We start from the raw sequence: 72,089 nt of genomic DNA, 5'->3' as shown, positions 1-72,089 counted from the left end.
TGGCGTTGTCAGTTCCCCTCGTAACACGAGTTTTGAAAGACACCTTGATATCTTCTGCCATGTCTTTTAATCAGGTCACGTCACGATACAGACTTTTGTGGTGATGTGGTGTAATACAAACATCAATCAATAAAGTTATGACTTGTAGAGTAAAAGTCAACAATGACGTCACAGGTTAGGTTTCTAAATTTTTTTGTATTTTTGTAAAAAACCTTTTTAAGTTATGAAAATTCAAGAAAAGTACAATACAATTCTTTTTAAATTTCTGCACCACATGAAATAAGTATCATTTTCCCGATTTAAATAAACTATATTGTATCTACATTTGCATCTGTATTTGGCAAATTGTGTATTTCCGGTGTAATATATTTAAAAAATGGAAAATATTGATATCAATACCACTTAAAGAGAATTTTCAAATGTTAACACTTCAAGTTCTAATGGAATCACAAGTAGAAATTTTGTAACAATATTACTAAACAGCAAACAGAAGTATGTATGATGTATATTTACATTCGAAATCGGGATATTGTTCTTTAAAAATAACTTCTGAATATATCTCAGGGTATGCAAAATGCATTATTCATGTCCAGAGTCTTGAATAGGGTTTAATTTTCGTCATATTGTAAGATCAATGCGATACTAACTTTTTAGCATTGCTCTTTTTAATACCTACTAGAACACACCCGCGGGTCAGTGACCTACAACTTATTTTAAGCCTGGATTTTAGTATTCATATTGCCATCTGAATAAGTCATGCGGATTAAAAGGTGCACAGTGTTCTCTGCTTTCAAAGTCTTTCAGTTTAGACCCGTCCTTGTTTTCTTACTACAACCGGGAATGTTGGTTCATGCCGTTGAGAGCGGACGTGAACATTTTTGCAGAGAGAATTCTTCAACATCTTTGAAATTGCTTTGTCAAATTTGTTTCAGGAATCCAAGTATGTCCTAACCGGTTTTCTGTTCGTTGCCATGGCATTTGTGCGACACTCGGGAGACCTTGTCCCTTATTTTGTATATAATTGATTTTATACTTTGCATATTTTATACTTTATTAATAGGCGAATCCGGTGGGTGAGTGTTCGTATGTTTTATTGCATTGTACTTATTGTTTGGAGGAAGGTTAAATTTCTGGCAGTAAGACCAGTCACGTCCAGGCTGGGAAACCGGGTAGGCAAAAACTCACATTTAATCTGTACCGATACAGTGTATTAAATGTCCTCCTTCACACCATGAGCTGTGGTAGTGCTCTTATTAAAGGAGGAAGATACAGAACATACATACATGTGACATATACTATTGGTATCGGTATCGGATTTGACTCGGAACTTGTTAATTATTGGCAATATTAATCATGTGGAAAACAAAAGGGCCTGGACTGGTATAATTTGTAATCAACACCATTGTCCTGTATACGTTTTATATAAAGTTGAATTCTTTGATTCGTCGTGTTTACGTAATGACGGCTAACAAATTGGACCTCGTGATTTTAGTATTATAGATGTTTGTACAGTTTTATGTTGCTTCATTCGTGTATTTAAATTTTGCGGATAGTTAAACGTAAAATTTTAAATTATAAACATCTGTCAAGTAATGCATATCAAGCAAGAAATGTTCACCTAGATTAAAACCGTTAGGATTTCATATATTTCTTATTATTTTTCACTCCAATTTTCGTATAAAACATATGAAGTTTTATCCAATCTAACGCCTTTTTCATCGTGTTCCAGTCCTTGTCTTATTTACGACTGTTGAATAAATTTAATGGCTGTTTATTTTTGCTTTGGAACAAAAACTTTCAATCATCTAAAAGGTTAAAGAATTAGAAAATACTGTTCAAGGACAAATTAGAAAAAAGGTAAATTGGCTGATGACATGGCTATTCCGTTTTATTTTATTTCCAAAGAGTTTCATAATAGATGTAAGTTGGACACTATGTTGTAATTAACTCTGGCAATGACAGAAAATGGCTTAAAGTGAAATATAATGATTACAACCTTTTCGGAACATTTTCCTTTTTCGTTTGGGTCTGATGAAATTGCTGCATAAACAATCGATTTATTTAATTTTCACAGGTTAAATTCATTTCCAAAGTAAAGTTACTTCATCACCCACTACGTTAACGTGACAGGTTTTGAATGAAAATGACTTTTACGTTTGATTATGTATTTAAGATTAACAGTGCCACGTTCCTTTATCACTAATTTAGAACGTATAAATTCAATTTTCAATAAATGTATTAATTATTCCCTAAGTTAAATCACAAATGAATATAAATTGAGTGATACTGTCCTTATAAATATGTAGTGGTTTTAACCATATGTGGATTCTAAAAAAAACTCTAAAGAACTTCTGGATAATTTTAAATCTCGATCTTTCTCTGGAATTAATTCTATCAAAACTTTTGATTTTCCAACTCAGTATACCATCATTCTCCATGTGAAATTGAAAAATCGTCTAAAAGAAATAATCCACAACACTTTTGAATATAAAAATGGTAGCATACGCTATAAATTTACTACTTTGTGATACCATACGAAATATTTTGTTAATAGTGAACAAAAAGGTAAAATAAAACATGCTACAAAGAGGAACAAGTGATCAGTATCCTGAATTTCTTATTGACAACATATTTTTTTAATTTGGAGGTAGACTTTTTCAACAAATTGTCGGCAATCCTATGGGAACGAGCTGTGCGTTTCTCCTTGCCGACCTCTTCTCATTTTCATACGATTCAGGGTTCCTTCAAACACAGTCAAAAACAAGAAGATCAAAGAAGCCCGATTATTTAATTTCACATTCAGATATATTGATGATCTTCTTTCCTGTAACTAGACATACTTTTCTGATTGGGTTCCATTAATATATCCTCCAGAACTAGAAATTAAAGAAACAACAGACACGGCTTCCTCCGCCTCAATTTTAGACTTATACCTCAAATTTGACATAGGCGGTCATCTCAGTACCAGAATCTATGACAAACGAGACAACTTTAATTTTGAAATTATCAATTTCTCTCACCTTAGTTGCAATATACCATCTTCACCTGCATACGGGATATACATTTTCCAACTCATTCGGTATTCAAGAGCTTGCAGCTGCTACTCAGACTAAAAAAAGTTCATCGGAAGATACCAAGACCTTGTTGATAAATATTCCGTATCAACTTCACAAATAATACATGATGGTCTTGAAGTAAAGATTATTGATACTGACGTTATTTATCATCTCAATTACATGTTATAGTGTTCTTTTATTTGTCTATGTCAATTATTAACCTTTACTGTTTAGTCCAATTTTGATAATATCCTTTTGGCGTGGCTCTGTACTTATGCATCCCGCCAATGTATTGTTGTGCTTTGGTCATTTTTTGTATTCTTGTCTTTCATTTTTGCTTATGTGCTTTGTCTATATGCCATTTTGTTTTTATTTGTTGACATATTTGTTTGTTTTTACAGTGATTAAGATTATAACTCAATGTTGAATGCTGTTCCCCTATTTTTTTACATTTTTACCTATTATGTCTATTTGTTTTGTTCACACGTTGTTGTCGATAAAATGGAATTTCATGTGACTGTCATACACGTGAGAGGTTTATCTACCTATAAAACCAGGTTAAATCCACCATATTCTACATAAGGAAATGCCTGTACCAAGTCAGGAATATGACAGTTGTTTTTCCATTCGTTTTATGTGCTTTTGAGTTTGCCATTTGACAAGGGACTTTCAGATTTGAATTTTCCTTGGAGTTCGGTATTTGTGTTATAATTTTACTTTTTATTACCTAGAGAAGACGAAAAAAGACTTGTACATAAGTAAACAATTTAGATCTAATTCAGATCCACTGGAAATATCTAATTTTTCGTTCAGCATTTTGACAACTTTTTTTATGTTTGTCATTGTACTTTAAAAAAGAAGACACGAATTTGTTGGTTCATTAACACCGACTATCTATAAAATACCTTCAAAGGGAATTAAATGAACAACCATTGAATTTCAATTGCACTATTTTTAATAATTATAACAATAATAAAATTTCAAGTAAGATAATGTTTTGATGACCGAACAACTACTAGGTGAGCTATCGTTGAACGATTATATGTTTTTAATCAACTTGATCTTTATTGTACTTGCAATATTTTAGGTCTACATCTCAATAAATTAGGGACAACAGTAGTGTAACGATGTATACATTACATAAATACAAATAAAGGTGAAACACAAAAACATAGGGAATCAACTGAAATCAAACAGGAGCTATACAGCGTCATAAAATGTTGAGTACGATTATCTTTCTCAGACCAACAAATCAACCAATCAAAATACTTGATTTGGTGTTTCAATCCTAAGTTTTGTACTCCGAGTACTGAATAAATTTTTATAACCGGATGCGTTATCAGGCTAAGCGTCTCCTGCGATACATGCATCATCCTAATCCACACTCAGTCAAAATGTGTATTTTGATTTTGGAATATATTAAGCGCGAAAACATCACATTAATGGGTTCAGACAGAGACATATTGTATCGGGCAACCATTTTATAAAAGTGACCGTAAAGCCATAAATTAAACAGTGCTACAATAGAATCACCAAAAATATTTAGATAAATTTTGGAGTATGATAAATGATTTCTCCTATAGAACAAAAGGAACATGTTCATCACCATTATGAGTATAATATGTGATTGTTAATTAGCTTTGATCCTAAACCCTTCATGATATTTTTATATGACAAATTTTCAAATACCTAACACCTTTTGACAACTGTCGCAAGCTTCAGTTAGCACAAATAGCTGAATTGAAAACGTCTAACAATCTAAAAACGTCAAGAATAAATAATTTAAGAAGTTGTTTAAATATCATAAAAATTTTGGGTGTAATGACTCTCCTTCATTTAACGTTTTTTCTTTGTTAACATGGTTAAGGGACAAATGTTTTATGGTGAATTTACAATTTGAATTGCGGAAGAGGAACACAATAAACATGTTAAGAAACTATTATCATGCAAGAAAAAAAAATTCACTCCTCTCAACGAGTTGTGTATTTTATAAACCTCTACCACCTCATTACGAATTTTGCCTATTTTAATGTTGCAAGGAATTAGTTGTATCAACATTAAATGCTAGAAAAATCAATAACAGAAAAGAAATAAAAGCTTGACATGGGTATCATTCAACATATTGATGCATTTAAACTTATTTATCTACAGTACATTATAACAGTTAGGGGACACTTTGTTTGCCAATCAACAAATATATAGACGTGACGTGAAATATAGAACACACTATTGTGATATAATATTCATTTTCCAAAAATTATAAATAATATTTTCAGCTTTTCGTTGTTTTGATAAATCTTTGTAATTCGCTAAATGTACTAATTTAGCTTTCATCTGAAGAGCCACGGGGTTGTATTAGATATACATGAAATGATATGTTCGTGTATACCTCAAAACGACACACAGTAAACTCACTTGAAAATAAACAACATAAAACAAAAACACTGTACACGAACCACGAACCACGAAAAACTCGACTATACTGACAAATTAGACATATGTGAAATGTACCGAAAATACCGAGACACGTCGTAAAGCAATGCGAATTCACACTCGGCAGAACAGTCATATTCGGGAATAGGTCACGTACTAAGTGGACCAGACGACGTACATGATAAACCACAATCTAAGACGTTGTAACAATGTCTTTAGTTAGTTTAGACACTGACATATCGTATAGATCGACCAATTCGTGATGATGTCCATAAAATTTACGGAGTGTGATTTTTAATGTTTCCTTCTCATAACTCTGTTGGAGTAGTTTCTGCGTAAGGAGCACACTCCTGCATATGACGTCCGTATAGTGTGAACATGCACGAGCATAATGTATCAATTGAGATATGTAAACACCATACGACGGGGCAGAGGGTATGTTACTGCTGGGATATTGATTATTGGGAAGTTGAAATCATCCCGTTTGTCATAGATGTTAGCGTGAAGTCGTCCATCTGTGTCAATATTGAGGAAAAAATCAAGGTATGAGCAGTCCTTCTAGTATCAGTAATAGAAATTTTTACTATGTGAGAAATCACAAGGCGGATGATGCCTGCAAAGGAGACGCTTACCGTGTTGACGAACTTAGTCTTGCCTTTTTTTTTGTGCCATGCGGTTCCCTCAGTTTTTTTTTTTTGTTTTTTTTGTTTCCTCGATTTGTCTTTGTTTTACAGTGACCTTTCTTTGAACTTAATATACTAAAAATTGATGAGTCCATACATAGCTCGGTCAAGCGTCATTATCAATTTAATAGAATTATTCACTTGAAATCTACATTTCTGGATTGACAACGGCACCGAAAGGTCACATGTATAGGGTGGTTTCAAAAATACGAATGATCATTTATGGATAACTGAATTGAATTATGGTAACCTGTATGTCTGTTTCACTTACCACAACGATATTTTCAAGGGTTCGGATCTAAAGTATTTGTTTAATGCAATTTACTCTCATTTTTAATCGAGTACAAAGAAACATTATTATTGCATCTTTTGAGACAAAGTCCTTCTAGATTTCTTGATAAAAGTGGAAACAAACAACAACAACAAAAAAAGTTGACTCAAACACTGGACTGCAACTATTGACAAGGGTGGTACATTACTTTAAAGTGTCTGTTTTGATTCGAGCGTCACACATGAGTAATATTTAGACGAAACGCACGTCTTGCGTACAGAATTTTAATCCTGGTATCTTTGAATAGTTTATGTCTTTTAAATTTGTTCTTAAATCTATTTTCAGTGACAAAACGATTAACTTTTCGCATTACATGTTCCGGCTTTTATTGATTCGAGATGTCGTAAATTATTTTACTGAAGGTAGGCGATTTTGGTACATTTTGTCATGGTTGACCAAATTCAATACAGTTCTACATATGTTAAATATATATAAATACGTGTATATACAAGTCACATTGTACCTGAAGATCAATGAAAGCAGTGAAAGCGCTAGTAAATGTAACGAACTGAATACGTTAATATGTTTAATTTTAATATAAATTACAAGCAAACGCATTCTACTGAATTTTTCTTTATATGTATAAATGTTCACAAATCTCTCACGACGACATTAATTGCAACGTTAAACAAGTATCAATAAAATACCAAACTCTAAGGCAATTCAAAAAAGGGGTAGTCCATAAAAAAAATGACAAAATCATGCGTGAGCCTTTATCAACTAACGGAACAAAAGGAAAACAACCGTCATATTCTTGACTTGTACAGTCAATTATCGAAGAAAATGGTGAGTAAAACCTGGTTTTATAGCAAGCTAAAATTTCCACTTGTACGACGGTCGTTTATAGTACCGTTCTATTGAAAAAATTGAGTGAGCAACCAAAATAGAAATATTCCTTTACATATGTAATCTGTTTAGATGATCTGATGGACATTCCTCAAATAGATGAGTACTTCCAAAGTATTAATAAAATATATTCTACAAGTGAAAACTGTTTTTGATTATCTTTTAGTCCTCATTCAAGCACTTCAAACACATCTTTGAAAGAAATAGATAAATTATTGCAATAACAACAAAAACTAAATGATTTAATAAGATGTATTACATGTATAAACTAGAATTTCACTTCACACCTTCAATCCGTAAGTAGCGATTTTGTTAAAATGCTAGTTTCCATTATTACATTGATAAAGTAAACGATGAAATAGACACATTTAGATATTGTCCGTTCCATCGAAAATCTTAATGAAAAAAAATTGTTTCTCCAACTTTAACTATTTTATGTTTTACAATCAAAAATTAGATATTAAAAAACAACATTTGAATCTATCAAATTGGCCTATTCATATACGCTACGTCCACAGAGTAGAATAAGTAATAAGTGTCGAACTTGACATGCTTGACAAAAACAATAAATTGATAGAATTCACCTAATTTTTCTTATAATAAGTGTGTCTACCGGAAAGGAAAATTATGTGTGGTAAAAATAAGACTTCTGTGTATATTTCTTAGTATGCAATACTAAAATAAAGTTTCCAATTTGTAAGACAGAGGCTAGTTTATCTGCTCTAGCAGCTACTTATAAAACCCATTAAGTTGTTAAATGATTCCCAGTTTATAAAAATAGAATGCATCCGGCGAACACAGTTTAAATATTGTTCAAAAACAATACTGCATGCATAACAGCAACAACTGTTGACAAGAAGACAAGAAGCCTGATTAAGTTCTCCAGAAATATACAAGATGAATTTTATCAATGTAAGCAACAATAGTTAAATGTTTTTGTTATTCAGTAATTAAGTCTGTATATTACGACCTTAGAATAATTCTATAACTTGTACCAATAGATAGTATATTTGAATCCCTGAACTAGTTTATAAAACTGCAAAAGAATTGTTTTAAATAATTTTTTAAATAATGAACGAATTTTTATATTAAATCTGCACTAGTTTATACTTTTGCACAATCAGACAAACTTGAAAACACAATTATATCTAATTTTCATTTCATTTCCAGATCCTTAAAGCTGCATTAATACACATCACATGTTGTATTGTATCCGTCAATAGTGCACCAACATGTACAGACCCTACAGACTTACAGGCTAAATTCAAAAGTATAAATGGAGGAGTGGATTACAGAACATTATTTTTCACAGAAGGTTGGAAGGAAGACACACTGGACAATGATTTTACTCAACTGGTAGATCACGGAAAAAATAAAACTAAAATCGACTGTCCTTCAACATTTTTAAAAGGATCCAATCTCCCATTAATGGTACGTACATCATGCCCTTGGTTTTTAGAGAAAACACCATACAGTGCTGAAACATATCCCCATGAACACTATAGAGCTTCTATTGAGTGTACTAAGTGTATAGATGCTTCTGGAGATCAGAAATGTTCACCAATTCAACAGAAAATCCAGATATTTACAAAAACCGGTTGTGAAAACGGATTATATAAATATGAAGTAACAGAGACCTATATTCCGATAGCCTATGTATGTGAACAACCAAGAGAGATCGTAAATGATGTACAAATAACCACAAAACATATATGCTAGTAGGTTACTTATTCCGGGTAAATCTTACTGATAGTGTTAAAATAAAGCTTTTTTATTTTAAGTATAGTGTGTGCAAGTGTGTATTTATCTTGTTATTGATGTTGTTGTAATACACTTGTATATTTATTCGAATTTTTATTAAATGAACACACTTTATCAATTTCATGCGTCCGAAGCTCTTTTCTGGATTTACTTTCATCAGAAACGCTTAAAGCCAAATGTTTGAAACCCAAGGATGTATAAGAACCAAAACAGTTGAAGAGCTACATGACCAAAACGGGCCGTAAAATAAATGCCAAATCCATCTAAGGTCAACTTTGTCATATAGAGGGTTTTATGTATTCTGTTTTTTAAAAGATTCTACGAATGTATCAAATGTTTATAAGTAATCGTGAAATATTAGTACCATCAGTTAATTATTAAATTAATATTGTTCACATTTTAGTCAACGAAACAGGGTTGTATTTGTTAATTATAAAAGTATTGATCAAATGTGATTGTCGTGTTAAGAACATTATATAAAGTTGTTCAAAATCTGTAATAATTGTCTCAAATAGTATTTAATTGCAAATTTATATTTTTAATTTATTTTGATTTTGAAGCTTTGCATATTTTCAAACTTTTCTAATAAACTTTTTGTCTTTTATAATTTTTGTCTATTATACGTCTACATAGCGGTATTACAAAAACAATAACATGATAACAAAACAGATAAACAAGAAATATGATTTAGTTGATTATATATGCGGTATAAACCTCGTTTTGAAAGCATATGTTGCAGGGTAGAAACTCTACTAACTGCAAAGCTCAATTAGTTTGGTATTATCCTGGAGTCATCCGGTAAATTTAATATATTACTGGCGATTTGGCTCGATCAAATACTACTATCAGGTGTTGATGATCTACTCCTGAACCAGTCTAACAAATGGTAAAAAGCTGAAAAATGCATATTATATTATAATTTTACAATGTGTTGAATAAATTTTATAATGTACGATATGGCAAGTATAACTGATAGCACAGTCTGTTGAATTCGATATAAATTGTCCCTTATAAGAAGGTCGAATTTCCAGTATATCATGGATTAACATTGTTTTCCGGCATTTTAATCAGTCTGATCATTCGATCCTTTCCATGCAGGTTCGCATCATCGAAAACGTATTCCCCAGGACTAACAATCCTCATCTTGCAACACCTCTCCGTAGACAAAAGGAAGACTACTGGATTTGGGGACTATGAACTGCGACATCATATGGTTGCAATTACAAAATTGAGGGTATTTGTATTCTATCTAGTCCATCCAGTAGCTCGGAGAATGTGACGACTATGTTCACCGCTACTTTTTAACGTAGATGCAGTCATGGTTATCGTCTTACTACTTCACCTACTCTCCATGATGTCTCTATAAATGACCTGCTGCCACTTAAACAAAAACCGTTGGGTATCCATCATATTCGCACAAAGCTTTATTCACTAGACCTTTCAAAACTTCATTCTATGTACAACATATGTTTGGAAACGAGTTTCAAACCCCCATTCAAACCAATACAAACTTACAGCTATCATCTCGGATATTGCCAGTCACAGAATTTTCAAACCAGTTCGCATTGGAAAAGGTGAAAATGAGAAAAGATCCTTTCCTTTGCCAACCAAGGTAACGGTGCCATCAACTTAGGCAATATCCTTCATCATAAATCAGTTCACTCGACAATACCTCCCTACTGTAAAGATCAGTCTGTACCTATCATCTCTCATACCTATACCAAACTGATTACAACTAAAATTTTCAATTACAAACACGTGTTGCAGGATCTCAATATTGACGACTTCAAGTCTAAACCTCCTGATTGCACATGTGCTAGTTCCCGATTCATATATAATCCGACTGGCCACGTTATTACTGACGACTTTAACATTATCAATAACACTTCTCTGCGAAATGTGTTATCCAAAGGCCCGAAATATCGTGAGGCTAAATCCATCAATTGAAAACACAACTTCAAAATACTGATGGATTCTGTCGAGGATTACACCAGGCAACGGGTTAAACGCGAGAAAGAAAACGTAGATACTCTTTCCGAATGAATTAAGACTGTGAGGTCGTTGATACAAATCAGAATTAAAAAACCTCTATGAATAAACATGCTACATCAATCATTAAAAATGTTGCAGAAGACCTGTTCTACCTCCATGACAAATATGTTGTTGGAGTTAATCAGATGTGGATACTAAAAAAATCCAAAGATCCGATCTAGTACATACAATATAAGACTATTTCATTTTACAATAGTATTAAACATTTGACTTTTTAACACTCTACACAAGTATTCCTAATTCCAAAGAACAACAACAAACTAATTGAACGAGTTGGTCCTGCTGTGAAAGGCCAATGCACATGTAGATGCACTTACCATATCATAGGGAGGGATAAATCGTACTTTGTAAAAACTCATTCTGTTTCAAACAAAAAGTTCTCAGAAACTTACATTATAAGATGCTTGATTTCTTGATTGACAGCATATTTGTAACGTTTAGAGGACGGGTTTTTATAACAAACAACCGGCATTCCCAAGGGAACCAACTGTGCTTTCTCTTCTTGCCGGCTTGTTCCGTTATTCATTTGAGGCTGACTTCATACAGGAGTTTCTTAGAAAGTAAGACAAGAAGTTGGCATTATTCTTTAACTTCACATTCCGCTATATAGATGATGTCCTTTCACTAAATAATTCAAAGTTTTGTGACTATGTTGAACGCATCTATCTCATCAACTTTGCGTCTGCCTTATATCTTGAATATCTAGGAATTGAAAATAAGGGTCGTTTGAAAACGAAATTTTACGACGAAAGAGATGTTTTTAGGAACTTTCCATTTCTATGAAGCAACATTTCAACAGCGTTTGCGAATGGAGTAGACTTCTCCCAGCTAGTACGATATTCCAGGGCTCATATTTCCTATCACGATTTCCTTAAGAGAGGGTTGCTGCTCACAAAGAATCTATATAGCCAAGAGTATTCCAAGTGATGCAGTCGAAATCATTCCTTCGTAAATTTTACGGAGGCAATCACGAGATGGTTGACTGTTAAGGAAAATCTATTCCACTGATTACGACTTATATGTTCCAATTGTCGTAACTACAATCCCGTCCACTTTTACACGAATGTGACCTACCGAATTGGACTTATAACCAAGTGTTTACTACATGAGCAACACGACAGTTGACACATGTGGAGCAGGATATGTTTAACCTCCCGGAGTACCTGTGATTACCCCTAGTTTTTGGTGGGGTTCGTGTTGCTCATTCTTTAGTTTTCTGTGTTTTGTTTTATTTACCATTGTTTTTCTTTTGGTTTTTTTCTTTTTAGCCATGGTGTTGTCCGTTTATTTTCGACGTAAGAGTTTGAATGTCCTTTTGGTGTCTTTCGCTCTCTCTCTCTCTCTCTCTCTCTCTCTTTGGAAAATTCTAATGTTACCAAAGTTGCTTCGTAAAGCTTTGTTGTAAAACACAGGTTCTACATTTTATTTATATCCTCGTACATATACGATGGTCACTTGTTCCTATTAAACACGTTAAATGTGTAATAATTACATTACATGTAACTTTGATGGGCTAACAACAATAGCAAGTCACTTCCATATCAAATTATATTTTCGTATGAAATACAACAGCAATGACTGCACGTGCTATCCGTGACAGTGTTAAATATAATTAATTGAAAAACAAAAAAAGACTTGGTACAACTTTTATTTTATGTTTCTAGCATCAAAATGTAATAATAAGAATTGAGTGCTTATTTTTGTATGTTAAAGGGGTTGTAAAAGCGTTGATCGTGTGCACAGTTTTAACATGAAGCGGTTTCTCATACAAAATTGCTTCGGTCAACGCTTTTACACCTAAATAAAATCATAAATAAAATGCATTCAATTCTTAAACGAATTCTTTGCACTAACGGATTTTAATGTGATATATAACAAGATTATTAGCAATATACGACATCATCTTATTTTTGCATCAATTGAGGGTATGCACTATGTATATAGATATAAGAAGATGTGGTATGAGTGCCAATGAGACAACTCTCCATCCAAGTCACAATTTGTAAAAGTAAACCATTATAGGTCATAATCAACAATATCAACAAATCTTTTCAGTAACTTTTTTAAAACAATTACATAGAGTGAGGAAGGCGTGCGTTTTTTTTTATATTATTTTGGTTTAATGGTTATGAGATTGTACCATTTCTATCATTTTATCTGAAATATGTTATTAGTTTGTTGTCGCCGCGTAACAAGATAAAACTTTTAACTTTACATAGAAATTCTATAAAATACACTTCAATGTCGGATAAAAGTGGAAAAATGAGGAAAAGGAAAAGGAACAATTATGCATCATTCAGTAAATTTTAAATAATCATTTCATGTAACCGAAAATTACTGCATATTTTCTTTTTCTTCATTCTTAATCACTTAATGATGGGTTTTGCATAATTACTATAAAAACACAGGGAAAAGAATCAAATACAAGTTCTATAAATTTATGTGTTAAATAAAGCTTTCTTTGACAAATTTTACTTGTGAAATTTTTCAATTTCTTAGTAATTTTAGAATTATTGACAGAAGTCACAACAAAAGTTAACACCCAAGTTTATTTTATTTGTTACTATGGGTTAACTAATTTATGATTATCGTTTACTTTTACATTATACTGTTAAAAATTTTTTTGCATAATGTTCATTATTAATACAGAAAAGATATTTCCATTAATGAATACTAGAGGCATGAGGAAGAGTTTCGTATTGCACTTAAATAAAGTAAACTGTGTTGAAGTGTTTATTTCCCTGTTTGGGTCCCCTAACGAATAAACATGTTTTCTCAGTGCTTCGGCACTCACATGATTTATAACATTTTTTTTTTAATTTACTTTAAAAATCCAAACAATCTTAAAGAAACTAAAGTTCCAATTACCTCAGACAAAGTTGAACATAGATACATGTTTTTATTCTATTTATGTTCCCTTTGATTATATAGCTTCTATTGTTTCTACCTTTTATATAATTTATAATTGTAGAATTCAACGGTTTTGGTTCTGGTGCTTAAATTTCCAGTTGTTACATATGAAAAACTATTCAAAACCTTTCATGCGTACATATTGGACTTTGTCTTAACAGAACATCGGGTTTGCCAGCTGTGAGACATTATGTTTGAAATGATTGGTTTTGAGCGTTCCCGATGAAGGTAAAACCAGAAAGGCGGTACCCGTCCGGAGCATCTGAAATCATTCCCGAGGTTAGATGGGGTTCACATTGTTCAGTCTTAAGTTTTTTATGTTGTGTTTTGTATACTGTTGTTTGTTTTTTCGTCGTTTTACGTTTTTTTTGCCGTGTCATTGTCAGTTTGTTATCGACATATGATGTTTGAATACTGCTTTGGTATCTTTCGCCTCTCTTGATTGGACGGACCAAATTTGTAAAGTGTTATTTTCTTTTAGCGTCATAGGAAACTGGTTTCATGAATTGATGCTGCTATGACAAACAGAGAAACAACAAATGAAAATATATTTTCTTTTACGATAATTCAACAGCTTTTTCCTCCTGTGTATTATGTATGTATTTATCACCATCAAGTAGACAACATACCTTCTTATAAGAGTGATGCGCCAAAGTACGTAGACCTGAGAAAATACTTCCTGTTATGTCGCTCATATTTTAAACATTGATATGCATCTGCAAACAGCAGAAGGAAGAAAAAGTAAATCTAGGTTGATAAAAAAAATTTATGAAATAATAATAAAAAATAAAATCATGAACCAAAATAAAAGAAACTGAGATGAACAAAAAATTAAAAATGCAAACTTAAGCATGACACGGAAGAATAATGGTTGTTTCCGCAAATATACATGTAATCTTAAAATATGTTTAAGAGCAAATAGTTTGCAAAATAAGGTCTGATATTTTCTGCACAGAAAACAGGATGTGTTGATTTAAAGAAATCTTTACTACTTGGAAAGATATTTTTATATCGTTGAAAAGCTATATACAGTTTCTTCATTTATCGTGTAATATGCACACATTGGGACGTTATTATCACGTTATATAAAAGGGAAATTTGTCTTTTACTATATTTTTTATTTCATTATTTTCCCTTTATTATGATTACTAATTTGAAGTAGTTCGCAAAAACTCATAGATTATGAAAAAAAAAAAGATAAGTGTATCGGTAAACTATATACCCAATACTGATTTTAATTAGTTGTAATTTTTTATTGTTCAGTTTGATTGGTGTGTGATTTACGTGCACCATAAATTGATTTCGTTCTTAAACAAACATTCATATGAAGGTATATAAAATCATATATAGAATCGTATTTGTTTATATTTATATAAAATACAGAACGAGTAAGATTAAATAAGACAGAGATCAACGTGAAGTTGGAAACAAGTAACATAGAACTTGTATATATATATATATATAGATCAATTTACGTTTGTCAACAATTATTCATGAATTTATAACATATTTCAATCTCTAACTTGTCCAAACTCTTAACATATTATGAATTAGTGACACACCTTTTGTAAATTCTTCCGTTTTCCAAAATAAGTTCATTTAGATCAACTTACAATTAATTATGTATATTGTGTCACTCATTGGCCAATATATATCTTTTAATTACTACAGTGTGTTCAGCATATTTTATGCCTTTACTGCCGATTTCCTGTCTAATATAAAGCACATCATTACACAATAATCAATACATCTTTATCAGATGATTATATATCTGAAAGGTTTGGGAACCGAGATAACAGGAACAGAAATGAAGTTAAATACATATTTTGTTTTGTAAATTTTACATTATAAAAAAATTCTGGCAACCTTTACACTGAATTCACTTACATCTTATATAACTGTACAAATTGATAGTTCACAGAGGATAAGAACACAAGTTACGCATCAGTAATTTTGCCTTAATGAGTTGTGTATTAGCCCTATCGACTCTGTAATGTCCTTTCAATTTTGTTTTGCATTGAATGTTTCATGCTTATATCATTATGATTTGATATAAACTACAACACATGTTGTATGTGCCTGTCCCCAATTGCTTACATCCACTTCGATTTGAACTTTAGTGGATAGTTGTCGCAATGGCAATCATACCACATCTTTTTTTTTATATAAAGCTAATTTTGAGAACATCGGTGTAAACTGTGAAAACATAAATAAAAGATATGGCTGATGAATTTGATTTTTTAAAAGATTATTGATATTAAAAACTTAAACGCAGTTTTCATTATTCCTTGAATTTAAACGATACACTAAAATCATGTCAGAGAAAAAAGTCTGAATACAAACGTGACGAGAAAAAAGTAATCGTGTGATTTGAAATAAGATCACCCATTATTGAAATTATGTTATAATCGTTAACACTATATCTAAGTGATATCAGAATGTTTTACACAAAAACATTAATTTACATGACTGTTTAATACTTAACGTTGTTGAAATTGATACGAACATTGACTTATGAACAAGCTACATGTATATTGTATTTTCCTTCGTGCAGGTTAATGTATGCTAAGAAAAAGACATTCTAGAAACAATAAAAGACAAACTGTCCATAGAACCTGTACGAATCAATACATTATTTTTTTCCTAAATGGAGCCATGTACAAAAGAACTAAACGTATTTTGATATATTTCAACGATATAGATATGATCCAGCTTCTCCAACAACGCAATTCTATATTTGATATTCATGTGTAGAATAACATTAAAGAGTGTAATTAACTTCTTCCGTAGTGAAAAGTTAAGTTGTGGAAGTTTGGTTGTTGACTTCCCGATTTAACCATACTTTACTGAAGGGATATATTTAAATACCAGATACAAAATATTTCATTCAGGAAAGGTCATAAAGAAATACGTGTACAATTAATTCAGGATGGAATATATGTATACATTAAAAAGAAACATACATTTCGTCATGGAACAGACTATAAATTCAAATTGTATGCATGAATAAGTGTAGTATGCACTTATTTAAACTTTATAACATATATTTGTCACAATAAAATCCATAGTAAAATTTCCTATATTTTGTTAATATTTTACATTTTTGGTTGAAATTTTGTAAAAATATACCATTAGGAGCAGTTGATATTTCTGCAATGGTTATGTATTCTTTACATGGAAAATAACCACGCCTTATTTTGTATGTGCCTTTCCCAAGTCAGAAGTATGTAATTCAGTGGTTGTCGTTTGTTGCTGTATATCATATTTGTTTTCGTTTATTGTTTTATACTTAAATTAGACGGTTAATTTTTTCGTTTGAATTTTTCACATTTGTCTTTTCTGGGCCTTTTACAGCTTACTATGCGGTATGGGTTTTGCTCATTGTTGAAGGTCGTATGGTGACCTATACTAGTTAACTTCTATGTCAATTGGTCTCTGGTGGATAGTTGTCTCATTGTCAATCATACCAAATCTTTTTATTTTTATATAGGTGATACACAAGGATAATGATCTATGAGATGACAAGATACAGGACATCTAGAGGCCAACAATGTCCTGTTGATTTTATCCTTTATTATATGCAAATTTTCATTAATTTTGGCAATACAAGTATCTAGTTTAAAATAAAAGAACTGTGGTTTTGCCAAACTAGAAATTAGTGAAATAGGAAACGTATTTAATAATGTACATGAATGCAATATCATCACCATATATGTAACAAAAATTAGAATATCATGGGATGACCGGTTGTAAAATGTAAATTTTCGAAGGATATTAAAAGGGGGAAATTGAGTTGAACAATTTACCTAACTTTAGATAACTTGCACTTAAAACTAAAATTCACTAATAATGTATGTAGTTTCGTTTTTGAATTTGTTTTTGTTTTTAATCAAATGACCTAACAACCAGGAGGGGAAAAGCGCGAATACTAATAAAACACTTCCTTAATTAACTTAAATGTTATTCACACTTCTACGTTAATGAACAAAGTAATTATTGTTACACATCATTTGTAAAGAGAAGCGAAAAATACAAAAGGGACATTGAAACTCATTCGTGTTGCTTATTCTTTAGTTTTCTATGTTGTGTCATCTGTACTATTATTTGTCTATTTGTCTTTTTATTTTTGGCCATGGCGTTGTCAGTTTGTTTTCGATCTATGAGTTTTACTGTCCCTCTGGTATTTTGTCCCTCTTTCATAAGGCATAAACAAACTGACAATACCATAGCAAAGAAGAAAAAGAAAAACGACCAAAAGACAAACAACAGTACACCAAACACATTATTGAAAAAAACCGAATTCTTGGTTGGCAATTTAAGATTATTACGATTTTAGGTTCCAACTCTCTCAGGCAAAAATGTATTAACAAAAATACCGAACTCCACGCTAATTTCAAAACAACGAAGTCCATGAAAACGGACAAAATCAAACGTTAGACTTTATCTACCTACGAAGCTAATGACAATTATTTGATAAGGTTCCATTTGGTCATTTAACTGATTAGTATTTATACATGTACATCCTTGTAATGTAAACATTGGAAAGCCCATCTCTCTCACTAAATTAATAAACTCCTTTTTTTTCATATTATTTTTCTGGTTCATTTTAGAAAGACATTTTGAGAAATTGTTGTGTTCGTTTTTGACCTCAAAAGCAAAAATAAAACAGACATGCACGAGGAATACGAAACATATAATATGAAACTTTAAGTCGGGTTTTTTTTTGTAATTTGTACAACAAAGTTACATTATCCTCAAGTAATAATGAATGAGGAGGGTTTTGGCCCGATGAAAGCAAGCCTGTGATACATGCACTAATACTGATCATGTCAATTTTAAAGAAGATATACTTATATTTGACCCTTGATTTAATAACAAGTGAGATCGAGATTCGTAAGAATAAATCTTTTAAGACATTCATTGCAGATTGAACAACAAACCTCAATTACAACGTCAAGACTCTGCAATGCAGAAGAAATGAATTCACTACTGAAAATAAAACCAATGACATGTTGTATAAGTGTCAAGAATGCAACAACCCAGAAACACAAACGTCAAACTCAGAAATAAATAGGACATTACGATGACAAAAAAAAATAACAAACACGGATGTGTTAATTAATCACATTTAACCCTACAAATTGAACTGCACTAGTACTTTTGAATGGTTTATCTATTTATGATGCACGAGGCAAAACCATTTAAAAAGATGGTCTGTTTTAAACGGAAGAAAAGGATCAAAGTACAACAGATCTAGAATCAGGAGAAATAATTAAGTAATTTAAAGCCACTACAAGAAGAAAATCTAGAATGTATTCTTAGTCTAAAAAAGACAAGTATAACATAGAATAATCTATGTTAAGCTTCACCCTAATAATTTGTGATTCAAATAACACTAAGTATGTCCTCCACTGCAAATGTTGTATTATCGACCGGACAAGGCCAGTCACTTGTAAATAAGAGGAATGCGATATTAAATCAACTATGTTAATATAAAAGAAGGAGATATGGTATGATTGCCTATTAGACACAATTACCAGAGACCAAATAACGTAGATGTTAGCAACTATAGTCATTGAGAAGCTTTCAACAATGAGAAATACCTATACCACAAAGCAAGAATATAAACATCATCGAACCTTTAAACAAACTTATTAGTAAAGGTTATCTTACCAATGCTGTAATTAGATCTTTGAATATAGTTTACATTGGCACTAATATCTATTTTGTCATCAGCAAATTAAAACATAACTAAATTTGTATTCTTTTCAAACGGGATGTATAAAGACACACCAACGTTCATTTTGATCTATAAAGAGGCTTAACTCCTAACTATCCTACTGTCTGTCAATACATTTATTTTTGGCATTGCACAAGTCATGTCTTCTTTGACTGTCCATGACGTTAAAATACTAAATCCCTGTGATGTGTTTTACTTGATTTTAGTCTCTGATGCATGTTTTTTTATTATTAATTGTTTTGGCTTTTAACTAGCTGTCAGTTACTGCGAGTACTCTCAAATCGTACTTTCTTGTTTATTTGACCTGTTGATACTAATTGTAATGCTTTTTTGTTATTTAATGTTATTCAGGGTTATATCTGGTCTATATACCAGCTGTTTGGTATTACTATACATTTTCACTTCGTACTATGAACATCAAAATTATTTATTTTGTAAAAATATTTCCTTTCTCTATTGGAACTGTACACGTATACCTAACAACAAAATTATTTTCATTTACCTGTGTTTAAAGTTATTGGAAATGGCTTATATTTTTGTTCGAGCATATTGTTTTTCTTAAATTGTTTGACATTTCATACCGATATAACATGTTGCTTTTATTATTCTTCTCTAAGTTTATTTATTTTGTATTTGCTTTGTATCATAGGTCAAATTTATTTGTTCAGTGTATGTTCACTGGTGTTAATATGTCCTTTGATTGAGTTAAGCTATTTCAGTTGATATTTTATAGTGTGTCTTTCTATGTTGTGATGTTACACTATTGTTTCAGAAAAAGGGTGAAGGTTTGGTACCATTAAAACGTTTAAACCCGCTGCATTTGTTTGCACCTGTCCTAAGTCAGGAATCTGATGTTCAGTAGTTGTCGTTTGTTGATGTGGTTCATAAGTGTTTCTCGTTTCTCGTTTTTTATATAGATTATACTGTTGGTTTTCCCGTTTGAATGGTTTTACACTAGTAATTTTTGGGGACCTTTATAGCTTACTGTTCGGTGTGAGCCAAGGCTCCGTGTTGAAGACCGTACTTTGACCTGTAATGGTTTACTTTTATAAATTTTGACTTGGATGGAGAGTTGTCTATATGACTTATAGAGCTGACTATGCGGTATGGGTTTTACTCATTGTTAAAGGCCGTACGGTGACCTATAGTTGTTAACTTTCTGTGTCATTTGATATCTTGCGGAGAGTTGTCTCATTGGCAATCATAACACATCTTCTTATTTTTATATTGAAACTTGTTATTTTATTTGCTGTTGTTTTGTTTCTTTCAGTAATTTGCTTTTGAATTGAAAATGGGGTTTAATTTAATGCATATAAATGTAAAATCCTTGCTTTTCTGGAAAATACCAAAAACATAAAAGTAACGGGGAAGAAATCGTTGTTCTTCGTCTCATAGCCTTTAAGACGACGCCAAACATTATGCATCACAGCAAGATTCACAGAACTGCACCGAACTAGAAGATAACGGTGCGACGTTTTTTACACGAAAGATTGTAATATAAATAAATCACATATTTTTACTATTCAAAAAAATGTAGCAAATCTTCATTATCAAAACTTGTTGCAAAAACTCATTGTAAAATACTGAAATACTTAACACCATGAACTGCGCCAAGATACTTAACATATAACGTGTGTCGAAATAATGAATGGAACAAATTGCTCATATGGACTGTAAAAACGTTTTTTTACGTTTAAAATACAATTGAGGATAGAACACACTTAACTGAAATTGTATAGTTTTGTGGTTTTTTAGTAGATTAAAAATAACACAATTATTTATCATATCTACTCTTTATCAGGAAACGCGATGGGTTGATATTACAGGTCTTAATAAGTTACAGATATATGTCTTGTTAACAAAAAAAGTAAATGACTTATTGAACATAATCATACCTACAAAAAAAAAACATTGTAGAACGGAAAATAGGTTTGGCTTATTATTCACAACAAAAGGTTAACCAGAATGAAGTTTATTGTTTACGTCATGTAAATCTAACTGGTGACATGGGAGTTAGTATGACGAGATATATAGAACAAACCAATGAAAATATAGCATTTACACATTAATCAACCTCGGTACTCCTATTTATCTAGGACGCATTTACCACAAGAGTTTATATGAATTAAGTAGAAAATGTACTGCTTAAAGTGTGATACAAATAGTAACAAATTTAGCTAAATAAGTGATTCGGATAAGTAGATACTTCCGACCAATGTTGCTGGGGCAGATATAATATTTAGTGTTGTGGTTAATTGTGAATTGTGTATCATATTCTTGAATCATCATTTTCTCTTTTGCTATGGATTTGGGTTATACTTATTTGGTCATAATAAAAACTGTGTTGACTTTATTTTTAAATTGTTTTTAACGGTCAGGTTAAAAAAAACATGCAGACACAAATTGTTGTTTAATTCAGAAAAACTATATGTGAGACAATATCTGAAAAAGTCTAATTTCCATGTTCCATCTTTCACCAGCAATTATAATTTTATTCAGGCATCTTTTTGAAAATTTTTAAGTTTCAGTATTAACTAGAGTATATTATGCACCAACTATTGCCAATTAATCACTCTTTCTTATATTTCTTCTAAAAATTTAAATGTTCAACCCCCCAAAAAATCATGTTGTCCGGTGTTGTTTCCTGACAACTAAATCATTCAAAGAATATCTAAATTAAGTAAACAGGCTTCCGATTTTCACAAATATGATAGATTATATAGAAAACTTGTCCCTTAATGGTCTGATATTGTTATAACTAAAGCATGTGATAAAATTTTGCATTTTTAAGGGTCTTTTAAATTTTGTCCCAAGGGGTAATTTCCCTCCTGTTACCACTGAGTTTTTTCAGAAACGTTTGAAAGACCAAGATTTTATTTCTTGTAATGCAATGAGAAGAGCATCATTTCCTGAATGTATTACTCCATATGTATAGGTGACTGGCAGCCAGTTTGAAAAATCCGAACTCCCAAAAGATCTGAATTTAGAGAAAAATAATTTTGTTGTTCACTCCTGTTACAGCCTTTTTGTGTACCTTCTGAGAATATTTCATTGTCAGCACTATAACAGTAAATGTGTGTTTATAGTATCTTAATAAATTGATATGTAGATAGAAGTAAACTTCTACACAATTCGAATAAAAGGACAAAAAGTAATCATGTTACCTGATAAAAAGTAACAGCATAACCATAATCAGTAACAGGAAGGATGTTAAAGACAATTTCACAGATGAATCACAAAGTTAATCTACTATATGTCAAACATTTCCTTTAGTATAAGTTATGATCATCATATTAAATAAATCTCAACATAATATACAGTATATTGAATGAAAAGACAGGTTTTTTACTTTTGATAACAGCAGAGAACATTGTGCAATTCTAGTATAGTAGATGGTAACAGAAAGGAATTTATTTTAGAATTTTTCATTACCTAAGCAGATTTTTCATCTTGCAAATACAGTTTCAAAAGATAAATGACATTGTTTGCTGTTATCTTCCAATTGTGACCAATCTGAAATGATGTATTTTTCTTAAACAATGAAATAAAGCAATTGTTTTGAAAAACAATTCCTTCCTGTTACCAACTCTGTCCTGTTACTTGTCCTGTTACTCAAGATTCTTTCATGTTACCGACATATCGGACTATATTTTAATATATTTCTTAACCTTTTGTATTGCAAACGCTAAAATAAATAATTAGCATTTGACAAACTATTGCAGGATATACTAGTAAACCACAAATAGTATCTTAAACTTATTCCTTATTCCCATTAGAAACTTTTTAAAATTGATTCACTTTGGTAACAAGAAAGAACTGGAATTTTTTGTACCATTTTTAAAATTGCCATTGTTACCACATTTAACAATTGTTTGAATTACAGACAACAGTTCCTAGATCCTCAATGTGTGTTCTTCGATTTGTGCTATTAAAACACTAATTCTAAAGACATTTTTTTTTTGGTTTTTCCTATTGCCAAAAATTAGATTTTTTCAGATATTGTCTCATGTAACTTCCGGTTTGATATGTTTCCGTCTTTACATTTACAATGTCATAACTGTTCAAGGTCAATAGTAATGTTATCTCAAATATATTGGTTAAATTATTTTTAAAGCAAATTTTGAAAAAAAAGTATAACAAAAAATACTGATATCCATTGCTAATTCAAAAAGGGGATATCAATTAAAACTAACAAAATCAAACGCTCTCGGAACAAGTGAAAAAACAACTGTCATATTCCTGACTTGTTGCAGGCATTTTGCGAAGAAAAAGGTTAGTTTAACCTAGTTTAATAGCTAGTTAAACCTCCCATTTGTATGACAGTTGCTGTAGTTCCGTTATATGGACTAAATTATGTGACCAACCCAAACAGACATAATAGGAAGCGCATTTATTAACAATAAATATATACATATAATATGACACAAAACAATGATCGCGATAGATGGATAAAGTTTGTGGAAATAAGAAAAACAATAATGGTTATAATATAAATACTAAAATGAAAATAAATATTTAGATATCAGTTTGATGCACATAAAGGATTATCTTAGTTAAAATCAAAATTATTGCTTAGGTTTTTTGATATTCGGAGGAAGATAAAATGATTTATATAAAACTCAACATACAGAGGATAAAAGGAATCACCCAAATATTGGTCAGTACAAAAGATAACAAAAACCACCTGCAACCATCTACTCCGTGAAATGATGTATAGACACAGAGAAACAATACGTGATCCAAAGCAGGAGATGCTTACCATATTTACACATCGTGTGAAAAATCGACGATCACTATTTTCCCACGATTGCCTGTTTGTTCTTTGACAAAATGTTTATCTCACGTTGGTATGCTAACGCTATATTTAATTTTAATATTTTTCCAAAAATTTGATCTTAAATTTTTTAGACATTTCGTTCACATTCAATTCTGATACAAGCTTTACATGTTAAAAACATACTGTGTTTAACATCAACTATATGGTTCATTTTCAATGCGTAGTTATGTCTTTTTCGTATAAGTTATATGTTTTAAAAACTATTTTCTATTTATATGTTTATTTGCAAATACATTTTTTTCTTTTTTCCACGCATGGAATAATGTACTTTTTAAAATATAGTAACAATCTGAGTTATCTCTCTTGTCTTATAGGACATTAAATATTTGTATTTTTTTAGATTTAAGTTACTGCAGCTTTTGAATGGACAATCTGACAGATACGGCGTTGAATATCAGAATAATGAAAATGGGTATGGAGGAAAACATGTTTAAAAATTCACATTCACAAACACTTACATATAATAAATACAATGAAAGATGTAAAAATAAGAAAATGTGGTATGCTTGCCTATGCGATTACTCTTCAAATTACATAGAAGTTAACAACTTTAGGTCACCATGCAGCCGCCAACAATGCGCAAAACTCATACCGCAACACAAAAACTAAGGGTTTTCATCCTCGGACGATTTCATGGTTTTTGTGTATTGGTGACACACAAGCAATCCTTAAATTGCTGAACAGACTTATTCACATTGACCCCGATATGTCTTTTTGGCTTATTGAGGTTTTGGGTTTGACATGATCGTCACATCTTTTACTCATATCTAACTTTGAATAGATTAAAAAATAAAACCAGGAGATTGATCCCTAGGGAAATGAAATAAAAGTTTCATTATGATTTTGCAATGTTCTTGTTGATGTAAGCAACAATACTTATACGGAACGAAAACGTGTCAACAAATAGGAAGTATCCATGAGAAACAATAGACCGTCTTAATGCGGAATTATGATTAGTCGTAATAAATTGTTTTATATTCTTATAAAAGAGAGCCTAAAGATCCCAAAAGGGACAACCAAACTCATAAGTCGAAAAGAAACGGACAACGCCATGTCAAAAAAAGAAAAAGACCAAAAGACAAAGAACAGTATACGAAGCACAACATGAAAACTAAAGGCTGAGCCGCACGAACTTCTCAAACAACCGGTGGTGATCTGAGGTGCTACGTAAGGGTTAGCAGATCCTGCTCTACATGCGAAATCCGTCGTGTTACTCCTATGAAATGCGTTGATAAGTTTTATTAAGTGATTAGACATCACAAGTAGGGGATTGGTAATAGAATCTTATCTAACTCTAAGACATCACCAAATTAGTTTAGTAAACCATCGGTAAAGTCAATGTTTTAACCATGAAACCTACCAGACTTCCAAAATTTGAAATATATATTTTTCATGGTAAAGGATAGACGAGAGGCTGTTACCGTTAATAAAAACCCCAAAGATATTGAAAAGAAAAAAGGACTAAATACAACACTTAAAACTAAAGCAGCACGAAACAACACTAGAGGTGATCTCGGGTGCTTCGGAAGGGAAAGCAGATCCAGCTCCACAGGTGGCATCCGTAGTGTTTCTCAGTAAGTAAAACCAGGGGAAAATTCTAATTTGGTAAGGCACATTCGGTCGGAAATGAGGACGGGATTGTGGTTACGACGATTCGGAAATATTCATCGTAATCTGAAACGGATATTCCATACGTGTCACCCAACTCGTGATGGCGTCCGTAAAATATTCCAAGGGACAATTTTAACTTCACTACTTGGAACCCTTGCTTTCATAGCTTCCTTGTGAGCAGCAACCCTTGATTAAGGAAATCGTTATAGGAAACGCAAGCCCTGGAATAAGGTATCAACTGGGAGATATATACTCCGTATGCAGGCGCTGCTGGAATGGTGCTACGTATTCATATCAGTTTGATACAATGCACACACCTCTTGTCAGGATGTATCCAAAATAATTCTATAATTCAGTGTTGTTATGTACATGTACTTTCGTTGTGATTTGTTAAGTTGTCTAAAAATGAATTGTGTACTTCCGATTTAGACTATGTTTGACTTGAGGAGTATTCTTATATAAAAATACTATCGATGAAAACTGCAAGCTTTAAATAATATCTTGTATTTTTATCAAAGAACCTTAAATTAATGTTAAATAAAAGATTATTTGAAATACAAATCTATATTGTTTTTGGCGTATATAGTTATAAAGTGCATACCCTCGATTGAGGCAAAATAAGATGCTTTCGTATATTGCCAGTTACCTTGTTATATATCACATTAAAATCCGTTTATTTGAGAATTGAATGCTTGTTTTTGTGATTTAATATGGGTGTAAAAGCATTGACCAACGCACATTTTGTAAGAAAAAGCGCTTGATATTACACATGTGCATACGATCAACGCTTTTACAACCCTATAATGTTATAAAAAGAAACATTTCACTCTTATAATTGCAATTTGATGCTAGAACAATATACTTAGTCTTCGTTTGTTTTTCAGTGCATTATTTTAACATTGTCACGGATAGCACGTGCAGTCATTGCTGTTGTATTTTAAACGGAAATAAAATTTAGTATTTGAGTGACTCGCGATTGTTTTAAGCCAATCAAAATTACGTATTCTAATGAAACATACATGTATTGTAACTTTCACACTTTTATAGGAACAAGTGTGTTACCATCGTATATGAACAAGAATAAAAATAAAATGTAGCACTTCTGTTGTTACAACAAAGCTTTATGAAGCAATTTTGGTAACATACAAATTTCCCGTAAATTTTGTAGTTCAGTTTATTCGTTCTTAACACTTGGTTACAGGTAGTTTGGTGAAGTTAAAACAGCAACCACGAACGTTTATAACCTATACACTACGCTGCTAACCACAATAAAAAATAATAATAAAAATAAAAACACTGACAGGAAGTATATTCTCATGTCGACGTACTTTGTCTCATTCACTTCATATATCACACTTATAAAAAGGTTTGTCGTCTACTTGATATGGATTACAGATGTGATTAATACATATACTATACATAGAAGTGAAAAAGTTAAAATAAAAGAATAGATATTTTCATTGGTTGTTTATTCGTTTGTCATAGAAGCATCCATACACGAAACCAGCTTCCAATGACGTTAAATGAAAATAACGCTTTATGCATTGGGTCCGAAAGCCGAAAAACAAACATTTGAAAGCCAACATATAAGTTTATGTAATTGAATACGTAAGCACCACTATAACCCAAAAGGACAAACAAAAAGCAATAATCAAATTCAGCTAAGGTGAACTTTGCCTACAACTTGAATGATGATACTCGCGCAGATTAACAGTACTGCAACAGCATTATCGAGCCAGTACATAAAATATAAATAGCACTTTATGAATTGTATAAATAATAGAACAATTTTAGTCACATTGTCTTGCAAATTATTACCCTACCTTTCCCAATTGTGAACTTTCAATTTCTATGTAGCAACATTCCTGCAGCGGCTGCATATGGAGTATATATCTCCCAGTTGACACGATACTCCAGGGTTTGTATTTCCTATCATGAATTCCTTGATAGAGTGTTGCTGCTCACAAAGAAGCTACTAAACCAAAAGTTCTAAGTGGTGAAGTTGAAATCATTCCTTCGTAAATTTTACGACGCCTTCAGGAGTTGGTTGACCGTTATGGAATATTGAATTATGCACAGATGATAGCGGATATGTTCCAAATGTAATTACGATCCCGTCTCTTTTCCTCGAATGTGACCTACCGAATTAGGCTTATTACCAGGTTCATACTAACATGAGCAACACGACAGGTGCCACATGTCAAGCAGGATCTGATTATCTTTCCGGTGCACCTGCGATCACCCTTAGTTTTTGATGGTGTTCGTGTTGCTCAGTCTTTAGTATCTATGTTGTGTTCTGTGTACTATTGTTTGTCTGTGGGTCTTTTTCTTTTTTATCCATGGCGTTGTCGGTTTATTTTTCACATGTTTAATTTTAGTAAATTATTGCTTTTCACAATAACTATGTATTATAATTGTTCATAATTCCATTTGTTTGCCTTTGCGTCGTATTCCCAATTATAACATATTTGCTGAGTGTGGATTTCCATGGCATGCGATGCATCATAACAGGAGACGATTACACTATCGATGCATCAGGTTTCTCTTAATGTGGCCTACGAGATTCGCTCAGTTTTTGATTCTGACCTGAGTAAGTATCTTTTTGTTTGATTTATGAGATTTTTACATCGGTAAACTATTGTTGCCTCGGAAGTATACTTTGACGCTTTATTTATTAAGACTTCAAGAAAATATTCAATAAGCGTTAAGAATCAAAGAAGATCAGCCTAAAGATAAAATGAGTAAACAGTCTTGTTTTTCTGTTCATGGTTTTTTTTTTTTATTAGGGGGGGGGGGGGGGGGAGATGATAGAGTTGTAAAAGAGAATAAATTCTTTTGAAGACAATGTGCATTACTTACAAGACTAGTACATTAGAGAATTGTAGTCAAACATATTCTTTGCTTGATTTTCCTTGTATGTTTGTATTCTAACTGCCATTATAAAATAAACAGCATGACAAATAAAACCTTTGGATTATGCACAGATACTTATGTTTATTAGAAAGTAAAATGAAAAGCAATAAAGCTTTATGAGCTATAATCATCTAAATTTACAAATTTTCACAGACGCAATAACACTGTTCATTTTTGCCATTTTTTTTTTATCCCGTATCTATGAAAAGTTGAAGAGTACAAAAGAGAACTCGGAATGTACATTTTCAATACAATTGTCATAGCAAAAATACCAACAACCAATTTTGTGTAGTTTGATTTGGTGGTTGACCCCACATTTAATCTTATTTACTCTTTTACTTGTTAATGACATCAATGAATGCAACGTTTCACCGGAGCTCGACTACCTAGAGTCTTCCTTTGGTTTTTGGTCGGGATCGTGTATTTCAATCTTTCATTTTCCTTTGCACCTCTCCTGTCCGACCGTTTCTTATTTTCATATGAATCGGTGTTTCTTCATACGCTTTTAAAAACTAAAAAGATGAAAGAAGCTAGATCATTTAATTCAAATACTTGTATATCATGTATATTGATGATTTTCTTTCTATTAACAATCCTAACTTTTCTGATTGGGTCCCATTGATATATGGTCCTGATTAGAGATTAAAAAATAACACAGATGCAGCCTTCTCCGCTTCATTTTTAGACATTTACGTCGAATTGACAATAGTGGTCATCTCAGTACAAGAATCTGTAATAAAACGTTTTATATTCTGGATGCTGAAGTTGTGTATCTTTTTTTAGTTACTTTTCAGTTTTCCCTGTATTTGCCTACTTGCTGTTATATTTCATTTGGTCGTATACTTTTGACGTGACTTGGTATTTATGAATCCCGATAGCAGATTTTTGACTTTAGGCGTTCCTTGTGTAGTTTGGTACTAAAGTGTTATTTGGACGCAATATGATACAGTGTTTTTTTCCATTTTATTTACCCTTGTATTTATATTTTACTTAGTTTGTTCTTTATCGAGAAAGTGTTTACTCCCCGTGCTTTAGGTTTATGCTCTTATAATATACAAGATAATGGAGTGTGTGTTCGAGCGAGAACTTCTCTATGTTCATTACTTTAGGAGTAATTATCTAAACTAATATTTCACTACTCAGCCCAATTCTACTATTTAGGCAAACGTCAAGCGCTATCCTGGTATACCCTGTCTAGTTTTTGTCCTCTGGTTTGGTAGTTTACATATTTGGTCGGTTACTTCATGACAGATAGCGTTTGACGTACATATCCCCGTCTTTCCACCAACAATAAGGTCCACGTTTAATGGTCGCACATTTTCCATAAATTGTGAAACTGATATAAATTGAAAAACTAACAGTATTATCTATTTACTCACATGAAACAAACCGGGATGCGGTATATAGTACGTAGGTGAAACTGGACGCTATTTATCTAAACGCACGCAAGAACACTTTTATCGTTTTAGAAGACCCCATCAATTTAAAAGTATCATTTATCAACACCTTAAGAAGCACAATCATCCTATTAAATATTTAACAGTTCAACCTTTATAAGTAGTGAATAAGCAACCTGCGGAATCTCATTCAAAGATTGTACTTTCAAGGAAAATAATTGAATTAAATTGGATTAAAAAATTACAGACAGTCTATCCTCTCAGTCTTTATGATAATATCATGGGAATGGTTAATATATCAAGAACCGATTCCGTTATCATTTTGGATATAGTTTCTAAAAACTGTCCGTAAGAACCGTTGTCATGGGCGTACAATAAATCGCAATCAGAGAAAATTTCGTGCCAACAGTACCAACGGCAGACATTATTTGTTATCAAACCTGTTCTTTACCTGTCAAGAAATTACATCAAATGTTAGAGGATTGCAACACAATTCCATATTGCAGTCCTAAGTATGAAATCGTCCAAATTATAATTGCATATTGTTATTCTAAACTGTTTCCCAAAATTGATCGACCTGAACATCATAAAAACATTTTATTTAAATCAAATATGTCAATAAAGGTTTTGATTTTGAAAATTTTGCTGGTATTTTTTATGATCATTCTGTTAAAGATCAAATTCCTAGCTATTTTGATAATGCTGAACTCCCTCTTATTTGTTATGTTTACAAAAAAATCTACCCGGAAATATGTGCTTAATTATAGCGAAATGTGTAAAGATGTTAATATCAGTGACAATACACCTACGTCATGAAATTGCAGTAATTCCAAATACATTTCTGGCACCAGTTCCTATGTTATAACAGGAGACCTTAACACCGTTAAACTGTCTATTCGATTTACTAGTACACTTGGTACAATCAAAAACCTGGTAATACATTGTTCATATAAGGACTATGAATATAGTGAAATAATTACTTTTAGAGTGTTAAAAATGCCTTGGAAGCACTTGATAAATTGCATGCTTATACACAGGTAAAATAGCTACGGACGTATTACGTCCGTAAAAAATCCGTAATACGTCCGTATTATACGGAAAACCTACGGACGAATAGTACCACGGACGTAAAACGTCCGTTGCTTCCCATCCATAATACGTCCGTATCAAACCGTAAAACATCCGTTAAACGTCCGTAATACAGATTTATAATGCTACGTCCGTAATACGGATGTTAAGTACCACGTCCGTAATACGGATTTTTTGTACCACGGACGTATAACGTCTATTAATATTATGCATATTATTATATAGAGATATTTTGAAAAAAAATACCTGTATGGTTTGATTTTTATGTAACAATTATATTGCTGAAACTTTTGATGGACCTGTCAATGACAAAATGCTATACTTTATTTTAAGGTGATGATACTTTTTATCTGCATTCCCTTATATAGTCTCCTAGTGTTCTATCTAAAATTTGTTTCTGATGCAATACATACAAGGTTTTTGGCATAGAACTTTCTGTCATACAGTGACTTGTTGTTTAACAAGTTGAATATTGATGATAACTTTGATTTAAAATCTTTTTAAACATTCTACATGAATATTCAAGAGTAAATCAACATTAATCATAAGTATTTCAGTGCTTGTCTTTGGTTCATATTTTGCTTTCATATATTAACTTGTTAAAATAAGGCTCTTAGTTTTCTCTATTTGTCATATCCAAACCTTTTCATAGCACACTATATAGTTGGTTTTTTTTCATTGTTGGAGGAACTATAATTGCTCACTATCACATCATTTGAACTCTGGTGGATATTTTTCTCATTGGCAATTCAACCAAATTTCCTTACTTTTATATGATCTTTTAATTATATATCAAGAGTAATTGATCTCAAGAGTAATTGTGAATATTGTATTGTTTCCTTTTTACAGTTTTGAATGTATCTGTTTTCTTAAAACTTTCTTAGAACAAACATAATCTTCAATCTCCTTCAAAGTTCAAAATTTTATTTCCAAGGATTTTTATTCACATTCTAATTTCTTTACTTTCAAAGTCCATGAATGTCAAAATAAATGTCTTCTTTGTAAATTTAAATGTTGTATTTTTTGTAAAATTCCCATATTTGTGAGGTAGTCTTCTATGTCCTGTTTTCATGGTATTGGTTATTCTTCACCATGTTCACTGTGAATGGTAACTGAAATAAAATATTCATAAATAATATAAATTTAACTTCCATGAAGTAATGTTATAATAATTAATAGTCTAATACACTTAAGAGGTCCCAAACTGCCTACAAAGTATATGCCTATGACATATTGTGAGTTTTAGCATGTTAAATTAAATTGCTTTGCCGAGTGCAGCTGGATAGGACCGCAGAGGTCCAACCCTGAACAGTTGGGACAAAAATGGACACAATATTCGCACTTGATACAGGTCTGAATTTGGATTGTTATTAAATATTTGACAAATAATAGGTTTCTGACACAGAATAAATGTAGTCAAAGAACTAGAATTGGTTATATGATTTGAATTTATATTCATTTTTTTGCTTTTGTGCAGTACACTATGCTGTTGCGAATTGACACCCCTCCCCCAAATAATATTTGAAGAAATTTTTTTTTTTAATTTCGGACGATGATGTGATTTTTGGCGGTTGTATAAAAACTGCTGTCATGTCCATGTTTATTGTACTTTTTGCTGTAAGGTTGCTGTCAAATAATGTAAGCCTTTCCTTTTACTTTTATGAAATCTTAAAACAAAGTTGTGTGTGTACTCATATATCAATGTGCAGAAACAGTATCAATAGATTAATCAAACAATGAAGGAATTTTGATCAAACTACCATAGCCGTAACTTGGAAGAGCCTCTATTAAATACAAGCTGTAGGTTGAACCAGTATTTACAAAATTGTCAAAGCATGTTAAGCGTACAACTCATAGGTAACCAGTACCTCAACAAGACTTAGAGTGCACATGCTGACCATTTATTTTATGTTGAAATTCTTTAAGATAAAGGTAAAATTACTAAAAGTATCACAAAATCTTAACACTTTACAGATCTTTGACCATGAGGTGAAGGTCGGATAAATCCTATCAGACAGACATCTACACCTAACGATTTTTGACCTACTGCATGTAGGATTTGAGAAATGGACCTTGTCACTGATCAAAAAAGTGAAGAAGAAGTCAGGTGAACCCTTCTAACAGACATGTAGATGTTGCAAGGAACCCATATACCAAATATAGTTATAATATCCTATAACTCATACATGTCATAAGTGAGAAATTCACATGACAAAAGAACTATATATTTTTTTCAAGCAGTTATTGAACCATGAAAATGAGGTCGAGGACAATGGACATATGACAGACAGAATCTTTGTAACATAAGCCTCTGCAAACAAGATATGAAGTCCAGGGGTTGAAGTCATAAAACTTTGCTCAGTGCTCGGAGCACAAAAATCATGCTCGAAACATGAAATCAAACATTTTGATTGGTTGATTTTGGAGTATGAGTACAAAATCTGACTCAAAATTTTTATGACTTCAAGGCCAGGTCTTCTACCTTCTAAAATATAAAGCTTTATACAAATCGTTGACAATGCCGCCAAGAATAGAAATACTTATGGCTATGTTTTGACAAAAAAACATTCTGATCAAAAAACAAAATTGAAAGTGTGAAATAGCATTATATTATATAAATAATAATGTCCTTTGGTCTTTTAAATGACACATTGAGGATCATACCTCATCTTTTTATATTTATATGCTGGTTGAGCCTGGTTCATTGAAAAAGCTCCAAGGTTTATCCATGTACATAATCTGATTGCTATATGTTTGCAAATTCATTCTGATAATGCAAAATCATTAATTGGTTGATTTTTCTTGCTTATTTTAATGTCCAGTGGCAAATATTTTATGTATTCTAAATGATAACAACTTATCAATACATAATATAGGCCAGTCCGACTAGGTACACAGCTACTTTAGTACAAGTAATCTTGATGTACAGTTCTCAAGATGCATATCGAATGTACATCTGTAAAGCTGTATATTAACTGTACAGCTATAAAGTTTCATTTAATTTGGACCATTTTTCGGTTTTTCACATTTTTATCATTTCCATGGTAACGGCAGCCATCTTGAAAATTCCAAACCCAAAGTGCACATCTGCACATGGGGATTGTCATTATGGAGCAGTTTTATCAATGTATGTCAAGTCATCTCCGAGAACTAAGCTGGACAAAAAGTGTGGAAGAATAATTCGTAGAATAACAATATGTCCCCCTTTTATCAAAGGGGTGACATAATAATACGCAAAAGTCGATTGTTCAAAAGCGAATTCAAGGTATATTCTTTCATAAATTGATCGGAAAAGATATGTGGATTGGTTGATTGATGGTTTGTGATCATGATTGATCAATCAATCGATTGATTGATTGATCGTTTGATTGATTGATTGATCGACTGATTGACAGTTTGTAAAAGGTGAGGGGACATTTTTTTTCGAATTCTGCACTTGATTAATTACTTGTTTGATATCAAAACTTGATTGATTGATCTCTTATCATGATTTGATCACTTTAATCATGATTTGATTGATTGATCAATACTTTGTATAGCCTAAAATGACACATTTTGCATTGGTTTATTCCTTGTCTATACGTTTTGTGCTGTTCAGTGTCAAATATCTAACTCACAATTTTACACGTAAGATTGAGAAATATACTCTATTTCCTCTTCTTACATCAGAAAAAATGAATGGCGATTAAGGTTATTCTAACACTAGATTTGCTATTGCAAGCAATAGCGGAGGATGTCACCCCGTACTGGACATTGTCAAGGTAGTAGCAATCATTTTGAGTGTACCAAAATCAAATGGCACATCTATTATACATGCCTTTGATTCTGATTCCCCCCCCCCTTTTTCTCTTCTCATAGAATAAGATTGATGTCTATATCACAGCTACTTTAGTACAAGTAATCTTGATGTACAGTTCTCAAGATGCATATCGAATGTACATCTGTAAAGCTGTATATTAACTGTACAGCTATAAAGCTGTATATAAACTGTACATCTGTAAAGCTGTATATCAAATGTACAGTTATAAAGCTGTATATAAACTGTACATCTGTAAAGCTGTATATCAACTGTACAGCTGTTTAGCTGTACATATAAACTGTACATCTGTAAAACTGTTTGTAAACTGTAGAGTTGATATACAGCTTTACAGCTGTACAGTTAATATACAGCTTTACAGATGTACTTTCGATATGCATCTTTAGAATTGTACATCAAGATTACTTGTACTATTGTAGCTGTGTAAGTTTGAAATGTAAATGCTATGATAGTTTGAACTTCTGACATCTCAAGTGTGTGTGTATGGAGCAGTAGAAGGGGCAAAGTAAGGATGCCTTGATGCATACATTACATGGGAAAGTGAGAAAAATAAGCAACAGTGTACATGTACAGTTATACTTGAAACAGTTTTAGGTAGATAACATCAAATTATTTAAATTAACTGCAATTCTACAGATGAACTTACTTTGATATCAGTTCTTTTTTGCAGGACATTCACACCTACATGACATACATGTTCACCAGTGATATCAATCATTGTCAATACTGTACTTTCCTTTCATTTGGTAACAAGCTAAAATTGTATATATAAATAATTTAATCAAGAAGTCCAGACAAAAACTACATGTAGTATGAATTGATGCTCACTAATTTATACCTTTACTATATACTTTTACTTTTGAGTGAATTGAAACAAAATGTAAGCAAACAACAGAAAGAAGATCAACAGTTAAGCTTATAAAAAATTAATATAAATATATGTGCAGATTTTAATAAAAGAAAAACCTTTCAATGTAACTTGGCAATGGATAAATTTTCTGTCAAAAAGCAAAATAAACTTCAATAAACGGTTTCCCAAGCAAAGCTGGAAATGAACCCTGAACAGTTGGGGTAAAAATGAACACAATATTCAAGTTTGATATAGGTCTGAATTTGGATTGTAATCAAATATTTGACACATTATAGGGGGGAAATTTCTGGATCCGCCACTGGGTATTGAACCTTTAGATTAAAGAGTACCATACACTTAAACTAAAGTTTTTTGTCCAGAAACCAAATGTCTTTAAAGGACAACAATGTGATAGCAGTATACTGTGTAGCAGTATACGACCCCATATTGTGGTTGTATAAAAAAATTTTGTTCTTTTAAACTTTTTCATAATTCATCTACAAGAAATGTAGGCCTGTTTGGGATTGCTTGCATTGCAATTTTCCTTATAAATTCAACCTGATATAATAATGCCGGATTTTGATTGGTTGGTAACCAGAGTATTTTTCGTACATTCTTATCCTTTTTACTCTATTTCTGTACTAAAAATCTTTAGTACCGGACATTTACTTTTAATATTTAGTACTACTTCTTTACTTAAAAGTTATTGTAATATTTAGGTACGGTACCAGTATTTTACAGTACTTGTTTTGTACTAAAAATTTTGGTACAGAAATAATACCCACAGTGATCATAATATTCCATGTTTGAAAATCATAACTTTAAGAGATTTGAAATAGACAAACTATCCAAATGCTGAAAATGTAACGGTGTAATAACATGAATAAAAAACTGTAGTACTTAAATTTCAAGTACAAATCAAGTACTGTAAAATACAGGAACTTAATATCATGATAATTGTAAAGTAACAAAATGGTACTAAATATTAAAAGTAGATTTCCAGTACTACATAATTTTGGTACAGAAATAGTAGCTATGCAAAAGTAGCTGTGTAACCAATGTCAAGTTCTTTGACTACATTTATTCAGAAAACTATAATGTGTCAAATATTTATTTACAATCCAAATTCAGACCTGTATCAAGGAATCAGAAACTTGTCAACATTTAAGTTAAGTACTAAGGAGTATTATTACTACAACTGCACAATATTAATGACTTTACCATAAGTTATTTCTTGGTTTCCTTAAACTGACCTCATCACGAATATCAACAAATTGTTTACGGTTTTGTAAAAAAAATAATTTGTCACTTCTAACATGGATAATTTTCGACTTGCCCACAACAAGAATCAAAACTTTGAACTCTATGACCTCAAACTTTAAAAAAATCTTGGAAACTACATGTACATGATGTACCGAGTCTGACAAGAAAAAAATATTCAAATAAAGTCATCATTTTAATAACATACCTCTCATCACAAAATTATTCATTGACTACTGCTCCTCTGTGCTCATATGCACATAAATCAATATGACAATCTATGAATCCACTATATAATCTAGACATCAATGACCCAAATGAATTCTGTTCTGTTGCTTAGCTTCTCCTACTTCTCAAAGTACTTGTACTTTCATTGAAAATGCTAAATGAAATAATGGTTACAGTCTTCACGATGAACTGCTAAATCTACAGGCCCGGAGCTCAATTTTTGAAAATTTTTAGTTAGATTCTGTTGGCTGGTAGATATGATTTTTACAGGCCCAAGAGCAATATTACAAGCCTGGGCTGCCTGGGCTGCCACTCAGCGTGAAGACTGTGGTTAATGAAATGAAGTTATAATATCTGCCAAAATTGCCTTTAATATTTGATCCGGCAAAATTGGCTTAGTTTGATCTTTTAAAACTAGACCAACAAACTTTCCCTGAAAAAATAGAGGCTTCCAAGAGCCTCAGTCACTCACCAGTATCCACTGTGGTTTTGGAAATCATGTAAAATAACGTTTAAATCATAATAAATAGTATTAGATACCCCAATAATGATTGTGGCCAAGTTTGGTTAAATTTGGCCGAGCAGTTTTAGAGAAGATTTTAGTAAAAGATTACAAAAATTTACGAAAAATGGTTAATAAAATTGACTATAAAGGGCAATAACTCCTTAAAAGGTCAATTGACAATTTTGGTCCTGTCAACTTATTTGTAGATCTTACTTTGCTGAACATTATTTCTGTTTACAGTTTATCTCTATCTCTAATAATATTCAAGATAATTACCAAAAACTGCAAAATTTCCCTAAAATTACCAATTCAGGGGCAGCAACCCAACAACAGGTTGTCTGATTTGTCTAAAAATTTCATAGCAGATAGAACTTGATTATAACCTGGTGAACTTTTTAACCCCACGTCAGATTTGCTCTGAATGCTTTAGTCTCAGAGATAGATGTGTAGGACTCGGAACCGCGATGGTACTCCGAACTGCGATGGTCACGCCGAAGTGCGATGGTCCATGCTGATGTGCGTTGGTTAACACGCTGAAGTGCAATGGTCCATTGTGACACTAACTTGTTGTTAGATATGCTGAAGTGCGTTTGGTGGGTACGGTGAAGTGCGATGGTCTAACTGTGACGTTGTGTATACTAGCTAAATGCAATGGTCTGAAGTTGAAATCCCATTTTTAAATGTGGCGGTGTAGTGACTAATGTGCTAGCCTCGCATTTGGAAGACCGGGTTTTCTGGTCAGGTCAAAATAAAGACTTTAATTTTTAATTTGCTAATGTTTTGCTTAGTATACAACAGTATGAGGCAGAAAATAGACTGGATGGCTCAGATTAAGTATAATGGATTCGAGTTGGGGGACATTGTTTTTATAATGAGCATTCAAGTGCGATAAAAAATAAAACGGGTATAGCACAGCGCTCTTTGTAGTACTAACTAAGCAGGATACATTTAATTTTATCAAATATACTAGTAACTTGTTCTTGTCATGTCAGTAGCTACGAAATTTCTCACAACACTCATGCATCTATTTATTTAATAAATCATAACAGTTTTTAAGAAATAAAAACTACCGATTACATTTATGCTTGACATATAGTGAGACATGACGCTTGTTCTGTCATTAGCTTGAGAATTAGCTGATTTTTCGCTAAGCAGCAGAAACTGAGAATTACAACAAGTTGGCACCATTTGGGTTTCTTTTGGCCTAACCCATAGCAGAATATTAATACTTTAAACAAAATAAAATAACCAAGATTGCCCGTTTTCTTACAAAGCATGCTGGATTCATTTCGAGAATAAAACAAAATTATCTCTACTTGATATAACGAAAACATTGCTAATAATTAATTTATTATTTTAAAAGTTGTCCACACAAAATCATGTGATGTTAACTTGAGGAGAAGTCAAATTTTATATAAGACCAAGACATGCTCAAAACTGTTTGGGACTTAAATCGTTCGTTTCATTCTGTTTCCTTTCCTTCGTACGTACGAAACCTTCATCTACAAATCTTATTCTCCTGCCTGTGAATCCATTTGTTTCATAACGTTGTATTTGAAAACGTCACAATATCAAACGTCATGCAAAATCATCGCACTTCATCGAAAGGACCATCGCACTTCGGCGTGGACCATCGCACTTCAGCTTCCCCATCACACCTCCGAGTCCTACACATGTATAAGCCAAAAACTGCATTTTACCCCTATGTTCTATTTTTAGCCATGTTGGCATGTTAGTTAGCAGGAGAGGTCATCTGACACATATTTCTAACTAAATATCCTAATGATGTTTGTGGCCAAGTTTGGTTCAATTTGACTCCCTAGTTTCAGAAGAGAAGATTTTTGTAAAAGTTAACAGCGACGGACAACGACGACAGACGCCTTGTGATGAGAAAAGCTAATAAACAGCTGTGCCACGAGCGCATGATACACCCATCGTCTTGTGTGTGAAGTTTTATGCAATAATCATAAATAGTTTCTGAGATACAGCGCGACATGTGAAAACCCCCTTTTTTTACAAAAAACTCAATAACTCTAAAATAAAATTTTGAATCATCACCAAAAAGTATACAGATCTTAAGATTAATATAAATAAGTAGTGTAAAGTTTTAAGCAATAATAACACATGTTTTTTGAGATACGGCGCGACATGTGAAAAAAACACACCCCTGTTTTAGCTATAAAGTCTTGTAACTACGAAAGTTTAAATCTTATTTTCACCAAAAAGTATGCAGATAGTTTGACCATCATAAGAAACAACTATGTTAAGTTTCATTAAATTTGGATAAGTGGTTCTCAAGTTACAGTGCGACATGTGGACGCCAGAGAGACAGACAGACAGACGGCCGGAAGCCGGACATTTGTATAACATAATATGTCCCGTAAAAATTTTGACAGGCGTATAAAAATGACTATAAAAAATCAAAGTATTTAATCATTTTAATGTTCTAATGATCTAATCCATCATATAAAATCCATATGACCCTTGAATGAAGGGATGAACAAAAGCGGTTATATACATGTATAATTGGATCTCTGAATCTGTCATGATTTATAATGCCAATCTTTGGGCATCAACTTACCATCAAGTTATTTTAATAATCATGATACTTTTTGAAATTTCAAGTCATTCAAAAATGTTTAAATTATACCAAAAGTTGAACTAGTATTTGATATAAGGTAATATCTGAGAAATGGACTAAACAAGACAAGGTTTGGTGGTAAATACATGTACCTTGAAAGTTGTTATTGGCTTTGAACTAGCTGTTAGCAATTGGGAGTACTCTCAGATCTATACTTAGTCTTTTTAGTTTTAGGGATGTATAAATCTGCTTTAAAAGCCCTTTTCACACCAATATCCCAGCTAAGGTGGTTGGTTTAGCACCACAAACTACTAGTCTAGCCCCACCACAACCTTTTGAATGCGTCTGTCTCATGTCAGAAGCCTGTTAGTGTTATTCAGTGGTTCAGTTTGTCGTTTGTTGCTGTTTATAATATTTTGTTTTTTTGGTTCTGTTTTTTATATATTACATTGTATAAATTAGTCTGTTAGTTTTCTGGTTTGAATTGATTTACAAATTTGTGATTCTCATATAGGGTCTTTAAAACCTGACTATGCGGTATTGGCTTTGCTCATTGTTGAAGGATGTACAGTGACCTATTGTTGTTAACTTCAATGTCATTTGATTTCTGGTGGAGAGTTGTCTTTTCTCATTGGTGTAAACAATATTTTATTTTGAAAATAATTACGTAATTTAAACATTATTATCATTACAATATGACAGATTTATTAGGATTAATAAAACAAGTGAATTTACACTTTTAAAAATTCATCTATTTTTTCTCATTGGCAATCACCACATTTTCTTATTTTTATATTTACATTACATACATGTAAAGCAGACCTTTCATCTTCTCGAGGAGTCCACTTCCTATGTACAACCAGGGGGCCCAAACAGTATCATCATGCATGATTCTGAGTCAGCTAAAAAAAGAATCAAATAGATTATGATACAATAAATAAATACATAAATTACATAATAATTTAATAATAAATAATGAATCTACAATCATATTTTAAGAAGTGAAACATCATTTTAAATCAATAAATATCATATATTAAATTTCGATTTTTTTGTATCAGTGTCTTCTAATTTCTGGGTAGATAAGTAAATACGGGCGAGTTGGCAGACCTTTATTTTTTTTATATTCTATATTCATTTGGATTTTACCCAAGTTAGGCGAGTTGCCATTGTTGACAGGAGTATATTTTACGGATTTAACCTTTTCATAAGTGGGACAATTTTTTTTAAAAGCGGGGCGAGTTGGTAAGGAAGCCACCACTTGATTTTTATGGGGTGGGGGCTAGGATAAGAATGTTATCCTGCATTTTTTTTTTAATTGAAATCTCTGTCCTGCCAGTTAATTTTTCACTATTTTCGTTCCTGGTAATTCTTTACATAAATCCTAGCTTTTTTTTAACTTATAAGTTGACAGAACTCCAGTTCCGCATATTTTTCAAATAACACACCCCTACCAGTACCCCCCAATAAAACTCACATGGTAGCTCCCTTAACAAGAGTGGGATATTTTATAAAGGGAGGCGTGTTGTTAAAAAAGTAGGGCGTTTTGCCAGTGGGTCGAGTTGACTTGCGTCCGTTCTTGACAATCTTTGACTGATTTTCGGGTTTGCATGCGATGACATTTATAAAGTCAAATTTTTTTTCGTGAAAAGTATAGCACTAGCATCTTCTTAAATATGTACATGATAATATTTACCTTTCGTTGCGCTTTCCAAGTACAAAATATTGGGTACGTAATCCGTTAAGAGAAACACAACTTTCTTTCGTTCCCCGGTTTCTTCCAGTTAATCGACAAGCAACCCATTTCAATTTATCTGTTCATACTTTTTGACCCATCGGTTTTGAAAACCAGAGTTCTTTGTATTATCTATCATGTCTATCTGACTATAAAATATCTTTCCATTCTTTAAACTCAAGGATTTGTACAGTGACACTATACAAATCCTTGTTAAACTGTAAAACATGAATTCGGCAGCAGACGAGCGTCCATGGATTTTGCGTCATAGTATAAAAAACGGCAACGGAGAAAATATTTCCGGGTTTTCGTATTCGACGTGTCAAGCTTTCGTACATTTACGATCTTTTACGTATATGAGAGTTAGTCCGGAACCCGGTCTGGAATCAAGAATGGGGATTTAAGTATAGAAAATAATTACAAAAAAGTTCAGAAGTGGTACACTGAGTATTATATGCCTTTGTTATAATCAAGGATTTGTATACTCTACAAATCCTTAATAGAAGACTATGAAGAATCAGAGACATACATGTACATTCGTACATGTCTCTGGAAGAAGTGAGAATAAAGAAAAAACTAAATAAAGAATATTTAATTATTTATTTATTATTTAATCTATAACTTATTCACTTATTTTACATTTTGTTCTATTCAGAATTAAATACAAGACTGTTTGCCGAAGGGGGTGGTGCCGCGGAATTATTGAAAATTGACAAACGAGGATTACTCTTATCAAGGATTTGTATATTATTACTATACAAATCCTAGCTCTAATCAGAGAAGAGCAAAAGGTTAAACAGTAACTCAATAATAAATAAAATATAAACATAGGAATGCTCTTGGTTACAGAATTGGCTTAAGGAGTCTATCAGTCTTGGCGGAGACTTAAGGGGGGGGGGGGGGGGTCACTTATGTATTCATTTAAGTGCATTCGAAATTTTACTAATCGGACAGACCTTCAGTTAAGAATCCGTGTCAAGTTCTTTTGTAATCATGATTATTAGGAAACATCTTATAAGTTTTCCTACTGCCTCCTTGATTTACTCTATACAAGGTTCTACACAAGTATTGTAATAGCCAGTGCTACATTATCACCCTGATCGATCCTTGAAATGGCTAAATTTTGGACTTGATCTATTGGTCCAAGGTTAAACAGTATATTTTGTTTTATAATTCTCAACTTATGAACTTTGCTTGCAAATACTTTAATCACTATCTCCTATATTCAACGAAAAGCTCACCAGATCTTAGGGACGAGTCGACATCAAAAGTTCAATGTAGGATAATTCACTGACCGACCCACCCCCCCCCCCCCCCCCCTTTTTCACTTAATTTGGGAAAAATTGATTTGATATATATGTAAAATTGATGTTGGATAAACAAAACTTGCAGCAATTTTTACCCACCCACCCCACCCCAAACTATTTGATTTAAGTTTTTTTTTATCCTACATCGATCTTATGATGTCGTCAGTCCCTTATGTTATCATGTTTGTCAAAATGTCGAATCAAATCAAAATTTTACTTACTAAATTTGCAATTATACTAAGACGTAGGTTGCCACATGTTGAGCAGCCCCGGGAAGTTCCGAACTGTTCACTACTATCACTACTTGAGTTCATTCATGTATTTTGGATGTTCATGTTGCACACAGAGGGGAATTTAGTGCACCCTGCCCCTCCCCTTTTTGTGGGAAAAATTTGATTGATTGTATAGGGATTATCTCTTAAGCATGCAGAGGTGGATTTAGAGGGGGCCAGGGGGGGATTTGGTTGATTATATAGGAAATCACTGAAGCATGACCAGAGCGGGACCCTCAGTTAGGCAGTCAGTGGGCCCCACTTATGAAAATATCTGGATCCGCCACTGGCATGACTAGTGAGGCCTGCTTTTTAACAGTCAGTGCCCCACCCCCTTTATGAAAATTTCTGGATCAGTCAGTTTATGTGTAATGGTAAGTTATTGTTGTTTTATCTTTTATTCTCTGGCTTTTCTCGTTTAATTAGATTTTTGGTTATAAATTAATTTAATTGGTATCCTCTTTCAATTTCATCATTTACAATAGACCTACACCAAAAGGCCCTGTACTGTAAATTTCTATCTTGCCCAAAAATACTTTAAATAGTACTGTTTTCACAAATGCTTGCTTGAAACAAAACTTAATAAAATAGAAGCACTGCAGGTAATTTGCTTTTATTCCACACCAAAGGAGAATAAATGTATGATAAAGTTATAATGTTACCGGCATTATTCTACATATATTCTGAGACTATTATAACACTATGTTATAGTCTGAGGTTATAGTAGTCTCAGATGCATTGTATAAGGGCTTTAATATAAGGGCGGGTATAAGGGACGAAGTAATACCATGTGACTATTGCATTGGTTGTCGTGATTTAAACACGATAAGAGTGTTTCCTTCCCCCTAAATCTTATGATCCTCATTCAGTCATTGAACAGGATAGAAACTACTTCAGACATCAAACAATCTGAAACTTTTAAAGTACTTTCTATATGCTCATGTGCAATTTCTTGTTAGCATAGTTTTGTACTTGGACAGATAATCAGAATGATCAACAATCAAGTATTGACAACAGTCAGGTCTATTTCCATTAATTGGTCTCATAATTTTGAAGAAACCAGGTAATTTTAATTCAGCCTTGTACAATATATATATATACATCCAGTCATTTTTACTCAAGCGTTACAAATAAGGTTAAATGTTAGATTTTTATATTCTTTTAACTGCATTCATGGCAATTAATTAGCCATCCATCATTAGTTGTTTGTGGGAAAGACACCAATCACTCTTTGTATAATTCAACTTAATATTGTGAGGACAAGCTTTTAAAAATAAAATCTTTTAAAAAATATAAAGATTTTTTTTCAATTACATTTATTTCTTAATTTAGGCCAAATGAAATAATATGTGTGTTTCCTATTACATCTTTGAAAAAATAGGATAGGTAGGGGATTTTTCTTATTTTACAATTTTTTTTTACATTGAGTCTATGGGCTGATGGGAGAGAAATTCTGACTTTAACAGTGCCTATTGATAAATCAAAAAAACTTTAGGGTAGGCTATTTCTAAGCTTAAAATATAGGGTAGTTGCGGAAATAAGAAGCACACATATTTTTTTATTTGACCTTACATACAGGAAAAAGATATTTTTTTTAATTAACATTGTTTTAATTTTATATAATTTCACTCACAAGTTGACTCCTTTTCTAGATTTTTTTTGGAAGATATGTTTTAAAATGGTTGATGGAAAAGTACAACCATATCTTAAATTAAATAAATGGATGTTCATGATGAACATCAAGAAGCAATGAAAAAATTCAGTGTTTAGAAACTCACTATCTTTTTTATTATATGAAAGAATGAGAAAACTGTTGAATCATCGTGACTGTTGTTAAGAAGCTTTCCATTAAATTTTGTTAATTACTACCTGGGAACAGTCATGACAGTATATCAATATATATATGTATATGTTCCTGTTACTATACACTTTTCATTAAATTGCTATATTTAACCCTTTCCTCTATAATGATGCCTCTGTGTTGTAGTGCATCAATTGAAACATTTTCATGTACAGTTAACATTGCATTAAAGTACAAGTATTTTCTGCATTTCATTGAAAAATCCTATGCAAATTTAGTATATAAAAAAAAATGCTCTGGAGAAAAGGATTATAAATCAGTCATTGACATTGTCAGTTAATTATTTTAATATTTCATACTTTTAATTAAATCATGTGGTCTTTTCGGAAAAAAATCACTTCATATGTACTCATATTATGCAAATATTAAAAGTTATAGGCTGAAGCAGAGGATCACTATACACATGTATGTCTGGCATGCAGAATGTTGAAAGCAAGTTAAGAATTTTACTTTATGCATGTATTAGCCGTCATGCATATATCATGCATGGTACTTTTACATCTTTGAATAAGATATAGCCGTAATACGGATGTTGCAGAAACGTCCGTAATACGTATGTTTAAGAAACGTCCGTGAAACGGAAAATCCGTTTTACATCAGTTTTTACACGTACGTTTTACGTATGTATTTTTACAGACGTTTTACGGACGTAACCGTATCATCCGTAATACATCCATATTACGGATGTTTTACGGACGTTTATTACCACATCCGTGAAACGTCCGTAGCTATTTTACCTGTGTATTGGTGATTTCGAATCTGTTCAAAGTTTAGACTTTTCTACCCTATATACCACTTTGCCTCATAATATCATTAAGAAAAAATGCACACACCTAATTAAATTTAAAAAGTCAGATTGCGAATATATATGTTCAAACTCTTTTAGATCATTTTTTTAGTAACAACAAACAAAAGAACTTTTAGAAACAACAAACAAAAGAACTATGTCAATTGGACCTGCTTTGATACAATACCTGCACTTGAATTTTTACTGGATAACATTTTTGTTCGTTATGGAGATTCCGTATATCGTTAAGTTATCGGAATTTCAATGGGGACTAACTGTGCACTTCTTATTGCAGACCTGTCCAAAATGATCACCCGAGTAAGGGTTATTCCAATGCATTGTTATGAGTTAGAATTTATGACTAAAATCAGCAAAGACCCATCGAAACAACATCTTATACAAAAATTTATTAACACTTTCAGATATTTGGATGATATATTGGCTCTCAATAATGACGACTTCAGTACGTGCACCAAAGAGATTTATCCTACTGAACTGACTTGAAATAAAGTTAATACTAACAATGAACACTGCCCTTTCCTGAATCTTGATATCTATATCTTTAACGGGAAGCTTAATACAAAAATTTACGATAAAAGTGATGATTTTCATTTCCTATTGTTAATTATCCATTTGTAGATGGTGACGTTCCCTTGTCACCATCTTATGGTGTTTATATATCTTAACTTGTTCGATTCGCTCGTGTATGTAACAACTTTTTTTATTTCAACAAAAGAAATACGGGAACAACATAACGTAATATCAGAGTTCCACATAAGACAGCTGTGGCGTTCCATAGTTTACACATGTCATGTTTACATATGCCATGTTTGCATACTCATAACACTAGACCATATACCGACTGTATGAATTGTGAGCAACCTAATCATGTACCACTTAATACGGACTATCATACTAAAATTAATTAAGTTTTGCAGTAAATGCATGTGTCTGTTCTACACTGTTATTGGTGCTTTTCAACTGAGGTTTATCCTTATGTATGGCTAAACAATAATTCTTTGTTATCTGTTTTGTTATCATGCTATATTATGTTTTAGTAATATGACTTGGCAGACGTATTTAAGACAGAAATAATATTTAAAGAATTTATCAAAAAAGGTAATAACCACCAAATGCGACATTGAAAAAAATACGAAGCTCAAAAATAGAATTAAGTTAAAACCCATATAAATATGTATACTACATGAGACAAATATGAGAGATATTGAGCAATTTTCTATAACATGTATAATATTCTTTACACGACAATCACATTTGAACTACTTATTCAATAAACAAATACAACCCTGTTTCGTTGACTAAAATTCACTTCACAATAAAAAAACACTTAGCATGTATTAATTAATTAACTATTGATACGAATATTTCATAATTTGTTATAAATATTTCATATATTTGTAGAATCGTTTAAACAATAGAATACATAAACCCCTGTATATAAACAAAGTTGACCTAAGATTTGGCTATCATTTTTATGCGTTCCTGATGAAGGTAAATCCAGAAAAAGATTTGTACGCATGACATTTATAAAGTGTTGTTTTCATTTTAATACCAATTCGAATAAATATACAAATTTGTTACATCAACATCAAAACAAAATAAAATACACACTTACACACAATCAAACTTAATATAAAACAGCTTTACTTAAATACTATCAGTAATTTTTTCTCGGAAACAAATAACATACTAGCATATGTGTCTTTTAACATGCAAAGGCAGTGAACAGTTTCATTGCGGACGGATATTGCACTTATCTTACCGTTAATGAGAGTATTTAACAATTTAATATCATAAATATACAACCATATATGTCCATAGGACATTACAATGTTTGGTCCAATAACTTTGGAAAAATGTGTTGAATATCACGGACCTTACATTTCAACTGGTCAATCAACTGGAGGTCGGGCAGTGGTTATTTGTACATCATTTACGACTTCTCTTGGCTGTTCGCATACATAAGCTACTGGAATATAGGTATCTGTTATTTCATATTTGTAAAATCCATTTTCACAACCTGCTCGTTTTAATATCTGGATTTTCTGTTGAATTGGTGAACATTTTTGATCTCCAGAAGCATCTATACACTTAGTACATTTAGTAGTAGCTTTATAGTGTTCATGGGGATATGTTTCAGCACTGTATTGCGTTCTCTCTAAAAACCAAGGACATGATGTACGTACCATTAATGGGAGATTGGATCCTTTTAAAGAAGTCGAAGGACAGCTGCTTTGAGTTTTATTTTCGCCTATTTTTACCAGTTGTTCAAAATCACTGTCCAGTGTGTCGTTTTTCCAACCTTCCGTGAATAATAATGTCCTGGTGTCTATACCTCCGTTTAATCTGTTGAATTTAGCTTGTAAGTTTGTAGGTTCTGTACATGTTGGTGCGCTATTAACAGACACGGTACAACAGGTAATGTATACAAAGACAACTTTAAAAATCTGGAAATAAAATGAAAAAATAAATATAATTGTGTTATCAAGTTTGTTAGAACAGATAAAAGTTTAGACTGGTGCAGAGGTAATTTAGAAATTCGTTCATCATTTGAAAAGTTATTAAAAATGTTCTATTGCAGTTTGATTAACTAGTTCAGGATTTCAAATATACTATCTATTGCCACTAGATATAAATGAAAATATTCTATGATCGTAATATAAAGACTTAATTGCTGAATAACCAAAACATTTAACTATTGTTGCTTACATCGATAAAATACATCTTGTATATTTTCTGGAGCACTTATTTAGGCTTCTTGTCTTCTTGTCTATAGTTGTTGTTATTAATGTTATTCCTTAGATGCAGTATTGTTGTATCAATATATATACCGTGTTCTACGGAGGCATTCTATTTTTATAAATTGGAAATCATTTAATTTAACAACTGATTCGGTTCAATTTGTAAGTGGCGACTAAAGCAGATAACCTAGCCTCTGTCTGACAAATTGGAAACTTTATTTTAGTATTGTATAATTAGAAATATACACAGAAGTATTAATTGATATTCCCACACATAATTTTCCTTTCCGGTAGACACTTATTATTAGAAGGATTAGGTGATTTCTCTCAATTGTTTTATGGTTTTTGTCAAGTTCGACACTTAATACTTATTTTACACTATGTACGAGGCGTATATTATAGACTTATTTGATTGATTCAATCGTTGTATTTTAAGTTTTAATTTTTGATTGTGAAACATCTGATATTTGGAGAGACAATTTTTTTTTAACATTTTCGATGGAACGGACAATATCTACATGCGTCGATTTCATCGTTTACTTTATGAATATAATAATGGAAAAGAGCATTTTAACAAAATCGCTACTTACGGATTGAAAGTTTGTGAAGTGAAATTCTAGTATATACATCTCATAACATCTGTGACATGTTATTGCAATAATTTATCCATTTATTTCAAAGATGTGTTGTACGAGGACAAAAAGATAATCAAAAACAGTTTTCACTTGTATAATATATTTAATTAATGCTCTTGAAGTACGCATCTTTTTGCGGAATATCCATCAGAACATATTTAAATAAATAACAGATACATATTTTGTTATTATTTTTACTATCAGGTTAAGTATCAAGAGATTTTACAGTGTTGTTTTCATTTTGTTTACCCTTGTACTTATATTTAACTTCATTTTTACCTAGTCGGGATACTATATACTAGTACGGCAATAAGCTTTAATACATTGTTTGCACTATCAACAACAAGCACATGTTTTATTGGCGTCTTTGACAGATTAACTATCAACTACAATAACAATAATGTATATTTACACAGTTTTGTCTGTTGGATCCCAAATATTGTCGCAATCACCAATGATGTCTGTTTTGTCAATATAACGGTACTGTAAATGACTGTCGTACAAGTAGGAGTTTTAACTTGCTATAAAACCAGGTTTAACCCACCATTTTCTTCGGAAAATACCTGTACCAAGTCAAGAATATAACGAATGTTTTCCTTTTGTTCCTTTAGTTGATAAAGGCTCACGTTTGATTTTGTCAGTTTTTATGGACTTCCCTTTTTTAATTGCCTTAGAGTTTGATATTTTTATTGATACTTTTTTAACATGTGCAATCACTGTCGTCAAGAGAGTCTTGTGAACATTTATACATATAAAGAAATTTCAGTAGAATGCGTACGCTGGTAAATAAAGGCAACAGTAGTATACCGCTGTTCGAAATTCATAAATCGATTGAGAAAAAACAAATCCAGGTTACAAACTAAAACTGAGGGAAACACATCAAATATAAGAGGAGAACAAAGACACAACAGAAACACTAATATGCAACACACACAGAAACGAACTATAAGATAACAATAGCCATTTTCCTGACTTGGTACAGGACAATTTTAACCACAAAATTATTTTATTTATTAATATTACTTTTATTATTAAGTCTGTTTTTTTGTGATATCCATTTTACGTGACTCTGTGCTTATGTATCCCGTCATACTTTAAACGACAAAATTATTTTATGTCTACCTGTGCGAATTTCAAACGCGCGATTTTACGCCAGTACTTAAAACCTTTATGAATGGATTTTACATATTAGATAAATAAAATCGTATAATAAAAAAGCAAAATGAGGATGTTAAATTTGATGTATGCCTTTTTGTGCTTCTTCGTTACATTTGTTTGTTTTTATAGTGATTAAGATGATAACACAATGTTGACTGCTGTACCCCTATTTTTGACATTTTTACCTTTTGTGTCTGTTTGTTTTCTTCACGCATCGTTGTCAATATAATGGAATTTGATGCGACTGTCAAACAAGTGAGAGGTTAAGCTAGCTATAAAACCAGGTTCAATCCACCATTTTCTACATAAGAAAATGCCTGTACCAAGTCAGGAATATGTCAGTTGTTATCCATTCGTTTGATGATTTTGATCGTTTGATTTTGCCTTTTGATTAGGGACTTTCCTTTTTGAATTTTCCTCGGAGTTCAGTATTTTTGTGATTTTACTTTTTAAGAAAAAATGATGGGTTGAACCTGGTTTTGTGGCTAGCCAAACCTCCCGCTTTAATGGAAATGTTAAATATAACACAAAAAATGACAACTTTACATGACAGGACTACAATACAAATAAATGGCAGAACATAAAGGACAGAGAAACACACCAATAAACAGTACAATAGGACATTACGACAAGCTAATACTTTACAAATGTGCCAGGCCTAAAGATGAAAAGCATTGATTACCTAAATTTCCAAAATGTTGTGCCAAATACGGCTAGGTTATTTGCCTGGGAAAAGAAAATATTTAGTATTTAGAATAATTCATATTTTTGTAAACAGTAAATTTATAAAATATAAAAATGACCATATAATTGATATACATGTTAACACGGAAGTTGTGACTAACTACAGAATAAAAACGAATACGTAAAACAACCTAGATCAGCACATAAAAACAGCACAGCCGAACATCGCATTATATGTCAGCCGAATAGATCAACGCACAAAGTGACGACACAGGTAAATTTCTAAAAATTTCCAAAAAATTGGAAAGAGTTCAAGATTAGGTTTGTAAAACTGATATTACATGTATTTAATAACAATGAAAATTACAATACTTATTTATATAAAATTGTGTTAGTAATTAGATAATTAATTGTATTATCTAGCTATGTCGGTATTTCTTCTAAATCAAACTGAAAACCAAATACATAGTGTAAGTCTAGTTGACCCAAACTAAAATCTTATAAATGAACTGGGTGATAAATTATCTTTACCCTCACACGAATAGAACAGAAAAAAGTAAGAATTACAACTACAAACGATAAGACATTTGACAATAACAAATATAACATCAAAACTAAACACATGAATTTTGGATAGCAAAATACCGTGCCACGTCTTATAGCAATGCGAATTCACACTCAGCAAAACAATTACAATCGAGAATAGCTCAAGTTCGGCACTTAAAAGATCAGATGACGTGATGGCAAACCACAATCTAAGACGTGGTAAAAATGTCCTTAGTTAGTTTGGACAAAGCCACATCGTATGGATCAACCAATTCGTGGTGGTGTCCATAAAATTTACGGAGTGTCATTTTTAATCTTTCCTCCTCATAACTTTGTTGGAGCAATTTCTGCATAAGGAGCACACTCCTGTAAATATTATTATACTCATAATAGGGATGAACATGTTCCTTTTGTACTATAGGAGAAATCATTTATCATACTCCAAAATGTATCTAAATATTATTGGTTATTCTATTGTAGCACTGTTTCAGTTATGGATTTCGGTTACTTTTGTAAAATGGTTGCCCGATACAATCTGTTTCTGTCTGAACTCATTAACGTGATGTTTTCGCGCTTAATATATTTAAAACATTTTGACTGAGTGTGGATTAGGATGATGCATGTATCGCAGGAGACGCTTAGCCTGATAACGCATCCGGTTATAAAAATGTATTCAGTACTCGGAGTACAAAACTTAGGATTGAAACATCAAATCAAGTATTTTGATTGGTTGATTTGTTGGTCTGAGAAAGATAATCGTATTCAACACTTGTTTGATTTCATTTGATTCCCTATGTTTTGTGTTTCACCTTGATTTGCATTTTCTTAATGTATTTATGAAATGTTTACATCGTTACACTACTGTTGTCCCTAATATATTGAGATCTAGACCTAAAATATTGCAAGTAAAGTAAAGATCAAGTTAATTAAAAATATATAATCGTTCGACGATAGCTCACCTATTAGTTGTCCGGTCATCAAAACATTATCTTACTTGAAATTTTATTATTGTTATAATTATTACAAATAGTGCAATTGAAATTCAATTGTTGTTCATTTAATTCCCTTTGAAAGTATTTTATAGATAGTCGGTGTTAATGAACCAACAAATTCGTGTCTTCTTTCTTAAAGTACGATGACAAACATAAAGGAAGTTGTCAAATTGCTAAATGAAAAATTAGATATTTCCGGTGGATCTGAATTAAATCTACATATTAAATTGTTTACTTATGTACAAGTCTTGTTTTGTCTTCTCTAGGTAATAAAAAGTAAAATTATAACAAAAATACCAAACTCCAAGGAAAATTCAAATCTGAAAGTCCCTTATCAAATTGCAAAATTCAAAAGCTTATATTCCTGACTTGGTACAGGCATTTCCTTATGTAGAATATGGTCGATAAAACTTGGTTGTATAGCTAGATAAACCCCTCACGCGTATGACAGTCACTTAAAATTCCATTTTATCGACAACAATGTGTGAACAAAACAAATAGACATTATATGTAAAAATGTCAAAAATAGGGGAACAGCATTCAACATTGAGTTATAATCTTAATCACTGTAAAAGCAAACAAATATGTCAACAAAGAAAAACAAAATGGCATATAGACAAAGCACATAACCACAATGAAAGACAAGAATACAAAAAATTACCAAAGCACAACAAGACATTGGCAGGATGCATAATTACAGAGCCACGTCAAAAGGATATTATCAAAATTGGACTAAACAGTAAAGGTTAATAATTGACATAGACAAATAAAAGAACACTATAACATATAATTGAGATGATAAATAACGTCAGTACCAATAATCTATACTTAAAGACCATCATGTATTATTTGTGAAGTTGATACGGAATATTTATCAACAAGGTCTTGGTTTCTTCCGATGAACTTTTTTTAGTCTGAGTAGCAGCTACAAGCTCTTGAATACCGAATGAGTTGGAAAATGTATATCCCGTATGCAGGTGAAGATGGTATATTACAACTAAGGTGGAAGAAATTGATAATTTCAAAATTAAAATCGTCTCGTTTGTCATAGATTCTGGTACTGAGATGACCGCCTATGTCAAATTCGAAGTATTAGTCCAAAAATGAGGCGGAGGAAGCCCTGTCTGTTGTTTTTTTTATTTCTAGTTCTGGAGGATATATTAATGGAACCCAATCAGAAAAGTTTGGATTGTTACAGGAAAGAACATCATCAATGTATCTGAATGTGAAATTAAATAATCTGGCTTCTTTGATCTTCTGGTTTTTGACTGTGTTTGATGGAACTCTGAATCGTATGAAAATGAGAAGAGGTCGGCAAGAAGAAGCGCACAGTTCGTTCCCATAGGATTGTCGATAATTTGTTGAAAAAGTCTACCTCCAAATTCAAAAAAATATGTTGTCAATAAGAAACTCCAGGATACTGATCACTTTTTCCTTTTTGTAGCATGTTTTATTTTACCTTTTTGTTCACTATTAACAAAATATTCCGTATGGTATCCCAAAGTAGTAAATGTAAAGCGTATGCTACCATTTTTATATTAAAAAGCATTGTGGATTATTTCTATTAGGCGATTTTTCAATTTCACATAGAGAATGATGGTATACTGGGTTGAAAATGTTCCGAAATTTTGTAACCATTATATTTCACTTTAAGCCATTTTCTGTCATTGCCAGAGTTAATTACAACATAACTTCCAACATACATCTTTTATGAAACACTTTGGAAATAAATAAAACGGAATAGCCATGTCATCAGCAAAGTTTCCTTTTTTCTAATTTTTCCTTGATTTTAAACTGACAGGAAAGTATTTTCTTGTTCTTTAACCTTTTAGATGAATGAAAGTTTTTGTTCCAAAGCAAAAATAAGCAACCATTAAATTTATTCAACAGTCGTTAATAAGACAAGGACTGGAACACGATGAAAAAGGCGTTAGATAGGATAAAACTTCATATGTTTTATACGAAAATTGGAGTGAAAAATAATAAGAAATAAATGAAATCCTAACGGTTTTAATCTAGGTAAACATTTGTTGCTTTATATGCATTACTCGACAGATGTTGATAATTTGAAATTTTACATTTAGCTATCCGAAATATTTAAATACACGAATGAAGCAATATAAAACTGTAAAAACATAGGTATTAAAAAGAGCAATGCTAAAAAGTATCGCATTGATCTTAGAATATGACGAAAAGTTAGCCCTCCCTAAGACGTTGGACATGTATAATGCATGATGTATACCCTGAGACATATTCAGAAGTTTATTTTAAGAACAATATCTCGATTTCGAATGTAAATATACGTCATACATACTTCTGTTTGCTGTTGATTAATATTGTTACAAAATTTCTACTTGTAATTCAATTAGAACTTGAAGTGTTAACATTTGAAAATTCTCTTTAAGTGGTATTAATATCAATATTTTTTCATGTTTTAAATATATTACACCGGAAATACACATTTTGCCGAATACAGATGCAAATGTAGATACAATTTAGTTTATTTAAATCGGGAAAATGATACTTATTTCATTTGGTGAAGAAATTTAAAATGAATTTTATTGTACTTTTCTTGAATTTTCATAACTTAAAAAGATTTTTTTTACAAAAATATTTAGAAACCTAACATGTAACGTCATTGTTGACTTTTAATCTACAAGTCATAACTTTATTGATTGATGTTTGTATTACACCACATCACCGCAGAAGTCTGTATCGTGACGTGACCTGATTAAAAGACGTGGCAGAAGGTATCAAGGTGACATTCAAAACTCGTGTTACGAGGGGAACTGACAACGCCATGGCCAGACACGGAAAACTACGAAAAGACAAACAAGTCCAGAAAACACTACATAAATTAATTTATTCAAAGATGTAATACTATAACATTTGTGCAATCCGGATAGTCGCTGGACCCACAAATGATTATTATCTAAGAGATATATGCAATTGTTTAAGTATATACCTTATTTAAGGAAACACCAACATGATTCTGTAATACATACATTTGTACATGCTAATCAAAGAGATTTTTATACTCAAATTAAGTTGATAAAACATATGATACGATTTTTTATGGAACCAGTACTTGTTTTTCTTCTAGAGTCTTTATCGGGCTCGCTGGCCTGAATGTGAATGTCGAATAAGACTATTCAACTGGTTTGTAATTACATGAGCAACAGGCCGGTGCCATAATTGGAGCAGGATCAGCTTCCCCTTCTGGAGCACCTGAGATCAACCTTGGTTTTGTAGGGGTTTGTGTTGCTCTGTCTTTAGATTTTTATGCTGTGTTTTGTGTAATTTTATTCGTTTTACGGTCTTTTTCCTTTTTCTGCCAGATGGTATTGTTAATTTAAAAATAAGGAGATGTGGTATGATTGCCAATTAGATAACTATCCACCAATGTTTCAATTAAGTGGATGTAAGCAATTAAAGGCAACCGTACGGCCTTCAAAATGAGAAAAAACCCATACCGTATAGTCGGCTATAAAAATCCCGACATGAAAAATATGAAACATTTCAATTGAGAAAACTAACGGTATGATTTATAACAAAACAATTTACGAAAAAAAATATGACAGATATGAACCAACGACACTCACTGCACTACAGGCACTGAAGTACAGGCACTGAACTTCAGGTTATTTTCGACTTGAGTTTGAATATCCCTTTGGTATATTTTGTCTCTCTTTTACGAACAAATTGTAAGCCTTTGAAAAATAAATCGATGAGAGCCAAAACGGATCAACTATAGTTGTTAAAAACCAACTTTGCGAGATAGAGTTCCACGTTTGTTAAAGAACAGTTTCATATACTTTGTATTATGTTTTGGATATTCAAATAGTTTGACCTCGCACATCACTGAAGAGACATTAATTGGAGAAATGCGCATCTGGTGCATAAAAATTGGCATCGTTTATGTTATTTCATTATTTCATGAACATCGAATGTACAGAAGAAAAAAAACGTATTATTTTCATCATTTCAAGATCCAAGATCGAAGCCGAGAAATTGTAGACTCAAAGGAACTTATTCCCGATTTATGAATTTGGACATTGGTAAACGAATTTTGCTTTGTATCTAATTAAAGATATCATTTTAATACTTATGATAATTTAATTTATTTTGATAGGCATATGTTTGTTTCCATCTGTCTGTCCGTCTTCCCTGTTTCTTGTAAGCGGCTTGACAGACATTGATGAAATATAAAACACTTGTGCAAACTAAATTCGGATGTTCCTGAAGGGTCTAATTCCGGTCATTATCATTAATTTGTTATATTTCATATAAAAATATTTCACCAGCATTGTTACTTAGATATATTTCCACCAAATCTTGAGAAACAAGGCAGTAATCTTAAAGAGGGTAACGTCGTGTATTGTATCATGTGATTCTGGTTGCTTTATTCCGAGATGAAAACTCGTGTTTAATTATAATGAAATATAAAAAAAATAATTCCTAAACAAATATATTGTATTACTCGACATATACACAAATGTAGCATTACAGATACATTTAAGAGACATGATAGATTTACATATATTGTTGAAACGTTCTATAGACATCAATGATCATCAACGCCTTAAATACCTTAAAGTGTCCTCAAAAAACAAATTATATGATGTGGACCAATCAATTCTTTGCAACCGTCAAACAAAGGAGAGGTTTAATCCACTATCTTTTACATGAGGGAATGCTTGTACCAAATCAAGATTATGACAGTTGTTTTCCATTCATTTGATATGTTTTTGCTTTTGATTTTGGCATTTGATAAGGAAATTTCCGATTTGAATTTTCCTTGGAGTTAAATTTGATTATTTTTTATCTGTGCCACAGCTGCAAACTGTTGGTCGGAAAAACATTATTTGCCAAATAAGGCAATATTTTGTTATAAGCATAACCAAAATTGTACAATTATTCTGATTTTTTCGCTGTGAAAATGTAGATCTTAGCCTTCTTACATTTCTGTTTTTTTTTGTGTGTTAAATTCATGCAAATCATTGTTTTTAGTAATTTAGTTTTACCAACCTAAAGTGTAAGGACATTCTGACTAAAGTCCCTTTCGTAAAAGTAAATTTACGACTAAGAGTTGTTTGAACTATTATGCAGAATTTATTTATTTACATAAAGACTTGATTACAATGAAACCCGATGAATGTTATTCTAACACATGTGTTTTTTTTGCACAGGAGTCAAATCATCAGATGATGTTTCTCATCATCACTTTGAAAAATTGATTAATGCAAACACTAGAGTTTATACACAATCAAATGTATTATGATTGTCAAGAGTATTCATATTTTTTTTTTTATTATAGTTATGTGTAAGTCATCGTCAAAGATGAATAGCACCATACAGCTTAAACATTCATCATGTTGGTTGATTATAAAAGTATTTAGTTGAACGACTGAATGTTGATTTTATTTAACCTTGGAAAAAAGACGTACTCGTTTCACTGTGTGTGAAATCATATCAGCATGAATGTATTGTTTATTTTCCAGATGAATATATATTACGGGATTAGCAGTACACGTATCCAATAAATGGGATACACATCAGGTTTAAATGAACTGATTTTTTAACTTTGAATATAGCTTAAGACATGGAAGGAGGAAGTAACAAATAATCCTATTAAATATACAGTATATTCGTGCTCTTGAATAAAGCTTATTTATAATCTGAAATAAAGTAGTACAATGATGAACAAAGGCAATAGTAGTATACCGCTGTTCAATAGTGTTAAATCGATTTAACTGAAACAAAACCGGGTCACAAACCAAAACCGAGGGAAACACATCAACTATAAGAGAAAAACAACGGAACAACATAAACATTGAACTGCTACAAAAACAAACGCCAACATACATAGAAACGGACTATTTGATAACAACTGCCATATTCCTGACTTGGTACAGGACATTTTAAGAAAAAAATGTAGATTGAACCTGGTTTTATGTCTAGCCAAACCTCCCGCTTATATGGCAATGTTAAAAAAACCGCTACAACGACAACATTACGTGACAGGAAAACATTACAACTAAACGCTAGAACACTCAGGACAGAGACATACATAAATAAATAAAATAATAGTACATTACAACATGTAAACCACAGAATAACAACGGACACCTCTCATTTACAACACAATAGAATTATGAACTGTGCGTCAAGCGATTGTATCAACGCCACAAAAAGTGACGTCACAGGTACATTTCTAAAAGTAGAATATAGAATTGGGATTAAGTTTGTAATGGTGTTATTTTATGTACTTTCTAACCATTACAAGAATATTAATATAGAATTGTGTTAGTAATGGTGTAATTATTTGTACTTTCTAACCATGTCGGTTTTTTCTAAATCAAAACTGTAAAAACAAATTAATTCTGTGCATATAGTAGCTTTAAACTAAAAATCATATACATGAACTAGCTGATTAATTATCTTAACATTTACATAAATGTAGAAAATACAAATAGAGTTCAAACCACAAACGATAAGACATAACACAATATCCAACAAGAATTACAAACGAAACATTATAACTAAATAGATGAATGTTGGATGTATAAATACCGAGACACGTCTAATAGCAATGCAAAATCACACTCGGGAAAACAGTCATATTTGGGAATAGGTCACGTTCGGTACTTAGCAGACCACCATCTGTGTCAATATTGAAAAAAAGATCAAGGTATGAAGCAGTCCTCATTGATATTGACACATTACTTGTACTGATTATATGAAACATATTTTCGTAAAGTAGCTTAAATAATGACACGTACAGCTATAAACATGGAAATTTTTTTTTTAGTTTCTCCGTATTTGAAATCTGTCCTGTTTGATCTTTAAGATTCCCAGTTTAAAACCTCTGACGTAGCAGTGAATTTCAAGATACACCCTTTATACATGTTATAATACTAATTTATCATAATTGTACCTTTATCAACAAACATGCTATTCAGATTGAAATCCCGTTATTTGCTTTTTAAAGCGTTTTTTTAATATTTTTGTATTTCCTACAGAATATATCATCACATTAGTCAATTGCACTACGATTGAAAAGTTATAACAATTTAAAAGAGATAATCCTTTCGAGTATGCTTATTTCTTTGACAATAATTGCATCGACCCATTTATTCCTGAATGTAGAATGACAAATGTTAAAAAAATGTCATTAAAAGGTGACAGTCAATTGATACGGGTATGTATATTCTGCTCTAAATGACTACTGTGTGATTATTTCAATATGGAAAAACAGTCAGTCCTCATTGGTATTGACACATTACTTGTACTGATTACATAAGCGATAACACAAATTTGTTTTCAATAAAAATATTTAGCTAATTAATTGTGTCTTATGCGCTCTATCCATTCAGCTTTATCGCTGTTTTCAATATAAGTAAAGAAAACAGAAAAAAGACGTAACTTTGTTGTATAGAAACATATTATCAACAATATCAACAAATCTTTTCAGTAACTATTTTAAAACCAATTACATAGAGTGAAGAAGGCGTGGGTATTTTTTTTTTTTTATATTATTTTGGTTTAATGGTTATAAGATTGTAACATTTCTATCATTTTATCTAAAATATGTTATTAGTTCATTGTCGCCGCGTAACAAAATAAAACTTTTTACTGTACATTGAAATTCTATAAAATACACTTCAATGTCGGATAAAAGTGGAAAAATGAGGAAAAGAAACAAATATGCAACATTCTGTAAATTTGAAATAATGATTTCATGTAACCGAAAATTACCGCACGTTTTCTTTTTCTTTTTTCTTAATCTCCTAAGAATGGATTTTACATAACTATTATAAAAACACAGGGAAAAGAACCAAAAACATGTTCTATAAATGTATGTGTTAAATAAAGCTTATTTGACAAATATTACTTGTGAAATTTTTCAATTTCTTAGTAATTTTAGAATTATTGACAGAAATCACAACAAACGTTAACACCCTAATTTATTTTATTTGTTACTATGGATTTACTAATTTATGATTATCGTTTACTTTTACATTATACTTTAAAAGAAACATTTTGCGTAATGTTCATTATTAATACCGAAAAGATATTTCCATTAATGTATACTAGAGGCATAAGGAAGAGTTTCGTATTGCACTTAAATAAGGTAAACTGTGTTGAAGTGTTTATTTCCCTGTTTGGGTCCCTTAACGAATAAACATGTTTTCTCAGTACTTCTGCACTCACATGATTTATAACATTTTTTTTTAATTTACTTTAAAAATCCAAACAATAATTAAGAAACTAAAGTTCCAATTACCTCAGGCAAAGCTGACCATGGATACATGTTTTTTCTCTCTATTTATGTTTCCTTTGATTATATAGCTCCTAATGTTTCTACCTTTTATATAATTTATTATTGTTTCTGGTGCTTAAATTTCCAGTTGTTACATATAAAAAATGATTGGTTTTGAGCGTTTCCGATGAAGGTAAAACCAGATAGGCGGTTCCCGTCCGGAGCACCTGAAATCACCCCCGGAGTTTGGTGGGGTTCACGTTGCTCCGTCTTCAGTTTTCTATGTTGTGTTTTGTAAACTGTTGTTAGTTTTTTCGTCGTTTTTCGTTTTTTTTTTGCCGTGTCATTGTCAGTTTGTTATCGACATATGAGTTTGAATACTGCTTTGGTATCTTTCGCCTCTCTTGTTCGGACGGACCAAATTTGTAAAGTGTTATTTTCTTTCAACGTCACAGGAAACTGGTTTCATGAATGGATGCTGCTATGACAAACAGACAAACAACAAATGAAAATATATTTTCTTTTACGATAATTCAACAGCTTTTCCCTCCTGTGTATTATGTATGTATTTACCACATCAAATAGACAACATACCTTCTTATAAGAGTGATGTATTAAGTGGATGCGCCAAAGTACGTAGACCTGAGAAAATACTTCCTGTTATGTCGCTCATATTTTAAACATTGATATGCATCTGCAAACAGCAGAAGGAAGAAAAAGTAAATCTAGGTTGATAAAAAAAATTTATGAAATAATAATAAAAAATAAAATCATGAACCAAAATAAAAGAAACTGAGATGAACAAAAAATTAAAAATGCAAACTTAAGCATGACACGGAAGAATAATGGTTGTTTCCACAAATATACATGTAATCTTAAAATATGTTTAAGAGCAAATAGTTTGCAAAATAAGGTCTGATATTTTCTGCACAGAAAACAGGATGTGTTGATTTAAAGAAATCTTTACTACTTGGAAAGATATTTTTATATCGTTGAAAAGCTATATACAGTTTCTTCATTTATCGTGTAATATGCACACATTGGGACGTTATTATCACGTTATATCAAAGGGAAATTTGTCTTTTACTATATTTTTTATTTCATTATTTTCCCTTTATTATGATTACTAATTTGAAGTAGTTCGCAAAAACTCATAGATTATGAAAAAAAAAAAAGATAAGTGTATCGGTAACCTATATACCCAATACTGATTTTAATTAGTTGTAATTTTTTATTGTTCAGTTTGATTGGTGTGTGATTTACGTGCACCATAAATTGATTTCGTTCTTAAACAAACATTCATATGAAGGTATATAAAATCATATATAGAATCGTATTTGTTTATATTTATATAAAATACAGAACGAGTAAGATTAAATAAGACAGAGATCAACGTGAAGTTGGAAACAAGTAACATAGAACTTGTATATATATATATATATAGATCAATTTACGTTTGTCAACAATTATTCATGAATTTATAACATATTTCAATCTCTAACTTGTCCAAACTCTTAACATATTATGAATTAGTGACACACCTTTTGTAAATTCTTCCGTTTTCCAAAATAAGTTCATTTAGATCAACTTACAATTAATTATGTATATTGTGTCACTCATTGGCCAATATATATCTTTTAATTACTACAGTGTGTTCAGCATATTTTATGCCTTTAGTGCCGATTTCCTGTCTAATATAAAGCACATCATTACACAATAATCGATACATCTTTATCAGATGATTATATATCTGAAAGGTTTGGGAACCGAGATAACAGGAACAGAAATGAAGTTAAATACATATTTTGTTTTGTAAATTTTACATTATAAAAAAATTCTGGCAACCTTTACACTGAATTGACTTACATCTTATATAACTGTACAAATTGATAGTTCACAGAGGATAAGAACACAAGTTACGCATCAGTAATTTTGCCTTAATGAGTTGTGTATTAGCCCTATCGACTCTGTAATGTCCTTTCAATTTTGTTTTGCATTGAATGTTTCATGCTTATATCATTATGATTTGATATAAACTACAACACATGTTGTATGTGCCTGTCCCCAATTGCTTACATCCACTTCGATTTGAACTTTGGTGGATAGTTGTCGCAATGGCAATCATACCACATCTTTTTTTTTATATAAAGCTAATTTTGAGAACATCGGTGTAAACTGTGAAAACATAAATAAAAGATATGGCTGATGAATTTGATTTTTTAAAAGATTATTGATATTAAAAACTTAAACGCAGTTTTCATTATTCCTTGAATTTAAACGATAAACTAAAATCATGTCAGAGAAAAAAGTCTGAATACAAACGTGACGAGAAAAAAGTAATCGTGTGATTTGAAATAAGATCACCCATTATTGAAATTATGTTATAATCGTTAACACTATATCTAAGTGATATCAGAATGTTTTACACAAAAACATTAATTTACATGACTGTGTAATACTTAACGTTGTTGAAATTGATACGAACATTGATTTATGAACAAGCTACATGTATATTGTATTTTCCTTCGTGCAGGTTAATGTATGCTAAGAAAAAGACATTCTAGAAACAATAAAAGACAAACTGTCCATAGAACCTGTACGAATCAATACATTATTTTTTTCCTAAATGGAGCCATGTACAAAAGAACTAAACGTATTTTGATATATTTCAACGATATAGATATGATCCAGCTTCTCCAACAACGCAATTCTATATTTGATATTCATGTGTAGAATAACATTATAGAGTGTAATTAACTTCTTCCGTAGTGAAAAGTTAAGTTGTGGAAGTTTGGTTGTTGACTTCCCGATTTAACCATACTTTACTGAAGGGATATATTTAAATACCAGATACAAAATATTTCATTCAGGAAAGGTCATAAAGAAATACGTGTACAATTAATTCAGGATGGAATATATGTATACATTAAAAAGAAACATACATTTCGTCATGGAACAGACTATAAATTCAAATTGTATGCATGAATAAGTGTAGTATGCACTTATTTAAACTTTATAACATATATTTGTCACAATAAAATCCATAGTAAAATTTCCTATATTTTGTTAATATTTTACATTTTTGGTTGAAATTTTGTAAAAATATACCATTAGGAGCAGTTGATATTTCTGCAATGGTTATGTATTTTTTACATGGAAAATAACCACGCCTTATTTTGTATGTGCCTTTCCCAAGTCAGAAGTATGTAATTCAGTGGTTGTCGTTTGTTGCTGTATATCATATTTGTTTTCGTTTATTGTTTTATACTTAAATTAGGCGGTTAATTTTTTCGTTTGAATTTTTCACATTTGTCTTTTCTGGGCCTTTTACAGCTAACTATGCGGTATGGGTTTTGCTCATTGTTGAAGGTCATATGGTGACCTATACTAGTTAACTTCTATGTCAATTGGTCTCTGGTGGATAGTTGTCTCATTGTCAATCATACCAAATCTTTTTATTTTTATATAGGTGATACACAAGGATAATGATCTATGAGATGACAAGATACAGGACATCTAGAGGCCAACAATGTCCTGTTGATTTTATCCTTTATTATATGCAAATTTTCATTAATTTTGGCAATACAAGTATCTAGTTTAAAATAAAAGAACTGTGGTTTTGCCAAACTAGAAATTAGTGAAATAGGAAACGTATTTAATAATGTACATGAATGCAATATCATCACCATATATGTAACAAAAATTAGAATATCATGGGATGACCGGTTGTAAAATGTAAATTTTCGAAGGATATTAAAAGGGGGAAATTGAGTTGAACAATTTACCTAACTTTAGATAACTTGCACTTAAAACTAAAATTCACTAATAATGTATGTAGTCTCGTTTTTGAATTTTTTTTTGTTTTTAATCAAATGACCTAACAACCAGGAGGGGAAAAGCGCGAATACTAATAAAACACTTCCTTAATTAACTTAAATGTTATTCACACTTCTACGTTAATGAACAAAGTAATTATTGTTACACATCATTTGTAAAGAGAAGCGAAAAATACAAAAGGGACATTGAAACTCATTCGTGTTGCTTATTCTTTAGTTTTCTATGTTGTGTCATCTGTACTATTATTTGTCTATTTGTCTTTTTATTTTTGGCCATGGCGTTGTCAGTTTTTTTTCGATCTATGAGTTTTACTGTCCCTCTGGTATTTTGTCCCTCTTTCATAAGGCATAAACAAACTGACAATACCATAGCAAAGAAGAAAAAGAAAAACGACCAAAAGACAAACAACAGTACACCAAACACATTATTGAAAAAAACCGAATTCTTGGTTGGCAATTTAAGATTATTACGATTTTAGGTTCCAACTCTCTCAGGCAAAAATGTATTAACAAAAATACTGAACTCCACGCTAATTTCAAAACAACGAAGTCCATGAAAACGGACAAAATCAAACGTTAGACTTTATCTACCTACGAAGCTAATGACAATTATTTAATAAGGTTCCATTTGGTCATTTAACTGATTAGTATTTATACATGTACATCCTTGTAATGTAAACATTGGAAAGCCCATCTCTCTCACTAAATTCATAAACTCCTTTTTTTTCATATTATTTTTCTGGTTCATTTTAGAAAGACATTTTGAGAAATTGTTGTGTTCGTTTTTGACCTCAAAACCAAAAATAAAACAGAAATGCACGAGGAATACGAAACATATAATATGAAACTTTAAGTCGGGTTTTTTTTGTAATTTGTACAACAAAGTTACATTATCCTCAAGTAATAATGAATGAGGAGGGTTTTGGCCCGATGAAAGCAAGCCTGTGATACATGCACTAATACTGATCATGTCAATTTTAAAGAAGATATACTTATATTTTACCCTTGATTTAATAACAAGTAAGTGAGATCGAGATTCGTAAGAATAAATCTTTTAAGACATTCATTGCAGATTGAACAACAAACCTCAATTACAACGTCAAGACTCTGCAATGCAGAAGAAATGAATTCACTACTGAAAATAAAACCAATGACATGTTGTATAAGTGTCAAGAATGCAACAACCCAGAAACACAAACGTCAGAAATAAATAGGACATTACGATGACAAAAAAAAATAACAAACACGGATGTGTTAATTAATCACATTTAACCCTACAAATTGAACTGCACTAGTACTTTTGAATAGTTTATCTATTTATGATGCACGAGGCAAAACCATTTACAAAGATGGTCTGTTTTAAACGGAAGAAAAGGATCAAAGTACAACAGATCTAGAATCAGGAGAAATAATTAAGTAATTTAAAGCCACTACAAGAAGAAAATCTAGAATGTATTCTTAGTCTAAAAAAGACAAGTATAACATAGAATAATCTATGTTAAGCTTCACCCTAATAATTTGTGATTCAAATAACACTAAGTATGTCCTCCACTGCAAATGTTGTATTATCGACCGGACAAGGCCAGTCACTTGTAAATAAGAGGAATGCGATATTAAATCAACTATGTTAATATAAAAGAAGGAGATATGGTATGATTGCCTATTAGACACAATTACCAGAGACCAAATAACGTAGATGTTAGCAACTATAGTCATTGAGAAGCTTTCAACAATGAGAAATACCTATACCACAAAGCAAGAATATAAACATCATCGAACCTTTAAACAATCTTATTAGTAAAGGTTATCTTACCAATGCTGTAATTAGATCTTTGAATATAGTTTACATTGGCACTAATATCGATTTTGTCATCAGCAAATTAAAACATAGCTAAATTTGTATTCTTTTCAAACGGGATGTATAAAGACACACCAACGTTCATTTTGATCTATAAAGAGGCTTAACTCCTAACTATCCTACTGTCTGTCAATACATTTATTTTTGGCATTGCACAAGTCATGTCTTCTTTGACTGTCCATGACGTTAAAATACTAAATCCCTGTGATGTGTTTTACTTGATTTTAGTCTCTGATGCATGTTTTTTTATTATTAATTGTTTTGGCTTTTAACTAGCTGTCAGTTACTGCGAGTACTCTCAAATCGTACTTTCTTGTTTATTTGACCTGTTGATACTAATTGTAATGCTTTTTTGTTATTTAATGTTATTCAGGGTTATATCTGGTCTATATACCAGCTGTTTGGTATTACTATACATTTTCACTTCGTACTATGAACATCAAAATTATTTATTTTGTAAAAATATTTCCTTTCTCTATTGGAACTGTACACGTATACCTAACAACAAAATTATTTTCATTTACCTGTGTTTAAAGTTATTGGAAATGGCTTATATTTTTGTTCGAGCATATTGTTTTTCTTAAATTGTTTGACATTTCATACCGATATAACATGTTGCTTTTATTATTCTTCTCTAAGTTTATTTATTTTGTATTTGCTTTGTATCATAGGTCAAATTTATTTGTTCAGTGTATGTTCACTGGTGTTAATATGTCCTTTGATTGAGTTAAGCTATTTCAGTTGATATTTTATAGTGTGTCTTTCTATGTTGTGATGTTACACTATTGTTTCAGAAAAAGGGTGAAGGTTTGGTACCATTAAAACGTTTAAACCCGCTGCATTTGTTTGCACCTGTCCTAAGTCAGGAATCTGATGTTCAGTAGTTGTCGTTTGTTGATGTGGTTCATAAGTGTTTCTCGTTTCTCGTTTTTTATATAGATTATACTGTTGGTTTTCCCGTTTGAATGGTTTTACACTAGTAATTTTTGGGGACCTTTATAGCTTACTGTTCGGTGTGAGACAAGGCTCCGTGTTGAAGACCGTACTTTGACCTGTAATGGTTTACTTTTATAAATTTTGACTTGGATGGAGAGTTGTCTATATGACTTATAGAGCTGACTATGCGGTATGGGTTTTACTCATTGTTAAAGGCCGTACGGTGACCTATAGTTGTTAACTTTCTGTGTCATTTGATATCTTGCGGAGAGTTGTCTCATTGGCAATCATAACACATCTTCTTATTTTTATATTGAAACTTGTTATTTTATTTGCTGTTGTTTTGTGTCTTTCAGTAATTTGCTTTTGAATTGAAAATGGGGTTTAATTTAATGCATATAAATGTAAAATCCTTGCTTTTCTGGAAAATACCAAAAACATAAAAGTAACGGGGAAGAAATCGTTGTTCTTCGTCTCATAGCCTTTAAGACGACGCCAAACATTATGCATCACAGCAAGATTCACAGAACTGCACCGAACTAGAAGATAACGGTGCGACGTTTTTTACACGAAAGATTGTAATATAAATAAATCACATATTTTTACTATTCAAAAAAATGTAGCAAATCTTCATTATCAAAACTTGTTGCAAAAACTCATTGTAAAATACTGAAATACTTAACACCATGAACTGCGCCAAGATACTTAACATATAACGTGTGTCGAAATAATGAATGGAACAAATTGCTCATATGGACAGTAAAAACGTTTTTTTACGTTTAAAATACAATTGAGGATAGAACACACTTAACTGAAATTGTATAGTTTTGTGGTTTTTTAGTAGATTAAAAATAACACAATTATTTATCATATCTACTCTTTATCAGGAAACGCGATGGGTTGATATTACAGGTCTTAATAAGTTACAGATATATGTCTTGTTAACAAAAAAAGTAAATGACTTATTGAACATAATCATACCTACAAAAAAAAACATTGTAGAACGGAAAATAGGTTTGGCTTATTATTCACAACAAAAGGTTAACCAGAATGAAGTTTATTGTTTACGTCATGTAAATCTAACTGGTGACATGGGAGTTAGTATGACGAGATATATAGAACAAACCAATGAAAATATAGCATTTACACATTAATCAACCTCGGCACTTCTATTTATCTAGGACGCATTTACCACAAGAGTTTATTTGAATTAAATAGAAAATGTACTGTTTAAAGTGTGATACAAATAGTAACAAATTTAGCTAAATAAGTGATTCGGATAAGTAGATACTTCCGACCAATGTTGCTGGGGCAGATATAATATTTAGTGTTGTGGTTAATTGTGAATTGTGTATCATATTCTTGAATCATCATTTTCTCTTTTGCTATGGATTTGGGTTATACTTATTTGGTCATAATAAAAACTGTGTTGACTTTATTTTTAAATTGTTTCTAACGGTCAGGTTCAATAACATGCAGACACAAATTGTTGTTTAATTCAGAAAGACTATATGTGAGACAATATCTAAAAAAGTCTAATTTCCATGTTCCATCTTTCACCAGCAGTTATAACTTATTCAGGCATCTTTTTGGAAAATTTTAAGTTTCAGTATTAACTAGAGTATATTATGCACCAACTATTGCCAATTAAACACTCTTTCTTATATTTCTTCTAATAAAATATTATAATTTAAATGTTCAACCCCCCAAAAAATCATGTTGTCCGATGTTGTTTTCTGACAACTAAATCATTCAAAGAATATCTAAATTAAGTAAACAGGCTTCCGATTTTCACAAATATGATAGATTATATAGAAAACTTGTCCCTTGATGGTCCGATTTTGTTATAACTAAAGCATGTGATAAAATTTTGCATTTTTAAGGGTCTTTTAAATTTTGTCCCAAGGGGTAATTTCCCTCCTGCTACCACTAGGTTTTTTCACCTGTGGAAACGTTTGAAAGACCAAGAATTTATTTCTTGTAATGCAATGAGAAGAGCATCATTTCCTGAATGTATTACTCCATATGTATAGGTGACCCATATAGGCAGCCAGTTTGAAAAATCCGAACTCCCCAAAGATCAGAATTTAGAGAAAAATAATTTTGTTGTTCTCTCCTGTTACAGCCTTTTTGTGTACCTTCTGAGAATATTTCATTGTCAGCACTATAACAGTAAATGTGTTTTTATAGTATCTTATTAAATTGATATGAAGATGGAAGTAAACTTCTACACAATTCGAATAAAAGGACAACAAGTACTGTGTAATTCCTTTCTGTTACATTCTATCATGTTACCTGATAAAAAGTAACAGCATAACCATAATCAGTAACAGGAAGGATGTTAAAGACAATTTCACAGATGAATCACAAAGTTAATCTACTATATGTCAAACTTTTCATTTAATATAAGTTATGATCATAAATCTCAACATAATATACAGTATATTGAATGAAAAGACAGTTTTTTTTACTTTTGATAACAGCAGAGAACATTGTGCAATTCTAGTATAGTAGATGGTAACAGAAATGAATTTATTTTAGAATTTTTCATTACCTAGGCAGATTTTTCATCTTGCAAATACAGTTTCAAAAGATAAATGACATTGTTTGCTGTTATCTTCCAATTATGACCAATCTGAAATGATGTATTTTTCTTAAACAATGAAATAAAGCAATTGTTTTGAAAAAATAATTCCTTCCTGTTACCAACTCTGTCCTGTTACTTGTCCTGTTACTCAAGATTATTTCATGTTACCGACATATCGGACTATATTTTAGTATATTTCTTAACCTTTTGTATTGCTAATGCTAAAATAAATAATTGGCATTTGATAAACTATTGCAGGATATACTAGTAAACCACAAATAGTATCTTAAACTTATTCCTTATTCCCATTTGAAATTTTTTAAAATTGATTCACTTTGGTAACAGGAAAGAACTGGAATTTTTTGTACCATTTTTAAAATTGCCATTGTTACCACATTTAACAATTGTTTGAATTACAGACAACAGTTCCTAGATCCTCAATGTGTGTTCTTCGATTTGTGCTATTAAAATACCGGTTCTAAAGACATTTTTTTTTTGGTTTTTCCTATTGCCAAAAATTAGACTTTTTCAGATATTGTCTCATGTAACTTCCGGTTTGATATGTTTCCGTCTTTACATTAAAAATGTCATAACTGTTCAAGGTCAATAGTAATGTTATCTCAAATATATTGGTTAAATTAATTTTAAAGCAAATTTTGACGTAAAAAAAAGTATAACAAAAAATACTGATATCCATTGCAAATTCAAAAAGGGAATATCAATTAAAAACTAACAAAATCAAACGCTCTCGGAACAAGTGAAAATACTCATATTCCTGACTTGTTGCAGGCATTTTGCGAAGAAAAAGGTGGGTTTAACGTAGTATAACAGCTAGTTAAACCTCCCATTTGTATGAATAATAGGAAGCGCATTTATTAACAATAAATATATACATAAACTATGACACAAAACAATGATCGCGATAGATGGATAAAGTTTGTGGAAATAAGAAAAACAATAATGGTTAAAA

The 72,089-nt window shown here is 31.5% G+C and overlaps 2 protein-coding genes and 1 long non-coding RNA gene across 4 annotated transcripts; 1 reads left to right on the top strand and 2 right to left on the bottom strand.

The window, feature by feature from the left end:
- The first annotated feature begins 8,246 nt into the window (after positions 1-8,246).
- Positions 8,247-9,068, top strand: LOC127712960 (uncharacterized). Its single transcript, XM_052219544.1, has 2 exons — positions 8,247-8,261; positions 8,520-9,068. Exons 1-2 carry the CDS (start codon positions 8,247-8,249, stop codon positions 9,066-9,068), a joined length of 564 nt encoding a protein of 187 aa, XP_052075504.1.
- Positions 9,069-32,566: 23,498 nt separating this feature from the next.
- LOC127711573 (uncharacterized) lies at positions 32,567-42,719 on the bottom strand. Of its 2 annotated transcripts, XR_007986787.1 has the most exons (5): positions 42,597-42,719; positions 41,710-41,802; positions 37,795-37,968; positions 36,123-36,230; positions 32,567-32,771 (listed from the first exon to the last, which is right to left on the bottom strand). It is a non-coding gene; the product is annotated as an uncharacterized LOC127711573 (long non-coding RNA). The 2 variants fall into 2 exon arrangements; XR_007986786.1 differs by having other exon boundaries at positions 41,710-42,719.
- Positions 42,720-48,775: 6,056 nt separating this feature from the next.
- On the bottom strand, positions 48,776-50,253 carry LOC127712959 (uncharacterized). Its single transcript, XM_052219543.1, has 2 exons — positions 50,215-50,253; positions 48,776-49,330 (listed from the first exon to the last, which is right to left on the bottom strand). Exons 1-2 carry the CDS (start codon positions 50,251-50,253, stop codon positions 48,776-48,778), a joined length of 594 nt encoding a protein of 197 aa, XP_052075503.1.
- Between the last annotated feature and the right edge of the window lie 21,836 nt (positions 50,254-72,089).

Source organism: Mytilus californianus, unplaced genomic scaffold, assembly GCF_021869535.1.
Source record: "Mytilus californianus isolate M0D057914Y unplaced genomic scaffold, xbMytCali1.0.p SCAF_8, whole genome shotgun sequence".
Lineage (NCBI taxonomy): Eukaryota > Metazoa > Mollusca > Bivalvia > Mytilida > Mytilidae > Mytilus > Mytilus californianus.
Note: the sequence above shows the minus strand (reverse complement) of the source record. Positions and strands in the feature narration are given on the sequence as shown.

Bases quoted from the DNA above. Each gene is read 5' to 3' on its own strand.
- LOC127712959 (XM_052219543.1), bottom strand. From the start codon at position 50,253: ATGTATATACTAGAATTTCACTTCACAAACTTTCAATCC. The intron at 49,331-50,214 runs GTAAGTAGCGAT...TTTTATTTCCAG, and splicing joins ACTTCACAAACTTTCAATCC to ATTTTTAAAGTTGTCTTTGT.